The sequence below is a fragment of the Amblyomma maculatum genome, chromosome 1 (genome assembly GCF_055883805.1).
Source record: "Amblyomma maculatum isolate TAMU_Amacu chromosome 1, ASM5588380v1, whole genome shotgun sequence".
In the NCBI taxonomy this organism is placed as follows: domain Eukaryota; kingdom Metazoa; phylum Arthropoda; class Arachnida; order Ixodida; family Ixodidae; genus Amblyomma; species Amblyomma maculatum.
Genome location: NC_139344.1, coordinates 58,478,717 through 58,550,805, shown reverse-complemented (window position 1 = coordinate 58,550,805; position 72,089 = coordinate 58,478,717). Strand labels below are relative to the sequence as shown.

The 72,089-nt window shown below is 46.4% G+C and overlaps 1 protein-coding gene across 2 annotated transcripts; it reads right to left on the bottom strand.

Annotated features, from left to right (window-relative positions):
• Nucleotides 1–30,321: 30,321 nt before the first annotated feature.
• Nucleotides 30,322–70,936, bottom strand: LOC146202463 (nose resistant to fluoxetine protein 6-like). Of its 2 annotated transcripts, none has more exons than XM_084588197.1 (13): nt 62,911–63,360; nt 45,713–45,921; nt 44,576–44,699; nt 42,148–42,235; nt 41,202–41,314; nt 40,484–40,663; nt 39,608–39,704; nt 38,809–38,904; nt 37,592–37,760; nt 37,055–37,137; nt 36,426–36,548; nt 31,912–32,356; nt 30,322–31,582 (listed from the first exon to the last, which is right to left on the bottom strand). In XM_084588197.1, the coding sequence occupies exons 1-13, from the start codon at nt 63,272–63,274 to the stop codon at nt 31,202–31,204; spliced, it is 2,472 nt and encodes an 823-aa protein (XP_084444323.1). In that variant the 5' UTR covers nt 63,275–63,360; the 3' UTR covers nt 30,322–31,201. The 2 variants fall into 2 exon arrangements, with proteins under 2 accessions (XP_084444323.1, XP_084444322.1); XM_084588196.1 differs by lacking the exon at nt 62,911–63,360 and adding an exon at nt 70,673–70,936 and having other exon boundaries at nt 30,328–31,582.
• Nucleotides 70,937–72,089: the final 1,153 nt, after the last annotated feature.

Genomic DNA, 72,089 nt, shown 5'->3' with positions numbered 1-72,089 from the left:
TTTGATGGCATTACTTTAACCTGGCCTTGCACAAAGTTGATATGCACATGACGTAGTTTTCGCATATTGGAGTGGACAGAAAATTAAGGGCCCGGCCCACACCGCCGAGATGCGCGTTACTACAGGTGAAATGGCTCAGGATTCTATAAAATATTTTCTTCTAGGCAGTTCAGTTCAGTCGTGTCCGACTCTTCGTGACACTATGGACCATGTCACGCCACACTTTCCGGCCTCTCACTATCTTCCTAACATCGCATAACTTCATCTGCAGCGCCTCGAGGATGCTATCTAACCATCGCGTTCGCTGCCTACCCCTCCTCCGGCGACCCTCAACCTTTCCCAACATCAAATCTTTCTCCAGCGACTTCTCTCTTATCATCAGATGACCAAAGTAGCTGAGCTTTAACTTTAGAATTTGACCCTCCAATGAGCAGTCAGGGTATATGGTCGACCATTACGACTGATTTGATCTTCTGGCAGTATAAGAAACTCTCAAGAGTCTCCGCCAGCACCACAATTCAAACGCGTCAATTCTTCGGCGGTCAGCCTTCTTTACAGTCAAACTCTCGCATCCATACATCACAACTGGAAAGACCATAGCACGAGGTATACGGATCTTGGTTGGTAGACTATTGTTTCTGCGCTTTACTAGGCGGTCAAGGCTAACCATAGCTCTCTTTCCCAGAAGCAGGCGTCTCCTAATTTCATGGCTGCAGTCTCCTTCCGGGGTAATCTTGGAGCCCAAGAAGAGAAAATCTGTCACAGCTTCCACTTCTTGACCCTTGATGCTCCAGGACTTGACAGGGCAAGACGCCATGATCTTTGTCTTTTTAATGTTCAGTTTAAGCCCAAGCTTCTCACTCTCTTGTACACGCATCAGACGTCTCTTGAGTTCCACATCACTTTCTGTCATTAAAGTGGTATCATCCGCATATCTAAGGTTGTTGATACGTTTTCCAGCAATCATCACTCCAGCTGAAGACTCGTCTAGACCGGCCTTCCTCATGATGCACTCTGCATAAAGGGTAAATAGGCAGGGCGACAGTATGCAGCCTTGCCTCACTCCTTTCTCAATCGGAAACCAATCAATAAGACCATGCCTGGTTCTGACTGTGGCCTCTTGCCCTTCATACAGGTTCCTGAGGAGACAGATGAGGTGAATTGGAACTCCCATCTCTTGGAGAGCTTGCCACAATCTGCTGTGATCTACGCAGTCAAACGCTTTCGCATAATCAATAAAGCAGAAGTAGATGGGTTTCTGAAACTCTCTTGCTTTTTCCATGATACAGCGAAGGTTGGAAATTTGGTCTCTAGTTCCTCTGCCCTTGCGAAACCCAGCTTGCACGTCCGGAAGCTCCCGATCCACATACTGCTGCAGCCTGACTTGGAGGATTTTCAACATCACCTTGCTAGCATGCGAAATAAGTGCGATCGTGCGGTAGTTGGAGCAATCTTTGGCACTGCCTTTCTTTGGAATGGGGATGTAAACTGACCTCTTCCAATCTTGTGGCCACTGCAGGGTTGTCCAAATTTGCTGACATAATGTATACAGAACGTTAACAGTGTCATGGTTGAGGTTTTGAAGCAACTCAGCTGGAATGCCATCAATTCCGCTAGCTTTGTTCTTAGCAAAGCTGGCTAAGGCCCATTCAACTCCTCTCTTCAGGATGCCCGGTTCGAGATCAGTAATCACAACCGTCTTATGTTTGGTTTGCACATCCGGGTCATTCTTGTACAGTTCTTCTGGTTTTCGTTTCACCTCTTCTTTATCTCTGAGGCTTCAGTGAGGTCCTTGCCTCGTTTGTCCTTTATCACGCCCAGCTTAGCACAGAAGCTTCCTTTGATATCTTTGATTGTCTTATACAGAGCTCTTGTGTTCCTTAATTGGCTGTTGTCATCAACTGTTTGGCACTGTATGTTCAGGAAGGTATTCTTATCTCTCCTTGCTATTTTCTGAAAATCCGAATTGAGAACCTTGTATCTTTCTCTTTCCCCCCTAATTTTCGCCATCCTCCTTTCCACAGCTATTTGCAAAGCCTCTTTAGATAACCAGTTTGCTTTCTTGCATTTCTTTTGCTTTGGAACTACCTTAGCAGCAACTTCTTGTATTATATCACGAACATCAGTTCACATCTCTTCAGGCTCTCTGTCTTCTAGACCTAATTTTTGAAATCGATACCTCACTTCCACACCATATTCTGATGGAATTTGATCCAGATCATACCTGAAAGGCCGTCTAGTTTTCTGCGTTTTCCTCAATTGAAGCTTAATTTTGGCAACAAGAAGCTGATGATCGGTGCCACAATCGGCCCCAGGCCTTGTTTTTACTGCTTGTATAGCGCTTCTCCATCTCTGCCGGCAAATAATATAATCGATCTGATTCTTGTGCAGACCGTCTGGTGAAGTCCATGTGTACAGGCGCCTCTTGTGCGGTTGAAAATGAGTATTCGCTACGGTCAGGTTGTTTTCTTGACAAAACTGTACTAGCCTCTGTCCAGCTTCATTTGGCTCCCCAAGACCGAACTTGCCTGTAATTCCGGATATTACTTCACTCGCGACCTTAGCACCCTGCAGAGCTAGCATATCTGCCACTCCCGCGCTTATGCAAGTATTGCACACGCTGGATTCAACCACCTAAGCTCGTCCGTCGGCGCGTAAAACGTCGCGTGTTGAGTGATGCTTCGAACCGGAATTCAGTGGTTGCTCTCGCGTTACCGACAGAATCGAGACTTCAAGAACACGCACGTTTTTTCAAAACATCACACTATTGATCCGGTGTCACGGTGGTCACGGCCAGCAGAGGAGGTAATGACCGGCCATGTGGCGTCGGTATGTAGACCACCGGCAGATTCTTGCAATTCGACATCTTTCCAACTGCGCGTCGCAAGCTCGTCGGACACCCGCTTTGCAAGACTGAATTCTACTCATACCGGCGTCAATAAATGCAGTAGGCGCTCTCTCCCTCTCACCCTCCCTGATGTTACGTGTTGCGTGTCGTGGTTGCCAGTAAAAGCACAAAGCACATACGCTAACGCATTTCCAAAAACCACATCTTCAGCTTGGAAACAAGTGAAGCGGTGAATATTTAAGGCGTTTAAAAGTGTATATGCCTTAGTGTGATGTATTCTTTGGCTTCCTGGTATTATTGCTGCGAAACTCCCTACGGTAGGTTTTCAAGCCGTCGGCCTGGAACAATGGCAAAAGTTGCCAGCTTGGGTCTCTCGTTTCACATGTGACGGTTATATCAGAATCAGCCTGCATGCCAGGACCCTGGTATTCACGTTACCCCTATAAGCCAGTAAGGCCCGTTCATACGGCGTGGTTAAAGCAGGGCTTTATATGTGAGCTGGTAGCCAACGCTATCATGTCATACCCTTAGAGGCGGACCTTAAGTGTCCCCCTATTTAGATGCAATAAACGCTTTACCACCACTGCTTAAAACGCCGGAGAAATTTGATGCGTTCAACGGAATACTAGTTGTGCTCGATGCAACGCTCAGTCGCCCGCAGCCAAGGCTTTCGCTCCACACAGCGTTGAACCCGTGTAATTTTTTTCTTCTGAGCGAGTGACGATGTCGAGTACATATTTCTCTCAGTCGCGGTTCCATCCGAAAGCTTCCTAATATGAAGCCTGAGTTGATAAAAAAGTCATTGCTTCAGTACAGTTCTCAGTACGCTCGGCTTAAGCTTCCTTGTGATGTCTAAAAACATTGTGGCCACTAGTTGGCCTTGCCACTAGATTTCGAAAAACTTGCTGCACTCCGCCTTTTGCTTTCAGCGGACATTTTGTTAATTCGGGAGGTAGTGCTATCACAAATCTAGTGTAGAAATATTTCCTTGTCATGGACTTCATGTCACTAGGTATAAAAGCCAATCGTCATCTATTAAGGTTCATCATCTGTCGTTTTCTTTACCGATTGCCTCCGAAGGCAGAGTGTCTGTGGATTCTCGAGAAATCCTGTAGATCAACTTTCTTGAAGACGGCTCCTTCTCCGCGCTGTTCATATCCTTCAGGGCGTAAAATAAAAAAAATGCATAATTATTTCTTGCACTGAAGCTTGCCTGTCCCATAACAATTTCAGCTAGGCTGCTGGTGTATAGGTGTCACGAGAGTGAAGACAACGACGAGTAATGCGCCGAGCCGCTTGTAGGAGCAGAACAGCAACAATGACATCCCAGACGAAGCCGGCATGCTATATATTTCCGCAAGTCAAGGTCAAGGAACAGCGGCTTGCAGAATTTCGGCTCTGTAAGCTGGGGCTAAAGCCACTCAGGATCAAGATTGCATCAACCAAGACTAAGGCATCGCCGCTGCCACACTTGCCTGTGTTCAGAGTATCAGCCAGCAGCCGCAGGAACGCTCTAAGCTGATTCCAGGAATCGATGTTCCATGGTTTTTGAACCGATCTGTAGCCTTGCTTGCTGATCGCGCACAAAGCCAAGGAAGTCTGAGATGGGACACGCCTCGATATCACATTTGGCTTGTAAAGGCTGCGCTAAACCATTGTGAGTCAGTCGAAGACGCCAACAGCCAACTCATGTCAGCTGCCACGAATACTCTGGCGGCGCTGCTGAAGGAATGGCTGCAGCAACTTCCGGTCGCTTTAGTGTCCTTGCCCATTGTCAAGTACCTCATTAAGTGCCGGGCAGAGTGTGGCATGGACTCGGTACTTTTGGGGTTGATGCTTCTCCCCGAAGATAGACTCGCTTGCCTGAGGCACCTATTAGTCGGGCTCAAAAACGTGGAAGAGACTGGCTATAGCTCTGCGGACTCTCTCTCCGCCGAGATTGCGTCGTCGATCTGCGGTATTTCCACAGCGGAAGAGGCAACAGGACAGTTGTTAACAGACTGGACGTCCCTCGTGGAGGCTCTCATTTGCTGCTCGAAGCTAGTGGGATACATTCCTCCACGACTGTCTGGAAGCCACAGAAAAGGCACCGCCTTAAGGTGCCCACCGACAGGCCGGCTACTCAAGACTCTGAGCAATATAATATTGTTTCACAACACAAATGTTTGTTTAGACGAAACACCAGCGCCTAACACACTAGTGCGGCCGCTACGTGAAAAGGCTAGAAAGTTGCCTCAAGTACTACGGTCTTGGAAGAACGCGGCTTGGCACAAGAGGGCGGCCAGCATAAAGAAGAAGATAAACGCCCACCTGGAAGACAAATTACCGGAGGGATGCACTGCGGTGAGCTCTGGAGAAGCCACAGCGCAGGAAGCTAAAGAGACCGCTGAAGCTGCAGATCCCGGCGACCTGAACAGAAATGCTTCCATTCATTTCGCAAGCCCTTTACGCAAGTCGCTGCGATCAAGCCTGTCATTGTATTCAGAAGGTGGGATGCACAACTCGTCGTACACTTCTGACTTCGACTGCGGGACCATCACTACGGTCAGCAGCGGCCGAAATGATGTCCTCTACTCTATGCCGCCCACGCCGACAGCTGCGCAGCCAATGCGTGTAATACGGTCCATACTTAAGCCTTCCAGCGCTAGCAAGAACCAAAGAGAGGACGAGATGAAATGCCTGCGGGGATCCACCATACGCAGAGTGCTGTTTGCATCAGCAGGACTCACTGAAAGCTCACCTCCATTTAAATGCAAGGCCAACGTATCGCAATTAGACAGCGCCCTACATGGAGCCAACCAAATAACTCTGCATGGGAAGCCACATAAATGCCACTCGACACTTCTCATCATGCCACACTCCAGGCGATATGAGTAAGAATGAGCGGAAGATTGAATTTCATGCACGATTGCTGCCACAGTGTGTAAATGGTTCCAACGAACGGTCGCCTTCAGCGGTACTCCGAATTTGTCTGCAAGGTCAGTCAAAGTGCGAGCTAACTACATCGACTCTTGCGACGTCTGGTCAGGCTCTGAGCGCCGCTCCTGGATCGCAAGATTGGCGTAGCGAGTGTCGCACAGACACCATGACTACTTCTAAAGGCGCTGCCACAAATCCGCACTGCAGTACCATCAGGAATAGACTTCCTAACGTGTCACAGGTTTCTAGCGACACAGTAGCGCTGACCACGACAGCAATGAACGCAAGGTCACCAAAGAGCTATCTGCAAATACCTCCCACGAGGCCAACTATATAGTGTGAGTGGCGCTAGACTTGGCACTTAGAGGATGAGCACTGTTGCCGCATATAAGTTACTCCTCCGCCTCTCCGCATCACCAATGGGCCTGAAAAATTGACGATTGACCATGCTGTCGACACGAGCATGTCACCTTCAATTTCCTTTTGTTTTCGAAAGTATCATCAGTGCTGTACATACTTTACATAACGCCAAATGACTCGCATAGACAGACCCTTAACTCAGTGTTGTGAACTTCTTCAAGAATAGACATTGCCTTCCTGCTAGGTTATAAAGTGCTCGAGAACGATTTTAGAAAGACAAGCAAAGAACAAGTTAGGCAAGCCTTGGTAATGGCTTAGTGGCATCTGCGGAATTCTGTTATTGAAAATGATCGTCATGAAAATTTTGACACTGAAGTTCTGGATGAAGGCAAGGCGCTTTAATTATTTTAGTCCGAACGCGAAAAAATATCCTTCCGCAATACTGAAGGAATGCTCCAAGCAGCGCGAATCGCCCATTCTAGCACTTTCTCCACGAAGAAGCAGCTGAAAGGAAGTGGCTAGGACAATGCGCACTGAAGTGTTGGGAGTTCAAAAATGCACCCAGACCACGACGGATGAGGAATGCTTCAAGGGACTCTTTTTGCTCTTTTACCAAATTGCACACTGAGGAAAGAGGATGTCTTGCACACACAGCAACCAATGGTTCTTATTGGAAGATGAGGATCACAATCTTCACTTCTTTTTGCCTCGTCCGCGCTAGCAGCTCATAAATTGTGCGTTCAATTAGCTGATGTGTTCATATGATTTTGTCAACATGAGGTCAGACACGGTATAGGCTTCAGCATCTCTTTCTGCCATCGACGCCATTGTCAACTCTGCCGAGGTCTCGTACCTTCGATGTGCACCGCAACAAGCTTTTACTTGGACGTGCGTCGGTGCTTCTTGAATTGGGGCCGTTCTATGCGAGAAGATGCAATGATCGGCGGCCGCGTCGGCATACAGGCTAGTTCCGATGAGAAAGAAGGAGCACTGCTAACTCTGTACATGGCAGGCTGACCTATGCATGCATCGACGCGCTGCTTAGTCCTCACAGTCCCGATTTTCTGTCGATGCTGCTGTTGCTGCTGTGGGGGAACATAACGCACCCACTTTTGAACATCCCGGCCCATAACCTTGTAGGTTCTCCGTAACATGAAGTAAGACTAACCGGCCAAGAAGACGCACACAGGAAAAATCGACACAGAAAGAAAGAGCCTCTTTCTTTCTGTGTCGATTTTTCCTGTGTGCGTCTTCTTGGCCGGTTAGTCTTACTTCATGCAATGCACCAACTAGCCCAACAACGTGTTTTACTGTTCTCCGTAACCTTTCATAGAACTGGTGATAAACAAAAAGTACGATTAACGGTGCTGTTTCATGACAGAGAAAGGTTTCAAGGAAGAAAATGCCGGGAACTCACCACTCATTAGCACTTCGAGACCAAGCAGCAAAGAAAAGTCCAGACTTTATCACCTTCAGTTTATAACCATCTTCGCGACACGTAGCAAATTTGCTTTCATCCACTGCTTAGAATAAAGGGAAGGATAATATCAGTGTAACAATTTATTTTGCATGTTGTTTTTACAGCAGAATGAGCAAATTTTTTAAGCGTTTAGGGGAATACAGGCGCGGAGAGACGGGGCCGGAAAACGTTTCGAGCCTCTTTTCAAAAGCGTGTTCTGTATCGGAAGTTGGGAGGTATCATATGAGCATGCGGATGAATGTCGCGTATGTGGTTTTCGTGGGAAAGGCGTCTTGCACTTCCAATGGTCGGACACAAGACACCACTTTCACAGCAGCGTTGCATGATTTATTTTAAAATTTATTTACACCTGTTCTGGCTGCAGCACGAGCCAAGGCGGTTTAATTGTACTGCGTCCATTGTGACTGTTGTCCAGAAAGATGACCGCTAGATTTTCACGTTGTGGCAGATTCACAGTGATTTCATGCAAAATGTTTTGCTTGTTCAGCCAATCTTAGTTACAAACGGGAACATTGTTTTTTTGCTTGTAAAAGCCATTTTATAGTAGTACGTGAAAACAGAGTGCTAATAAGTAAGCAAAGAGACAGAATCCGTGATACGAGTGAGCGAATCAGAAGAGGCTCATCTGATTCGTCTTTTTTTTACACTAAACTAGCAAAGGAGACGACAGTTAATTACCAATCAGCGCAAGCGACGTATCAGCGCAAATACACCGAGCAGTAAGGTAGGTAGGTCCACAAAAAACGGTCCGGTCTCTCAAATTCTAAACCGGCTTCTTTTGATGGTTTATGATGATGACCTCAGGCAAAATGGCACATACCCACGGTGGGCGATTGGCCAGGGTGCATTTCTCCCCGTCTTTCATCTTCGTTCTTCTTCTCCTCTTCCGTAACTGTGTTTCTCGAATCTACCGTCTAACTGCTGGAAGCATTCTGCAACGAAAGAGAATCTGAGAAATTGCATTTTGATAAGTAGATGCTAAAAATGAATTTGCGTTTGCCTTCGCAACTGTTTGGTTGGTTTGTGGGGTTTAACGTCCCAAAGCGACTCAGGCTATGAGAGACGCTGTACTGGAGGACTCCAGAAATTTCGATAACCTGGGGTTATTTAACGTCCACTGACAACGCACAGCACACGGGCGCCTTGCTTTTCGCCTCCATGGAAAAGCGGCCGCCGGGGCCGAAATTCGATCCCGCGTCCTTTGGAACAGTAATCGAGCGCCGTAACTACTGCGCCACCGCGGCGGGGTTGCCTTGCGCAACGGAAGAACGTGATCGGCGACATTTCAGAGTAGACACAGCGTGAAGCATTAAGTTCAGATGGTTTCCTTGTTTGGAATTCTGCGTTTCTTCAACGTTAAGAGACACTAATGACTATTAGGTAAAAAATAACGAAGCTGCTTTGTTGTCAGATTACGGTAAGTTATTCATAACTGACCCAACCACGAGCACTCACAGCGCGTTTCTTAAGTCTTGTATAAAAAAAGCATATGGTGTGAAATGTAAGTACCTAATCAGCAAAATGCCGCACGCGTCGCGATCTCAAAACAGGATCGTCTTTCGCTCCCCAAGGATGAACATTGTTCACACTCAGCAACAGGAACTTGGGAGCGCCTGACCTCGCTATAGAGATGCACTGAACCAAGCACATTTAGTACTGCTATTTTATTCTCAATTTCTTGGCCTTAGAACCGGTCAGGGTTTCAGCCCCTATTGTTGACAGCCCAAAATGCGTTAATCTACTTCTGACGAGCTTCTCAATATTGTACAGCCTAAAGAGTGGCCTTCCAGAGCAGCTCTGCTCTGATATGCCTTCCAGAGCGAAATAATGTATTCAAAGTGGGGATAGAAAAAGCTGAAAAATATCTTTTCAATGCATTCAATGAATGCATTCGGTTCCTAGACTGCCAGTAATTTACGTCTATTTCGTCCATGTACAATCCTCAAGATCATGCCATGGTTGAATTGGACTTCTAAGAAGCTTTAAAGCGTTGCTAGTCACGTAAGCCGCGCCGCGGGCTAGCTGCCGTGGAAAGGAGTGGAAAAATAGTTTAGGGAGCCTTCATAGAAACCCCGCTCTTCAACTTCTTCTGCGCCTTCCGCCGCACTATACCCACTGCAGAGCGAAGGCCTCTAGCTCCCATATTCCTCCAATTAACCCGGTCCTGTGCTAGCTGCATCCACTTGACCCCTGCGAACTTCTTAACCTCAGACGCCCACCTAACTTTCTGTCACCCCCTGCGATGCTGTCCTACTCTTGAATCCAATTTGTTACCCTAAGCGACTATCGGTTGTCCTCTCTACGCTCTACATGCCTTGCCCATTCCCATTTCTTCTTGATTTCCAATAGAATGTTATTACCTCGAGTTATTTTCTTAATCCAGTCTGCGTGCTTCCTATCTCTTAACGTTGCACCTACCATTTTTTGTTCCATAGCCCTCTAAGGAACAAAAAATTAGCCCTCTGCAAAGCCTTCAAAGCACTTATGTGTTTTATGAGAGACACAAACTTGATTGAGAAACTGTGACTGTGCTCCTCGCCGCCTTAACTTTCCTATCATTCTCTTCTATCTTTCTCCTTTAAACTCCTCATTCCCCTTCCCCAGTGCAGGGTAGCAATCCGGAAGCTTTCCTGGTTAACCTCTCTGCCTTCTCTCTCTTTCTCTCTCTCTCTCTCTCCATAGCCCTCTGAGCTGTCCTCGACTTAAGTAGAAACATTTTCGTTAGCCTCCACGTTTCAGCACTATATGTGAGTACAGGTAAGATGCAATTGTTGTATACTTTCATCTTGAGCCCAATCTTATTGTAGTTATTTCCCTATCATGGTCTCGATCTGCGGTTACTACCTGTCCTAAGTAGACATATTTGCACACGACTTACAGTGCTTCGCTACATATTGTGAACTGCTGTTCCTTCCCGAGGCTGTTGAGCATTACCTTACTCTTCTGCGTATTGATTTTCAGCCTACTTTCATGCTATTCCTGTCTAGGTCATCAATCATTATTTGGTGTTCATTCCCTGAGTTACTTAGCAAGGCAATATCATCTGCGAATTGCAGATTACTCAGGCATTCTTCGTCGACCATTATCCCTAACTGCACCCATTCCAAGTGTCTGAATACTTCCTTTCAGCAAGCTGTGACAGTACTGGGGAGGTCATGTATCCTTGCTCAAAACCTTCCTTTATGGAATTTGGTTACTGTCTTTATGATGAATTACAGTTACAGTGCGGTCACGGTAGATATCTTCCCGTACTTTCACATACGGCTCATCAACACCCTAGTTTCGCATTACCTATATGACTGCAGAGGCTTTTTACTCAGTCAAATACCTTTTCGTATTCAGTGAAAGCTGCGCATAAGGGCTGGTTATATTCCGAGCATGTTTCTACACCTGGTTGACGGTATGGATATGATCAATAGTACAGTACCCTGTCCGGAAGCCTGCTTTACCTTTTGCCTAATTTAAGTCTAAGATTGTCCCCTCGGATGTACGCCGTTCTTATGGTGGTGCCAAGAAAAGTCGCAGTATGTCAACTTCTTTTCAAACACCTGTTACAGGAAAACGAGAAGGTGGCTATGGTGTCGCGTAAACCGCGTGTGGCGTCACACTGATAGCGCGTCTCATATTGCTATATAAATGCATAGTGTCGGACACTCCGAGTTGTTTTTGTTTCGCACTGGCGTGCGAAAAAACTGCGTTAGTTGGTCGTCCCTCTGGCTCAGGCTCTTCCTCGTTACTCGCAGCTACAACATACTGGCGACGAGGATGGGATAGGAAGCCTGCCGGGTTGCAAGAAACCATTTGCAGCGCTTCGAGGTGACTGGAAGGATGGCAACAAGTGAAGGGTTCGACCTGTCTATCGAAGACGGAAATGAAGGCTTCGAGTCCTACGTGGAAAGGTTCGAGCACTTCCTGAAAATCTCCCAGGTGAGCGACGACCTGAATGTGTCGGTATTTATAACGACGATAGGGAAGAAAGCATACAAAACTCTAAAAACTTTGCTGGAACCAAAAAAGCCGGAGAATAAGACATGTGCACAGCTGGTGCGAACCCTACGAGAGCAATACTCGCCAAAACACTCAGTAACTGCCGGGAGGTTAAAATTTAACAGTCGTTTCCAGCAAGAAGGTGAAACATTGGCAGCGTTGTCGATTGAGTTGAAGCGGTTGGCTGCGTCTTGCGACTTCGGGGCGTTTCTGGATGAGGATATTCGCGATCGGTTGGTGGCCGGGCTCTGCGACAGAGGAACCCAAGCTCAGTTGTTGAAGAAGAGCAAGTTAACGTTTAAAAATGCTTGCGATATCGCAAAGAGTATCGCGCTGACCCGCAAGAAAGCCAGGATTTTCAGCCCAGCTTAAGGCAAGTAACGGTCAGCATTCTCCACTGCAAGCCAAATAGGGGGAGGAAACGCGCACCGCGCTCGGGGGAAGACGCTGCTACGTTGCCCGCTGGGGAAAGGGCGACGAAGTCACAGAACTGTTTCCGATGCAGCTCAGCGCACGAAGGGGAGGCGAGTTTAGTGTTATTACGACTGTCTTTTGTTTTGTGCCTGCGGCCATGTCACTGCCACATGACAATATTTTACTGTGCTTGATCTGTCTACGGCATATCAGCAGCTGGAATTGCATCCGCAGGCGTAGTCATTAGTCGTGGTCAACACGCATTTAGGGTTATTCAGGCACACGCGCTTACCCTGTGGCATTACGAGTGCCTCTGCGATCTTTTTAGGCAGTCATCGATTTCGTGTTGAAGGGACTTGATTGTGTAACATGTAATCTCGATGACGTACTGATAGCAGGAGCTACAGTTGACGAGTGTTTTCATAAAGTGTGAAATGTGCCGTCACGGTTTCAGTACAGAGACATACGTTTGAAAAGAGGGAAGTGCAAGTGTTTTCAGACCTCTGTCTCGTATTTTGGGCACATTCTGGACGAAAAGAGAATACGCCCTTCAGATGAAAAAGTTAAAGCTATAACAAAGGCACCACCAGCAAAGGATGAGGCACAGCTGCGAGCTTACGTGGGACTCTAACTTTTATGGGAGGTTTGTTTTCAACATGGCCGCAAGGATAAGGCTGCAGTGTACGACATCGTAAAGCAAAGAAAAAGCTTTAAGTGATCACGCGATTTCAGAGCAATCATTTCATTAAAGTAAAAAGTGGCTAACTGAAGAAACGATTTTGATATACTACGACCAAACCAAAGCGCTAGGGCTCGTGTGTGATGCATCCACGTACGGCGTTGGCGGCATTCTGTTTCGTAAGATTGGTAGATAGGAAACGGCAACTGCATATGCGTCTAGGGCATTGACCAAAGCAGAACAAGGTTATGCTCATTTTGAAAAAGAGGCGCTCGCCGTTGTCTTTGGGCTGAAGAAGTTTTACAAGTACCTGTTCGGGCTTAGTTTTGCCATTTATTCGGATCACCAGACATTATAGCTAGCCTTCTGGCGCACAAGCCCGTTCCAGTAATATCAGCAGCACGCATGCAATGGTGGGCTTTATTGCTAGCGGTGCACGGTTACAAATGGGTGTGTCATGAAGGCAGCAATTTTGGGAACGCTGATGCGCTTTCGCGGTTACAGTTGGCGAATGATAACGATACTTCAGATTACGTACACTTCTTCTCAAGTGTCGTTGAACTTCTCTTGTCTAATGATGCAATCAGGAAAGCAACAAGCACTGATGTCGTGCTATCGAAAGTGCTGATGTACACAAGGAGTGGCTGGCCTCGCATGTAACTGACAGTGAATAGTCCCCGTACTTTGTTCTTTGGCAATGAGCTGTGTGTATAATAGCAGTGCGTTACGGGGGGAAATCGTGTGGTTGTTCCTCACTGTTTGCACAAACAAGTGTTGGCACTGCCAGGAAGGTCACCCTGTAGTAACGCGTATGAAAATGGTCGCGCGTTGCTATGTATGATGGCCGCAGTTAACCCAAGATAATGAATGTGCTGTTAAAATAAGCTGCTCTACCTGTCGGGACGCAAAACGCTGCACTGACGGCCCCACTACAAACTTGAGGTTGGCCGAGCGGCAGATGGCGATGCATCCACCGGGATTTTTCTTTCACAGACAACCAGTGGCTTTTGGTGCTGGTAGATGCACGCTCCAAATGGGTTGAAGTGTTCGTAATGAATTCAACAACGAGAGAAAGGACTATCGAAAAGCCGCGGAGTGTGTTCGCGTCGTATGGCCATCCGGGCGAGCTCATCCCTGACAATGGGCCGCAGTTCACTGCGAAGAGCTTCACGGAGTTTCTGCTCAAGAAAGAAGTGCGTCATACCAGGGCACCTCCGTACCATCGACGGCAGTTAAGAGAAGGAGACTGAGGCTGATAAAACTTAAGTCACAATAAGTGCGAGGATAGGGGTAGTGCAGGTAGCGTGCCTCAGGCCGTGGAGACTTTTGGCAACGCCGGCCCATTCGACGGCCTTGAACTGAATGCCAGGGTCATGGACCTTAGCTTGTCCCAAGCTTCTTTAGAGGGATCAGGCAAGAGTTCTGAGGGAGGCTTATGGGCTTTGCACGCCCAGATCATATGCTCGAAGTTGACTTTCTCCCCGCAAAAGCGGCAGAAGGGATTCATATCCTTATTTATGAATTTTGATATTTAGTTTGGATTGGGGAGGGTCCCAGTCTGTAGCTGTCTTCATATTACTTGTTGTCTGGTCAGTGTTTTATGGGGTGGTGGGAGTGTTCTTCTCATTGCGTTGTAATGTGCAGTGAGTTCGTAGTATGATACGGCTGCCTCACCGAAGGGTTCCGGTTTCTGATTTACCGCCACCGCTCGGCCGGCTAATTTTCGAGCGTATTGGTGGGCAGCCTCATTTCCCGGATTCCCCGCATGAACTGGGGTCATATTAATTCGATATCTCTCTAAAGAGGAGATTCTCTCATTTCACTGAGAATTTGTGAGACGGGTTTGGAGACTGTAATTCTAGCAAAGTTACTGATTGCCAGTTTGGAGTCGCTTACTATGGTTGTTGCATTAGTAAAAGCGATGGCCGTGGCAATGGCGGCCTCCTCCGCCACTAGGGGTCTGGATGTGAAAACAGTCTCCGCCAGTAGTGTTGGGCTGTGTGACTCCACATATCGAATATTTGTTAGGGTCTTCCGCGTCTTCTGCGGTGTCGACGTGGATGACATCCTGTAGGCGGCTCAGGGTTTTGTGCAGGCTCTTAGCTCGTGCTTTTCTTCGACCTTGATGGGCGTGGGGGTTCATGTTCCGAGGTAGAGGTTTGATGATTATCCTCTTTTGGATATCGCGTGGAATAGTTTGAGGGAGGTCTTGTAGGGGTTCGCCCTCAATATCTAATCTTTCAAGTATTGTCCTATCGGCGGGCGTGCTGAATAGGCGCCTTATTTGGGCAGTTCGCTGTGCTTCTTTGAGTTCCTCGTAGGTATTGTGGACCCGGGTTTGAGAAACTCTTCGTTGGGAGTCGAGCGAACCAGGCCCATTGCTGTTTTGTAAGCCATTCTAATGATGGCGTCGATTCTCTCAACTTCGTTTCTTTGGAGTTTTAAGTACAGGAGGGAGTATGTAATCTTGCTTATGATCAAGGCGTCTGTGAGTTTGAAGAGGTCGTGTTCTTTCATGCCTCGTTTTCTATTAGTGATTTTTTGTATTAGTCTGGCTGTTTTGTGAACCGCCCATTTCAGTTTGTTGATTTCTGGCGCGTTTCCAGAGTTTGTAGCCTGAGCCCCAGGATCTTGATCTCTTGAACCTCTTGTTACTTCCACACCCTGTATAATGACTGTCGTCAAGGGCGCATTTAATTTGCCTTTATGAAACACTATAAGCTCCGATTTTTCAGGGGAGCATTCTAGGCCCGCTCTCCTGGCCTCTTCATCGATGACGTCTGCAGCTGCTTGAAGAGAGGCCTCGAGTTCACCATGAGAGCCCTTAGTTGCCCACACCGTAATAGCGCTGTGCTGTACTCCTGGTATTTTGACGAGTCTATCCGGGATCTTGATTAATGCCAAATTAAAGAAGAACGGAGAGAGAACAGCCCCTTGAGGGGTGCCTCTGTTTCCCAGCTTTATCAAGTCGGATTTCAAATTGCCCACGTACAGTACCCCCGAACGCTCACTCAGAAAGGCCTTTATGTAGTTGTAAGCCTTTCGTCCAGGGTTAATTTCGTTTAGGTGCTCTAGTATAGTATAATGGGAGACATTGTCAAATGCTTTCTTTAGGTCGATAGCCAAGATAGCCTGCGTATTTACCATTTTATATCTGTTATTGATGTCATGTGACAGTTGAAGCATGACATCCTGTGTAGAAAGTCCCCTTCTGAAGCCCACTATGGTGTGTGGTAGAAGCGAGTATTCTTCGGCATATTCCTGCAGTCTATTAAGCACAACATGCTCCATTAGCTTACCTAAGCACGAGGTAAGCGAGATTGGCCTTAGGTTATCGAGGTTTATCATCTTGTTAGGTTTTGGAATAAAAATCATCTTGGCGTGCTTCCAGGATTGGGGTGTGCTACCACTCTCCCAGCACTCATTCAAGTTCTCCGTGAGCGCTGTGACCGACTTTAGATCTAGGTTCCGCAGCGTCTTATTATTGATTTTATCTGGTCCAGGCGCAGATTTTGTCTTGAGTTGAGACAGTGCAGCCCAGATCTCTGCGTCCGAGATAGGCTTGTCATGATTTGGGTTGTCGCGTCCCGTGTAGTCCGGGTAGCAATCATCTTTGCTGGAGTTTACATATTTATCTTGTAGTGACGATAACAATTGTTCACCGCTTCCGGAATATGCATGGATGATCTGGTCTATAGCGTTTTTGTTGACTGTCTTGGACTGGGCTGGATCAAGAAGGTGGCGGAGAAGGTTCCACGTGTTCTTGTTTCCAAGCTGCCCGTTAAGTTCGTCGCATACCTGATACCAGTTCTGGCGTGTAAGGTTAATGGCGTGTTCTTCAATTTCCTTCTCAAGCCGTGCAGTGCGTAACTTGAGCTTCCGAGTAATTCTCTGCTTTTTCCATTTCTTCATGAGCGCGTGTCTGGCTTCCCACATGTGCGCTAGCCTGGAGTCTATGATGGTTTGCTCCCCGTCCGTTTCCATGCTACTGGTGGGCTTAAGGGCGTCTACGCATATATCCTGGACCCACTTCTCCAAGTCCGAGATGCTGCACGACGCATTACTCTCCCTGTTTTTCCTGAATTTATCTCAGTCGGTGTGCTTACAGGAGTTCCATGCCCTCTTATTACGTGAGTTGGTTTGTATTGTAATGACGAGAATGTAGTGGTCGCTGTTAAGGTCTTCCCCAGTATTGAGCCATATGGGATTGATCGCGTTTCGAGCAAGTGACAGATGAGGATTAGTGTCCCTCGATATACTGTTGCCGGTTCTCGTGGGTTTGGTAGTATCATTCAGTAGCATGGGGCCCACCTCCTGAATCTTCCCTAGTATTGCTGTGTCTTTACCATTAGTCTTCGAGTAACCCCATTCAGGATGATGGGCGTTGAAGTCCCCAACTATGATAAGCTGATTCCTTCTGCTCTTTCTCACAAGTTTGTCTAGGAGTTTACTTGTTTCCGGGGGCCGAATTACGGGACTCGCACTAAAGTTATAGAGCGTGACGTCAAAATGACGACGCCGTGACCAACGTTGCCGTGACGCCTCGGCGAGACGTCAACGCGTGCGTACCCCCTACAGTTCCACTGCCAGACTGTAATTATTTTCCGTTTGGCTGAATCCATGTTTTACTTTGGCTTGTCCCCTCTGCGCCGGATGGAGATACGGTAATTTGCTGCTGCCCCATCATGCCATACAGTACCGATCCTAAGTGCTTAATCTGCTGATCTGTGCTCTCATGTGCAATCTTAAGTTCTCGCAGAATCTGGGTGGCCTCCTGCTGCCAACGTCCAAGGCTAGCAATGGAGTTAGTTCTGACACTTTGCCATTTAAGCGCTCTTCTATCGCATTAATTTTTTTAGAGAGCGGGACTTTTGGGGCACTCGCCTGGGAGTATTCTTCAATCTTTTTCTTAGCGGTCGGGGTCTTCACCTCCTCATTGCGGGCCGGTCTCTTAGCTGGGGAAACGTGATCTGTTTCCATGGGTGGGTTATCTGAAGTTTGCGTAACTAGCTCGTTTTGAGATTTTTCACTTTTGAGAGATTGAATGAGTTTTGTTTGTGTTTCTACCAATTTTTCTAGCTTATCTATGAGTGAAAGAAGCCTCTCAATAGCTCTTGCTTGATCCCTCACCTTATCATCGTTGTCTTCTTTCTTCCATGAGATGGTCTTGTCATCCGCGACGTTCCAGACATTCTTGGAGTCTCTCTTTTGGCTGGGGTCCCTTGACCTACGTCTGGAATCGCTCCTGCTTTGGTTGGACTTGCTCCTATGCCTTTGCAGAGGCGGGGAAGAAGATGAGGAGTCTCTTTGGCAGCCAGCTGCGTTCCGGGTCTCTGGTCTTCCTCTTGGCTGTTGGGAATTGTCAGTGTCGGTCTTCTTGGCGCTTGTCTCTGGTCTTCTGTCTTTGACAAAGCGGAACTTGCAGTTGCGGCTGCCTGTACTGTGGGGCCCTTTGCATACAATGCATTGGGCCTTGCAGGTCGGTTTTTGGTCTTCCGGGGGTGGCGGGTGGTTATCTCCGCATCGGTGGCATGTCACTTTTTTAGTTTGGGGACATACGTCCTGTCTATGTTCTGTTCTTCTACAGTAGAAGCATGCTTCCGCCCTGTTCAGAAACAGAGCCACTTTATGTAGGGCTCCCGGATACCGGAGCACTCTGGGAAGAGATGCAGCGGTGTACTCCCGGTGGAGCAAGAGGAGGAAGTTGAGCAAGGAAAGCGATATAGAAATGTCCGTAAAAATGTTTGCTGTACTCTGTCAGCCATGTCAGTTCGATGTGCAAGTGCAATTGCAAACAACCGACGCATACTCTGAACGCGGCAAGCATATGGACAACAGGTACAGCTTTACGAACGGACGTGGAGTACGGAACTGTCAAGAAAGTCTGCAGATGAATACGAGTGTGGGCATAGCCCGCAGAGCAATGCATTTAGCATGAGAGGAGAAGCTGAGGGTGCAATCAGAAAGCACACCAAGGTCATTAATTTCATCAATCCTGTCCAACAGCACAGGATTCACAAAATAATGGTAGAGAAAGTTGTGCGCTTTACGAGTAAATGAGGCAACCCTAGTTTTGGAAGAATTGAGGGTAAGTCGATTCTTTGCACACCAATCAGAAAAAGCAGATATGTCCGATTGCAACAACAAGCAATCTTGAAAAGAATGTACGACCTTGAATATTTTCATATCATCAGCATAAAGAAGAAACGAGGAGTTCTTGACGACGGAGGAAACGTCATTAATAAAAAACGGAGAAGAGAAGCGGGCCTAATACAGAACCTTGAGGAACTCCACTGGTTGCAGGATAAACGAAGGAAGTCTGTCCATTAACACTGACAAAGCAAGAGCGATCATGGAGATAGTTACGTAGGAGGGCTATGATTGAGGCTTCGACACCAGAGAGTAGAAGCTTTTCAAGAAGTAATAGCGAGTTACAACGTCGAAAGCTTTGCTCAATCTGACTGCTCTGAAGGACTACTGCAGAGGCATACGTCATAAACGTGACTAGGTTGGTTCAAGTAGAGCGACCCGATATGAAGCCATGTTGATTCGGTATGATGACATGTTTGAGATGGAAGGAAAGTACATTGTGCAAAGCTAATTCGAAAAGCTTAGAGGTTGCACATAGAAGAGAAATTGGACGATAATAAGGAACATGTGATTGGTTTCCTGATTTGCAGACAGGAAACACGCGTGCTATTCTACACACGCGAGGAAATGCAGCATTTTTTAAACAGTTATTAAATATAGCAGTCAGTACTGCTACAAAGATACAACTGGAGACTTTTATTATGGCGGCTGGAATGCCATCAGGTCCAGGAAACAAAGATGGTCTCAGACGCTTAAGAATCGCAGTTATTAACTTCTCGTCGAAGAGAAAGGAATTAGATTATGCATCAGATTAGAGGCATACGGAATCGCAGTGTGGAGGTTTGTATATGGAGGAAAAATGTTGGGCAAAACTGTCGGCAACATCCTGAATTTCAGACCCATGAGAGTCAACTAAGTTGATACTAGAAATCGATTTAATGGAACGCTTGCAAATGTACCGCCCGAAATTACTACAATTTGAGGCACTCCTCTGTAAAGAATCAAGAGTCGTTGTTCCGCTTGTACAAGCGTTCACAAAGAGAACGCAAGTGGCGAAACTCATCTGCCCAACTGTGAAACCTAGATCATTTCGGTTTACGATGGGCCCGTTCCTTAAGCTTTAACGCCGTTCTTAGCTCCCGGAAAACTAGAAAGAAAACTTGCTACGAGTAGGAGTATGCATGTACTGAAGCATACCATCAAGAACTATTTCAGCGAAGCGACTGACTTGTCCATCGGCATCACTAATGTCTTTGAAAGGGACCAGTCCACGGAAGAGAAGAAGAGATCGACATAGTTCCCACGTACATACCGAACCGGGGCGAATTCCCCGCCCGATCTGAATTAGTAGAAGGGGAGGCAGACACAGAAGTAGTAAGTAGAAGTGGAGGGTGAAATTTGTTACTGTGAGTCAGCGGTATGTCGGAACTCGTGACTCGAACACTTTCAAAATTCGACAGACAGATATCAAGAATATTACCACAGCAGTTTACACAGCAATAGCATGTTACACTTACTTAAAATATATAATGATTGTTGTAAGAAGTAAATTGTCCCAGTTCGTACCTCGAGTATTAAAATCACCTAAATTGAGTAGTTTGTGTTTGCCATGAGAAGTTATAAGATGTTCGATTGAGAGCAAAACATCATTGCAAGCAGGACGAGGAAGATTAGGAGGAATGTAGAAAGCTGCAGTAAAAAATTTTTATCTCGATTTAAACTGAGCTCAAGCCAAACACATTCTTCAACAGTTTCCAGATCGGAATGTCGAACACACAGCAGTAATAGCATTGAGCACTCCTCCTCCTCTTTGTCTGGCTCCTGTTTTAGGGCGGTCGCTTCTATAAACAGAGTAATTATTCAGAAAGAAATCACTGGAAGGGATATCGCTTGACATCCAGATTTCGGTAACTACAACAGCGGTGTAACAACAGGCCAAAACGCTAGAAAAAAATTTAGATTCCTTAGTACGAAGGCCTGGGGTGTTTCGATAACAGATGTTCAAATTAGCAGCCACTAATAATAGTAGTAATTGATTCACAGGAAAGAAAAGGCGCAGTATCTGTCACACTTGCGCTGTGAACACCTGAACCGTGCCATAAGAGAAGGGAGGAAGGTGGGAGTGAAAGCGGAAAGAGAGAAAGAGGTGCCATAGTAGAGTGCTACGGAGTAATTTGGACCACTTGGGAATCTGTAACCTGCACTGTCATCGCACAGCACACGGGCGCCCCTCCGTTCCGCCTCCATCAAAACGCAGCCGCCGGCGGTTGTGTTGTAACCCGGGAACTCCGGCATAGTAGTCGGGCATCTTAACCATTGCACCACCGCGGGCAGCGTTTAACGCCCTCTAGTTTTTCCGTAACATTTGTTTGTACCAAAAACACGAAAACAGCCAGATAAAGGTGCAGAGTCTTCAAACTACAGCGAAGGTGCTTCTTGGGCTGCGAATACCAGACAGCATGGCCATCCTCAAATACCAGAGCGGAGCGGCAAGCACGTCGCAAGCACTGTGCGTATATGTCGGTTTCTTGCGGACCAGTGTTACGTTTAATACTAGGTCTTCCCCCCGCTGGATTAGTGGCGCATAGGGACTCTGGACCTTAATATGAGGCTCGAAAGAAGTTTCAACATCATAAGAACAGCTTGGTGGGCCATCGACTGATGCACAAATGGCTCAGTACACCCCATCGCAAAGGGCGCATTGTACTGCGGAAGAGCGCCGCACGGCAGTAGAAGGTGCCATGGGTCTGTCATCGGACGGCACTTTAATGCTCACTAGCTGTCACCTACCAGCATGCCTCGACCAGTCTACCAGTTTAGCGCTACTGTCTACCGCATTCGAGCGAGCGTCAGTACACAGCGCACATATCACCCCGACGGCGACAGAAGACGCCACGTTCCGGTCAAATTCTGGCGAACTCCGCACGTAGGGAGCAGATAATTTTATCGATACCCATACCAATGGAGCATATACGTAGAATCTAACAAAGAATGTTCAATTTTAATTGAGGACAGCATGCATGGAAAGATCAGCGAAAGCGGACATGATAAGAGTAACGTTGAGATTCAGGAAGACTGCAGAAAGGGTGAGCGAATAAAAGCAAGTAAATAATATTCTATCCGAAATCAAGAAGGATAAATTGTATGAGGAGGACATGTAATGCGAAGGCAAAGTAACCGATAGTCATTAAGAGTGCAGGCGTTGTGCGGGCTGCAGAAAATTTAGTGGCAGGTGAGAATAGGGAGCCTGCGAGATCATAGCGGCCGCATTTGGCACATGCTAGCTTGACTAATTCCTTTACGCATTTAGACCATTAACTAAACAATACAAAATAATCTCTTGAGACATACACGCGGCTTTACGCAGTGCGTTACAGAGAAAATAAAATGGCAGACGCTGTGGTACACACTCGCAATTCGCTTAGAAAAAATTGTTACTCGGGATGCTGCTTTAACCACGAATTCGGGCGGGCAGAGAAAAGGTGATGGAGCAGTCATTTTCTCTCAGATTTCCTTTCTTTCTTTCTTATTTTTGCAATAGTGCAACTTCGGCCACTTTCAATAATTCTCTAAGCATAAGCGTTTTTTTTTTTTTTTTTTTTTTTTTGACGGAACTCAGCGCTGTCTCTTTTTCTCAGTGAGGAGCAAAAATGAAATGTATGTGGTTGGGTCAATTACAGTGAATAAAAAGTGCAGTTTAATTTCATATTATTGTGGATGAAGAACAATTCGATATCGCATGCACCATCTCGAGAAATGAATAGCAAAATTTCGAGAAAAAGTGCAGTTCCAGAAACACCAGTTCAGAAACCCGAGATGAGCTAGCCGAACCAGTATAGGACTAAACAAAGTGGTCCTGACCCGACAACTGCGCACTTACACGAATTTCGTGAAAGCTATATATAACCCCATAAACGACCGAATGATTTCACTTCGGATCCAAGGTCACCCTTTCAACATAACAGTTATCCAAGTCTATGCACCGACCACTGCTGCTGAAGAAGCTGACGTTGAGAGATTTTATGCGGACCTACATTGCCTTTAGACCGCACCCCATCATCAGACGTCGTTTTTCCCATTGGAGACTGGAATGCTAAGGTCGGGAGTGAAGAAATATCCGGAATTACAGGCAAGTTCGGTCTTGGTGAGCCAAATGAAGCTGGGCAGAGGCTAGTAGAGTTTTGTCAAGAAAACAACCTGAAAATAGCGAATACTCATTTTCAACAGCACAAGAGGCGCCTGTACACATGGACTTCACACGACGGTCTGCACAGGAATCAGATCGATTATATTCTTTGCCGGCAGAGATGGAGAAGCGCTATACAAGCAGTAAAAAGAAGGCCTGGGGCCGATTGCGGCACCGATCATCAGCTTCTTGTTGCCAAAATTAAGCTTCGATTGAGGAAAACACAGAAAACTAGAAGGCCTTTCAGGTATGATCTGGATCAAATTCCATTAGAATATGCTGTGGAAGTAAGGAATCGATTTCAAGAATTAGATCTAGAAGACAAAGAGCCCGAAGACATGTGGACTGATGTTCGTGATATAATACAAGAAGTTGCTACTAAGGTAGTTCCAAAGCAAAAGAAATGCAAGAAAGCAAACTGGTTATCTGAAGAGGCTTTGCAAATAGCTGAGGAAAGGAGGATGGCAAAAGTTTTGGGGGAAAGAGAAAGATACAAGGTTCTCAATGCGGATTTTCAGAAAATATTAAGGAGAGATAAGAATGCCTTCCTGAACATACAGTGCCAAGCAGTTGAGGACAACAGCCAATTAAGAAACACAAGAGCTCTGTATAAGACAGTCAAAGATATCAAAGGAAGCTTCTGTGCTAAGCTGGGCGTGATAAAGGACAAACAAGGCAAGGACCTCACTGAAGACTCAGAGATAAAGAAGAGGTGGCAGGAATACACAGAAGAACTGTACAAGAAGAACCCGAATGTGCAAACCCAACATAAGACGGTTGTGATTACTGATCTCGAGCCGGGCATCCTGAAGAGTGAAGTTGAATGGGCCTTAGCCAGCCTTGCTAAGAACAAAGCTAGCGGAATTGATGGCATTCCAGCTGAGTTGCTTCAAAACATCAACCATGACGCTATTAACATTCTGCATACATTATGTCAGAAGATTTGGACAACCCTGCAGTGGCCACAGGATTGGAGGAGGTCAGTTTACATCCCCATTCCAAAGAAAGGCAGTGCCAAAGATTGTTCCAACTACCGCACGATCGCGCTTATTTCGCATGCTAGCAAGGTGATGTTGAAAATCCTCCAAGGTAGGCTGCAGCAGTATGTGGATCGGGAGCTTCCGGACGTGCAAGCTGGGTTTCGCAAGGGCAGAGGAACTAGAGACCAAATTGCCAACCTTCGCTGGATCATGGAAAAAGCAAGAGAGTTCCAGAAACCCATCTACTTCTGCTTTATTGATTATGCGAAAGCGTTTGACTGCGTAGATCACAGCAGATTGTGGCAAGCTCTCCAAGAGATGGGAGTTCCAATTCACCTCATCTGTCTCCTCAGGAACCTGTATGAAGGGCAAGAGGCCACAGTCAGAACTGGACATGGTCTTACTGATTGGTTTCCGATTGAGTTTGGGCTTAAACTGAACATTAAAAAGACAAAGATCATGGCGTCTTGCCTTATAAAGTCCTGGAGCATCAAGGGACAAGAAGTGGAAGCGGTGGCAGATTTTCTCTTCTTGGGCTCCAAGATTACCTCGGAAGGAGACTGCAGCCATGAAATTATGAGACGCCTGCTTCTGGGAAAGAGAGCAATGGTTAGCCTTGATCACCTAGTAAAGAGCAGAGACATTAGTCTGCCAACCAAGATCCGTATAACTCGTGCTATGGTCTTTCCAGTTGTGATGTATGGATGCGAGAGTTGGACTGCGAAAAAGGCTGACCGCCGAAGAATTGACGCGTTTGAATTGTGGTGCTGGCGAAAACTCTTGAGAGTTCCTTGGACTGCCAGAAGATAAAATCAGTCGATATTGTCGACCATAAACCCTGACTGCTCATTGGAGGGTCAAATTCTAAAGTTAAAGCTCAGGTACTTTGGTCATCTGATGAGAAGAGAGGAGTCGCTGGAGAAAGATTTGATGTTGGGAAAGGTTGAGGGTCGCCGGAGAAGGGGTAGGCAGCGAACGCGATGGTTAGATGGCATCCTCGAGGCACTGCAGATGAAGTTATGTGATGTTAGAAAGATAGTGAGAGACCGGTAAGCGTGGCGTGACATGGTCCTTAGGGTCACGAAGAGTCGGACACGACTGAACGACTGAACTGAACTGATATATAACCAAGCCAGTCGACGCCCACCCACGGAGCTGTCACAGCGCGAATCATTGATTTCTTTTCCTTTTCCCGCTTCGAGGCCGATGGCCTGGTTTCTGGGCAGAAAAGGGACAAAGTACAGTTTGGAATGGCTCTATATCACGCTAGCCTTCACGTTTTAAATAAGTTTATTCAACTCGTCTTGCCTTACCTGATTGACTAACCTCTAAACGAACGCGATAACAGGTTCTGCAATGAGCATGCAAACGAGCTGAACCTAACCCAGTCAAGGTCATGTCAGCACCACTTTAGTAACACCCCTATCTAGGCAAGACTATCTACAGCTGCACTTTTCCTATCGTCTGCGCAGGGGTCTCGGTCGCGCGCTGCCATATCTTTTATTTACTCGCATGAAGTAAAAAAGAAAAAAAGGCTGCGGGGTGGGGGGGGGGGGGGGGTTGGGGGGTATTCGCCGCGAGATCGACCTAGAGGTGGCGCCACCGTCACTCTGGTAGTGTGAATCGGCAGCCGGCGGCGCTCGCAGAAAAGCATGCTGCGTATGTCTAATTCCGAAATTCCGAGTTCACGGCTGGTTTGTTGGCGATGAAAACGTGTCTTCTGCAGTATTTCTGCAATATTGCAGAAAAAATCCAAGCATTTCGTCAATGCAGAAGAAGAAAAGCGGATTTTAGGAAAACAAAGCACGCAACCACCAGTCTTCTAGATTTACTTTGCACATTTCTTGCGCTGTACCGCGCTCACGCGCCTAATGCTTGGGCCTGCCTAATGACAGCTTTGTTTTTCTTATCGACTTTTAAACAGTTTGCGCTTGTCTCATGCGAGTGAGACCGGCGAATTTAGTGTCAAGTCCACGCAGATACAAGGTTCGTGCTCTGAACTGCAGTGCTTTAGATTGAATCGAGAATGCCTGGTTCATTATATCGTACTTGACTCGAGGATTAAGCAGGTTAAATGTAGCATTGGCAGCGCACTGCATGGCGAGTTGCTTTAGACTGAGTGCACATCAACTCTGGCCCAGACAACCGCGCACAAGTATTCCCCAAAAATGAGATCACGCCGACACTATACAGGAAACCTCGCCGCACAGGAAAGCTGATAGTTCACATGTACAGCGCTGAGTGGATTGAATTTGCCGAGATGCTTTTTGCGGCCACTGTCATAGAACGTGATAGTGTATTACTGCATGCGCCACTAACTGTAAATTATTTCCTTAAAAGAGGAAAATATAAGGGATTTCTGATGTGTGTGATGTTAATATATAACAGTAAATTAGTAGTGTAATTATTTTGTTTTGCAATGCGAATAAATTACACCGTGTGAGAGAACTTTTACACACTTGACAGAATTTACAATAATCAGCGATTAATTTTCAGTAACATTAAAGTGCAAGCTACGAATTACTCGCTGCGAAGACATCATTATAAACTGCGCATGGGCACTGTCATGTTCTGGGAAGCAATTTTACAGGCTGAAATTTTCTTTATCACTAATTATTTAGCAGTGACTAAATCTTATGAGAAGTAAAATATTAAGGTTACTTCCAAAACAGATGCTGGATATAAAACTATTCCAAAAGAAATGGAGGTCATCTTATCATGCGACTATAAAAATGTATTTATTCCAGAACTAAACACTGATATTTAAACCCGCATGAAGCTGTTTTACTCCCCTTGTCAGAAATGACAAGTTTGCTCGGAAGACAGCACTTTTACGGAAAGGGATTATAATGATTATAATAGGCTGCCAGTACATTGCTCTAGGTGTATTATGTAATATTTAGGGTAACAATTAGGTGCAGGGAATATGTTTCCCAAACATTCGAGCACTTCTCTAAAGCAAAATGTGCTCACTAAAACTTTTACGGATGCACAGAAGCCTTCAACAACAAAAAAAAAATAAAAGAAAAGAAATGCATATTGGCCCGGGTTCAACGCATGAAAGCGGCATCGGCTATGACGGATGATTGCAGAGGCTGGTTTTGGTGTCGTTTTTTTTTTTATTATTATTAGCACCCCATTTATCAAGTGGCATTGTTTATTGTGCAGTTAAATCCCACAGCAGAGGAACACCTTTCGAAACAATTGTGATTGAATCCCCCGTTCTCGAAATCAGCGGTCGAGCGTCCTTACTATTGAGATACCGCGACAGAGGTTTAAAAGCAAAAAAAAAAAAAAAAAAAAAAAGTACTCACACAACTCTATGGTGCATACAGACGGCATAGCAGGCGTAGAGTGGTCTGTTCAAACTGCATTCTGCTATATGAAGCAGTCTGCGGTGGCATATGTTTTAGTAGCTGCGGTATTCCAAACTGAAACGGGAATATGCGATTTCTGAGCGTTTGCATTAACTTTTATTGACGGCAACGACCTGTTTTGTTTTGACACGGCGGTAGCGACAGTACCACTTCGTTTGAGAGATTGCATGTCAAAGGATCTCAAGCGCCGAAGACCGCGATGGATGATGTCCTTATCCAAGCATAACATGCTCGATACGGACAAGTATATTTTTTTACCGAAGTCTGGGCTCATAGACTGTTCATATTTCTTTTGCAAGAGGCATATAGGTAAGCGAAAGCTCACAGGAACCGCGAAACAAACAAAAACACTCCTGTACACGCCGCATGCGCGCGCGTAAATCACTGCAGGCTGGCACGCGACGCAAAAACGCATCTACACTGAGGAGGTTTCGCCGCTGAGCCGCAAGGTGGCGACTCTGCTCGATCTCGAGGCCAATACGAACCTCCCCTTCAAGTACCGGCATGACGCACCAGCTTTACTGGCTCTTGGCTGCGACGCCTCTTACGAATCCTCGTTCCCGTACATGCATTTCGCTGCTCGCTTAACCAATAATGCCTTGACTTGCGCCTCTGTTATCTCCCAAATATTTTTAGCATGTTGTCGTGAGCTGCCGTATTAAAGTTTCCTGCTTCTCGCTAAGTGCTTCTCGATTCAATGGCCAAGAGAGCAAAAAAGAAATAAATGAAATATATTTATATTAGAACTGTTAGCATTCCGGCAAAGGAAGGTGTGAATTCGTCACCCTGTAGGGCCGGCTGCAGTTATTTGCTTGTTTAAATATTTCAACAAATCTGAATAAGATTGGTCTATGTCAAGAAACAAAATGCAACTTTATTATACACTGTACATTGCTTCGCTCCTTTCACCGAGAACCACGTCTGGCACAACCAAGAAAGAAAAGCGCGTTGGTGGGTTCGAAGAGCTCGGAAACATCGACGCACCAGTATATCACAAACGGTGCTTGAGCTTGCCCTTCCGCACTCACGTCTGCTGCGAGAAGGACCTCAGCTCGGCTGGTCCCAGCGGCAAAAGCTTCTTCCCACGCAGTAGTAAACAACGAGAGCAGCTTCGCGACCACTGAACTCCACAACACACGCGCACACAAACGCTCACAGAGACGAACACACGGACAGGAACACCAGCGCACGCAGCGGGAAGGCACACAGCGCGGTCCCTGCTTATAACAGCGTTCTTCCGCGCTGCGAAACGCATTTCTTCGATAAATAACGTGGAAAGCCGCATTCAATAAACATGTTGCTGCAGCCTTATGGCATCTCGGAATACAGACGTTATCACGGAAACATATGGCCTTGGGCTGTACACGCGCTAACAGACATCCGTTGCGTCACAGCAGGAGAGGACGACGAAATGTGCGCTACCGACTTGACTTTTGTAAAGCTAGAAAAGGATTGAACATTAAATCTTGTCTCTCATTATTTGGGTCTGAAACATAATCACTGGCCGGTGCAGAAGCAAGCGAGGTACTAGAAAATTAAGAACCGCAGTAAACGCAGGACAGCGGAAGGCGCCGACACCGCTCTCTGACGTCGCCTTCCGCTGTCCTGTGTTTGTTATGGTTTTTAGCTTTCCGACTTCTCACCAACTGGCCTACCTATCTGCCCTCCTAAGCGATGTACATATATCTCCGCCCTAACATCTTCATGCCCCCTCCCCCTCTCTCCCCTCCCTCCTTTCCACACACTCAACTCCTCTCTTTGCGGTCATTTATCTCCACTTGCTTCAAACGCATCTGCATATCAAGTACTTCATACGCAGCTGCGCCATCATATAATTAGACAGTCACGTTTTCCTTTATAAAGGTCTAAACAAAATATTATAGATCGTGACCTGAATTAACTGCGGCGAAAAAAAACATGCTAATACTAGCAGGCCTAAAACGTCGGTAGGATGTCATTCCAGGGGTACATTGCACTAAGATCTTCCGTACTCCACGCACCAACTCCCTCGGCTTGCATATCGCTGCTCATTGCAAAGAAAAACGGAAACATCTTTAGAAAGAATTCTGTTGGTGAATGAAAATATCATTTGATATCGTCTGTATATAAAACCTATTAATAAATCTAGATTTTATATTTAGTTTCCTATTATTGTTTTGCTTGCTTTTCAACTAATAACCAAAAGAAAAAGAAATGATGCGACTGCGTTTGCGCGTTGTCTTGAAGTGTATACTTTATACAATGCAGTTCTCATTTCTGCTAAGTTTGCACATTTAACAAGAAACACTCGGCGACCGCACGGTCACAAAGGAAGAATTGGGCCCCTGTTGCGTACAATTTTGTTGAGAAGTGTGAGCCAGCACACCGAGTGTCGCCCCCGGAGTAGGAAAACACCGACGCGTGACCGAGAACTGTGACAGAGTACGTGAGGGAAAGGTGCTTTCGTACCGCGTGGCGAGAAACGGAAGCCTCTTTGTCCCCCCTGGGGGCCCACAGTGTGCTTGCTTTGAGAGACCACAAAACAACAACAACAACGACGACGACGATGATGACGACAGCAACAACAGAAGCAAAAATGACAACAAAGTCTTCGCGCAGGTAACCAAACCTTTGAACGCTTTGCTTGCTGACAAATCGCACTTGACGCGGTTTTGCCGTAGCCCTGAGGGGACCGTAGACATGATTGTAGCCGGAACGAGTAGCATAAATATATAATAAAAAAGAAGTGGCCCAGCCCCGCCAATACAGCTACCTGGCTCTAAATCCATGACCGCTAGCTCACGGCGATTCAGAAACGACTGACCTCTTTTCCCCGCAGGGGTGGTGCAGTGGTGTGCTGCTCGACTATCGTGCCCCAAGGATGCGGGATCGAATCTCGGCCTCGGCGGGTGCTTTTCGATGGAGGCGAAATGTTAAGCGCCCGTCTGCTGTGCGATGTAAAAGCACGTTAAAAAACCCCAGGTGGTCGAAATTTCCGGAGCCCTCCTCTACGGCGTCTCTCATAGCCTAAATCGCTTTGAGGCGTTAAACCCCACAAACCAAACCAAACCAAACTAATCTTTTTTTTACTGAGAGGGTCGTACGAGACGAGTTTCAAAGTGATCTTTCATCAGCGTCATGTTAAAAAAAAAAAGCAAGCAAATAAAATTTTAAAATTTAGCGCATGAACACGCATACTTGGTGAGACGTTTGTACAGAATGGTCTCTCTGAGAACATAGTTATTACTGCATGTCCTTTTTTAACTTTGCAAAGTTTATTGACAGCAGGAGAAATTAAAATCCTGAATTCTATGCAGGGAAATAAGCCATACCCACTCAGCTACCTTCTTAATGCTACAGAATAGCGCAGCAGTGTTATTTACCTTCATCAACACCATCAAAACACTACTTATTATTTCGGGACGGACACACCAGTATCCTTACACTGCCTAAAAGATGGCTGCGACAGGCAGTCCAATAGACCTTGATTCCCGTCAACATAACTCATCCAATAAAAAAAAAAAAAGACAAATGAAAGCGAAACTTCGAAGAAAAATGAAGGTTGCTGCTCTTGCCTCTGAAAGAATGAACGCCAAAGGAATTACTTGTCATTTTGCGGTGGGTCAAAATACGACGCTATCTGATAAACATCGCACAGAAAAAGCAACGTCTTGGACAACTGAAAACAAGAAAAGGAATGCAGCGGAAAAAATAGACATTTACATTTTATACTGTTCGATGCGTCATGGACACATGGCTGCATCGACATCGATGCATTTTGCGACATAAAACCTTGCATGCTTTACATTCTCTCGCTTTAGTATTATGCACTCATCAACAACCTAAACAGAATAAAAACAAACATATTTACACACTTGAGTACCTACAAAATCAACACACCCTCAGAACTTCACTGAGACGATGGAGCCATTGGCTGCAGTGTCCTTTTCAATAAATTCACTCTCGCATGCGCTGTTGACGTAGCCGTTGATGGGACTTCCGCTTACAGCGTCTTTTGTGACGTCAGGAAAGCCATTCACGCGCTCATGCTTGGACAGCGCCACGTCCCATGTTTTGGTCTCCACATCTCCGTTGGGGACTTGTATACCCTTCAGTTCCTCATTATCGTCCTTAACTTTGGTGTCATTGCTCATGAATGCATCCTTAGACATGACTTTGCCGAAGAATGCGTTGTCCAGGCCTGCCACGGGACATTCGATCAAGATGTAGACGACGGTACCTAGTGCGTACGACATGATGGTCAGGGACAGGTACGACTGAGCCTGCAAACATGGAAAATGCGCTCGGTTAGCAGCGTGTTTGGACACTGAGCTACAATTAGTCTGCGTTCCACCTGTAGTGTCAACTACAGAGAGCTGCCCCTATTACAATGCCGTATCAAGGGCCTGTCCGTGAAACAGATGACAGGACTCATTAAATATCGCTGAGTACAATTACGGCAGCAATTGATCCTTTCGTTACAGTTTTCTCACTGCCAGCAAGCCAATCTTCGTGTCAGTGGATAGCGGCGCTATACTTTGTGAAGAACTGCCAGGGCTTGTCTCGCCGTACAAGCGACGGCATGCGTGTCGCACACGTTTGATTCACGTACCTGCAGGAATGGCTGCTGACTGATGTTCTCTCGGCTGAGGATGGCATTGCAGGCCATCAGGATGATGTGCACGAGGTAGACGGAGAACGAGAGCCTTCCCAGTGGGTACATGATCGGCCACGCGAGTATCTTGTTTACGAAGCCACCGCGGCCTGTGGCACAGGCGTACATGACCCAGGAGGCGCCAAAGCTCCAGGCGGCTCGGTGCAGGCCCCCGTAGAAGGCCGACTCCAGCCGCTCCGGTTGGCGACCCGCGAACCAAGTGCGCACCCCCAGCAGCGCGGCCAGAGACACAGTGGCGGCCAGCACCCACGCGGCGCCCTGGACTAAGCGAGAGAGTCGTTGGCGCCGCACTGCCAGGCAGCCGAAGATCATGCCGATGAACATGGGCGGTGCGTGAGTGTATGCCTTGATGTAGATGTTCATCGCAGAATCAATCAGCCGCCTGCGCAGTTAACAAAGGCAGAAGTTTGGTCAGCGCGAAGAGAACGTTCGTTTGCATTTTTCGATTTGGAGACCCTCGTACTCAAGGGAATTCTATCAAGTGCTAAAGGCCGCAAATTCTGGGCATGGAAGTACACTGATCAATATACGCCAGAGGAATGCGGCACTGTTAATGTCCACACAGTCTAGATTGTGAAACGTGTCGAAATATAGCTTGGTATTCCTGTATATCGTGTTTTCGTCATTTAATGGTCAAAACTCAGGAATACCAGTAGACAGTTTAAGATCTGGTAACCAACGCAAACAAGTGCAAAACACACTCTTGGGGAACTGCTGAGTCTATTTTCAATAATAGAGTTGAACGTCGAGCTAGTTGGGCACACATCTCTTGGAAGAAGGCAGCAGAGCCAGTAATAAAAGAAAACATAAGAAGTACACACAAACACAAGGACAATGCTGCACTGACAGCTATACTGACCAGAACCCGCACATCTTATCCCTTTCACTTCACGTCTGCAGCCAACTTCTTCCTTGTCTTTAACGTCACGCCGGCTTGCGCAGAAATTCTAATTCCTCTTCAACAATACCACTGAAGGCATACCGACACATTGGTCTCCAGAGTCACTGATTGCATATGCTTCATAAATTTTCCTTGTTAACTTACCCTCGTCCTTTTCATAACCTTAACATTGTGAAGGTCAGCTGGACCAGTTTTGGTCTCTACAAACAACGCAGTCTTTCCAGTGCATCGCGAGATTTGTGCCAGACTTGTCCGATATTGTCATAGCGCGCTCTCTAATCCTATCATTGATACACCTTCCTGTCTGTCCAATATATTTCTTTCCACAATGCAAGGGAATCTGATAAACAATCCCCTGAATACACTTGGAGTACCTAGTCCGGTGCGACGTTTTGACCCAGACTTGAAGTCCTGGTTGTTAACCCGCGCACACAACCCTTTAGCTCTGTTTGGTGCCGTTGTAATAACCTGGATGCCATGTCTTTGACCAAGCTTCATCAAATTATGGGTGAAGCCATGCATGTATGGTACCATTGACCACTTTTTCTTTGAGTATTTCTTTGAGTAAAGTCTTCTTTTCGAATCCTCCGCTTGATCGGCAGGACAATGCTTCTATTATACCACACAGCAAATACTCAGGATACCCTGCCTCCAGGAGTCTCTCAGTCTGGCTTAGAAAACCTTCTCTGACACGGTGGTGGCATGATTTGTTAAGAGCCGACGTCAATGCAGCTTTCGGCACACCTCTTTTTACTGTCTTTGAATACTGAGATGTATACGGAAGAAACTGCTTGTTCGCTCTTGGCTCGTAAGTCCAACATAAGTGTTCTAGTAAGAATTCGAGACTCGAATCCAGGAAGCGCAAAACACCTTCCTTTGGAAGTTCCCAGGTGAAGCTTAGATCAGGGCAACTTTCTTCAAACACACCCAGTGCTATGTCTTTTAGTTGATCAGTCGCCTTTCCTTTCTCTAAATCACACAATACCAAAAAGTCTTCAACGTAACGAACAATCTTTACAATGCCTTTATCATTCATAGCCGTCAGAATCCTTCTGTCACATTTGGATAAGTACACATCGCTCAGTGGAGGTGCAACTCTCGAACCTATGCATACCTATGCAAACACGACATAAGTTTCCGCGCAATATTGTCAGAGGCACACAAGTTGCAAATGTTAGTCTCGGAATACTTGGTAAAGCATCTCGGCCAAGTAAATGTGGATGATCCCCTTAGAATAAAGAACTCTGAGGATATATTATCTGAGATCAAGGGATATGATAAGAAGAGACTTTCTGGATTTTTCCTCGACATTGAAGACATGTACTATTCTATTGCAGAAAAAGGCTTGTTGAAAGAACTACGAGTAACGATTGAGAAGCAGGCTATTTCATTAAAACTTCCTGCTGGGCGAGTTGGTATTTCATCTTGATGTAGGTTTTTTTTTAGCGCAAAGACAAAGACAAGAAAGGCGAGAAGTACACACAGAAGCGCTAACTATCAACTGAGTTTATTCGTGGAAGGCCGCATCATATATAGGCCGAAGGGTGGAAGTAATGAATGGAAAGCTTATAACAATGAAAAAGAAATAAATAAAAAATCACAAGGTAAAAGCCAGGAAATCAAGACGCATGCGCGGGTGGGCGTGTGTTACACTTGAAAAGACACTTTTCCAAAGTCAACAGGTAGTGGCGTTTAAAAAGTGAAAAAAAAAAAACCCTACATCAAGCATGCTAATGTTTTCCAGAATTCAGCCGGGGTGTTTGTGGATACATTCTCGAAGTTGACTGCAGCCTATTTCAAGTCAACTGTTGCATCCCATGATGGAATCTTGAATGTACTGTTACGGCGCGCGCCGAGGAGCGCTGCGCCAGAAAAAGAAGAGCGCCGGGGCAAGTGGTGTTTGCCTGGTGTCCTCCGTTCTTCTGTGTCTATCTCTAGGCGGGCACAGCGTCCCACAACATTTTGGTGGCAGCGGTGGGATTCGAACCCACGCCCCCGAATAGGTGTATGGAGTGGTGTATGCATAGGTTCGAGAGTTGCACCTGCACTGAGCGATGTGTAATTAGCCGCATGTGACAGAAGGATTCTGACGGCTATGAAAGATAAAGGCATTGTAAAGATTGTTCGTTACGTTGACGACTTTTTGTATTGTGTCATCTACAGAAAGGAAAGGCGACTGATCAACTAAAAGACACAGCACTGGAGGTGTTTGAAGAAAGTTCCCTGATCTAAGATTCACCTGGGAACTTCCAAAGAAAGGTGTTTTGCGCTTCCTGGATTTGAGTCTCGAATTCTTCCCAGAACACTTATGTTGGACTTACCAACCCAGAGCGAATAAGCAGTTTCTTCTGTGTACATCCCAGCATTCAAAGACAGTAAAAAGAGGTGTGGCGAAGGCTCCATTGACGTCGGCTCTTAAGAAATCATGCCACCCCCGTGTCAGAGAAAGGTTTCTAACCCAGACTGAGAGACTTCTGGACGCAGGGTATCCTGAGTATTTGCTGTGTGGCATAATATAAGGCACTGTCCTGCCGATCAAGCGGAGGATTCGAAAAGAAGACTTTACTCAAAGAAATAAGTGGTCAGTGGTACCATACATGCATGGCTTCACCCATAATTTGAAGAAGATTGGTCAAAGACATGGCATCCAGGTTAATCCAATGGCACCAAACAGAGCTAAAGGGATGTGTGTGCGGTTTAACAACCACGACTTCAAGTCTGGATGCAAAACTTCCCACCGGACTAGGTAATTCAAGTGTATTCAGGGGATTGCTTATTAGATTCCCTTGCATGGTGGAAAGAAATAATTGGACAGACAGGAAGGTGTATCAATGACAGGAATAGAGAGCACGCTATGACAATATCGGACAAGTCTGGCACAAATCTCTAGGTGCACTGGAAAGACTGCGTTGTTTGTAGAGACCAAAAAAATCCAGCTGACCTTCATAATGTTCAGGTTATGAAAAGAATGAAGGATAAGTTAGCAAGGAAAATTTATGAAGCATATGCAATCAGTGACTCGGGAGACTTATCTGTCTGTATGCCTTCAGTGGGTTTGTTGAAGAAGGAAGTAGAATATTTTGCGCAAACTGGAAGGATGTTAAAGACAAGGAAGAAGTTGGCTGCAGACGTGAAGTGAAGGGAGAAGATGTGCGGGTTCTGGTCAATATAGTTGTCAGTGCAGCGTTGTCCTTGTGTTTGTGTGTGCTTCTTATGTTTTGTGTTGTTACTGGCTCTGCTGCCTTCTTCCAAGAGATCTATTTTCAAGTTACAAACGTTTGCTTAATAAGAAGGAAACGTTTTCAACTTGGTGGAGACGTTACCACAGACACAGCTACGCAGTTTTGAATGGTGAACTGTTACCGCATCAAATGGCAACAACTAAGTATTCAACCCTTTTCTAAACATTTTTATTATTTTTTTTTTCTGTTTAACCATGCTTATAAAGACCATGTAGGTTGGAACAAAATCTACCAAAAAATTGGCTTTATCAAAGCGGGAGGTCGTGTTTTGAAAACAGGCATTCACATGCACTGTCAGAAAGACTTACTGGATATCCGTTGTAAAGACGATGTTGAATGGCGTGTAGTTATTGATGTAGATCTGGATGCCCGTCGTCAGGCAAGTGGCTGCAGCGGTAGCACCCATGAGCCACAGAGATACCTTAGGCCACCTGAAAATAAGCATGAAGGATACATTAAATTACTCATTCAAGCGTAACGCAAACACAAAGGCAAACACAGATGAACATGCCAAAACATCAAAAAAGAGACGGGTATGCCGCTGAAGCAGCGACTTTGTGTTGACAAAAGGATCATTGCGAATTTCTGAAACAGCTTTTCGAGAAATGACTGTAAAAAAAAAAAAATTGCTTTCAAACTGATATTGCATAAGAATAATATTTTTGCGTATGAATCAGCAGCTTCATCTATATAATGATTTTGTAGAAGCTGATTCAATGCCTGTTACGAATGTGATGAAAAACTCCAGAATAAGGTTCTAAGTTAAAAGATTTTTTTTTTTAAAGCAAAGCTAAGTGATAACGGGTCAGTTCTATTGGTGTATCTCTGTCTCTTTGGCAAAGAAAGAAAATAGAACTGCGGAGCACGATGTCAACAGCAGTTTATCTCATGCAGAAAAGCCTGTCACAGCCAGATAGATGCGAGGAATAATTCTCACCTAGGCATGATGAGAACCAAGATTATGGAGCTGTAAATTGCAAGCTGGTAGTCTACCGAGATGTACCAGTAGTGAGGCATACACTGCAATTGCAAACAATAAACGATGAGTGCACAAAATCAATCGGTTCCTGTTGTACGTTAGGTTGGGTCTAAAATTTATTAGTGGGCTAAAAAAAAGCAGTCAAACGAGTAGGGTCAATTTACGCGCCTATTATTGCTCTACACGTGATGGCTTTAGGAGCATCAGTAAACAGAAAGGCGTGAGTTTACTTAGACGAGGAATTGAACGCGCCTGCACGTGCGCGATTTTTTATAAATGCCTTGGAACCTAATTTTGAGAGAAATCACAATCATTGCACAGGTCACACTTCTAAGGAAAGGGATTTGCGTCCCGAAAACAACAAAAGTGCAGCTCCGCGTCTTACATTGTGCCTGCTAAACGGCCACATACGTCACGTGCTTGCAACGATTGTTTCAAGTCTGAAAATTGGGCTTCCGCACAAGCAACTACATGTGCATCGGAGAGACCCCTCACCAGGTCTTTGAAGTCGTCCATGTAGTTCTGGGTCATGGTGAATACCTTCCACCAGTTCTTGTTGCAGGGATCCATCATGAGCGGCCAGTAGTCGTGGAGAGGGGGACCGTCCACGATGGCCGGTATCAGGAAGACGAATCCCATTAACGCAGCCATAGGCACGATCAGCCTGTGCAGTTGCAGCGTATGCACGCGTTATAGCCTTTCCCCACTGCATGCATGTTACGCGAAGCTATCGAAATGGTTGGCGCGTCAGCGAGTCTTTAAAACACGATCCCGAACCTCGTGCGCGCCCTGAAGGGAAACTGAGAAGCAGGTGCGTTGTGATTAACTGTCGCTGTACACTGAATTAAGTAAACTGAAGTTGCGGACTAGTTGTTTCTGCATGGTAATTTTCAAGCAGGCAGTACATGAACGACACAAAAAAAAAAAAAAAACGAACACAGAGCACTATTTTGTGTGTTGTTCATGCAGCACCTTGTTCAATTGCCAACAGACGCAGGGAGCGGCGAGCGCCGAGATTTTCTGAGACGATGCAGATAAAAGTGGCGCAGATGAGAAGAACACGCGATGCGGTGCATGGAGCGGCACATGGATTGCTTATGAAGCACTCTGCCCTGATTTCGTTCATTAAAAATTCGGAATCAACCGCGCATTGCGCAGAAAATGGGTACGGCGTTCTCTAGCAATAGAGCTTTCAGGGTCAATAGTCCCATTTTGAAGCACGAACTATAGCTGCTGGTAATAACTGCACTCAGAAGCACCCGTAATCTGGGAATCTCAACGTTCGCCAACTAGATTTTTTTAAAATAATATATTCAGTGTTTTATGAAAAAGAAATTGAGTCTTGATGCATACTGGCGCTAGTATGTAGCGTAATTGGGTTTTCCTTTTTCCCTGAACCATCCTCACGCAAGCTATGTACATAACCTCATCGTGCTTTTTCTTTTCGGCAAGCTAGTCTCTTGGACAATGAATGTCGTGATCCTGTTCCTTCCCATGAGAGAAAAGAAGAAAGGAGAGGAGGAGAGGTTAGGCGCGCATTTCTTTTTCTGCGCATTCGTAGTCACCCTAATCCTCCACTTGGTTTGCTTTATGTCCAGTAAAGGTATGTCACAAATCAAAGCTGGCAGTGAAAACCATGAAGTGGAAATATATCAGATCCAAATTTTCTCTAGCTCTAATACAGGACACCATTCGTTCTCATTCCTACTCACCTGACATAGCGTCTCACGAGCGCCACGACGTAGAGTATTAACGGAGAAATTTTCAGCCTGGGAGCCGTAGTCATGAGGTAGCCAGAAAGGAATCCGCTGCAAAAATCAGATTTAACGCAGGTGAAGCGCCCCTCGTTTGTTCAAGTAGTGCTATCGGTCGCGCGCGTAATGAACACAGGCGAAAGAAGAGGGAAGAAGTACTCATGGATGGTCCTTGTGGTGAAATATGGTTAGAATTCAGGATGTCAATTTATACAATATGGAGTATATTATACGTCAGTTATAGCGATGCTATTTTGTGTTTTTTTTTTTCATCGCACCAATGTCCCAAATCATATAATTGGATATATTTTGGGGCTGAGAAACGGTGGACGATACGAACATTAAGGGGGAAAAATTGGTTGTTGAATACGACCACATGCAGCTTTCGCTTCTTGCGCTCTCTAATGGCTTTCTGTTACAGCGAGAGTTTCCAAGTGAGAGAAACCGAATGACAAAAGTAGAACACAGTGCTTAACGCATGGTCATTTATACTATCTAGGCTACTGAAAGCCCAAAACTATATCGTTTTTTTTTTTTTTTTTTTTTTTTTTTTTGCGCGTGATTCCTCGCACATTAGACAACCACAGAGTTTTTTTTTACCATTGGCGGCTGCGGTCTACTCCGACCATACAAGCCGGAATACAATGCCACTGGGGTAACACATCGTCAAAAAGTTCACTGCGGTTCCTGGTTAAAATGGCTGAATTCTAATGCGATAAACTCCTGTTTGTTAAGTTCACGACAGTACGATACTTACGTTATGGCAAGGAATGTCTCGACAGCCATGAAGGAGTTCAACTGGACAGTAAACAAGAAGTCGTCCTGTATCCGATGGAGGAAGCGAATCATGTCGGCTGAAAGGAAATGAAAACAAAACAAAACAAACATATTTCACGCTGATGTGAGTGAGTCACAGCTGTGCTGAGCTGAGCGTACCACCTGAGTTCAATTTGAATTTATTCTGAATTATTTATGTGAAAACTAAATCCTTGCTCTTGATTTCAGCTCAGACTGGTGCATGGTGGGACGCGGTCTCTCGGTTTCGACGTCTCGAAGCTGCACATGGGCTATCAGAACCGTAGTAAGGTGGAAAGTTGGGTGTTTTGAATCTGATTCATGGTAATATTAACGCTAAAAACGAGGACTAACATAAGAGAAAGAGCTCGTGTTGTGTCTTTCTCCTACGTTGGTCCTCGTTTTTTGCGCTAACATCACCGTCTATCAGAAACGCCCTAGGGGGAGACTTCACGTAAATTTCGACCGCTTGGTGTTCTTTCGTGTGCGTTTATACCACGCACCACGCGTGCTTCTTTTGTATTTCGTCTTCAAATAATCCTGCACTAACGGATCTAGATCCCGCGAGCCTATAGGCCCGGTAGCCAAACGCTGTAACCATGGAGCCACAGGTACGGGACATGCTGGGGTGCACGAACGTGAAAAAGCACGCATTCTAATCATCATCAGCCGCATTCAGTACGCGCCTTATGGATTCCTGTTTCGTCTCACGGTGCTCTGTTCACGGTGTCGTGCGTGCGCCCTCGACAACACCGCTATCTTCGAGAATTCTGGCACACCATCCTGCTTTTGGGCCGCGTAGTTCCGAGTCAACCATTGGAACGTCCTTGATACTCACAGCTGGCGTGTAGGTCGCGTAGCATGTGGCTGTGTCCCAGCACGACCCATGTTGCCGACAAGACCCGCATGCCGTGGATGAATCCCAGCTTCTTTGAGTAGTCGCCCCAGTTGGGCATGTCCATCAGCTTCTTGAAGGCCCTCCGGAGGGAGACAGACTGCACTGCTTCGTGCAGAACGCCTGCGAAAAGGCGTTAGCAAAATTCACGACTGTGATAAAAAGAAAGCGATCGCGCATCACCAAGTCAATGAACGATGGAATGCTTCGCGCATGCGACTTGCTGCAAGCTGTTAGCTTGCTTTTATATCTCAATGTGACAGGAGTTCCCTTGAATTTGAACGCCCTGGGAATGCGCTGTGACTGTTCCTCGGGAATCCATGCGGTACAAGTTCTTACTATCAACGCCTAAGGTTAAGTTCATACGCTCGCATTCATTTCATGTCAACCCAATCTTAATAGCTTCCCTCTTTCTTTACGAAGGCATTAGGTCTGTACAAGCGTGATTTATACTTACAAGGATTCGTACGAGTTGACGATACGCCTCTGAGTTCCCAGCCAAAGCTGCAGCTAATGCAGCTCTGCTTACCCAGCGGGATTACACAATGACGCTCGGACGATGCAAGCCCCACGCAAGTGTGCATGCATGCGTTGAGTTGCGCTTTCGCGAGACTGTGCGCTCGCGACAGTAGAGTGGGGAAACGTAACAATTTTGTCTTACCAATGAAGGCGTTATATTTAGGCACCTTGTCCTCTTCTACCATCAGCACCGTCCTGTAGATGTCGTATGCAGTGCCGAAGAGGATGAAAGCAGTCCACAGTACAAATATGCACCTGAAGAAAGAAAGAAAGAAAGAAAGAAAGAAAGAAAGAAAGAAAGAAAGAAAGAAAGAAAGAAAGAAAGAAAGAAAGAAAGAAAGAAAGAAAGAAAGAAAGAAAGAAAGAAAGAAAGAAAGAAAGAAAGAAAGAAAGAAAGAAAGAAAGAAAGTGAATTGAAAGTGTCTAATTTTGCGTACAGGCAGAGCGTCCTTCAGAAGAACCACACTCATTCAACGGCGGGCCGTGGATATAGTACACAGCGTGAATTGTCACAAAAGCGGCGTACAAATGGACACGACATAGGCGATTTAATATTCTGAATCGACGACAGGTTACGATAACTAAAAGAGTGCGTTTTGACGGCAGCGTCAGAAGGGTTTGCCTGAATGCGGACACTAGGCATTCACTTGCACAGATGCTCCCAACTGCTGCTGCCTGCGGTGCTCGGTTCATGTGCTGAACTGGCTGAGACTCTTTTGATTAGGATTATCGAGGACAGATTGAGGAACGGGAGTAATACAAACAATTATAATGCGCCCGATGACAACGCACTGAAGGGACTATACAGTGCGCTTAAGCGAATCGTTAGTCGAGGCAGAGCAAGGAAATAGATTCGCTGTAATACCGACACCAGTGTTGAAAACCTGTTTCGACCGAGGCCACAGCAAACGCGAAGGACAGAATATATTTACTTCCTTTACGAAACTGCAATACCATGCTTCTTCCTGATCGACGATTACAGAGATATATATAGTCAGCAACGCGTGCGCACACACATATAAAAAAGCATGATTGTGTTCGATGAAATAGATGCATTTCCAAAATAAAGAATTGAAGACTAAACCTACACAATAAGGGCTTGGCGTTGGTCCAGCTTGACTGGCTCGTCAATCTTGCACCACTGAGCCTTGAGATTAAGGCCGCGATCACCAACCACTGCAATGAAAGATGGCAATTGTAAGAAATGGCCGTATAGAAAGCTGTACTTATTAATTTTATTTGATTTTTTAACGCTGTCAGACGCAACTGAGGATTTCTGCAGGAGTGGAAAATAAACATGTAAATAATTTTTCGCAAAGTTTAAACTGCAAGACAGATAAGCATTGAAAGCTACAAGTATGCAGCAACCTCTAAATACACACAAGGACCAAACTAAATTCTCACATCGAAAACCAAGAATACAGGTGTAAAGAACACAATAATACAATAACTAAATGCAACACATCGAGAACAAGACTGCAATAACTGCGAAATTTCCCACCGCTCTTAATTACTGTCCTACAAATATTTTTCTAAATTCTGCAGGAATTCATTTAGTGATGCAGACGAAACAGCAGTTTCTGGAAGAGAGTTTCAACCTCTGCAGCTTGAGGGAAATAACTGAACTTAAAGCATTCATTTCATAAGGTCGGTATTGGTATTTATTATAGATAAATCTTTCAGTACCTCTCTGTTTCCTCTGAAGTTTGAGGCTATTGGTTGCATTGTGAGGATCCCACACTATTTTGGCATATTCAGTTACCGCGGTCTATCCACTGTTTTGTATGCGAGGCAGTTTACATCTGGAGTAGCATTGTGCATAGTGTGTCTCAGGAAGCATAGTGCGACAACGTTTTCGTATGGTGTAAATGTTGCACCTAATTATTTATATTGATGAACTCGTTTCGCACCCATTAATTTGATAATTGAATTTAGAAAAATTTTTCTTTCTAGTTGGCGACATGTACACCGACTTTTTGAAGTTAAACTGCATCTTCCAGTCGGCACATTATTTGGCTATTAGCTGGAGATTTAAATTTATTCGATCTGGTCAACTGGTGTATTTATTTTACTATACAATACGCAGTCATTACCAAAACTTCTTCATGGAACATGAATGCTTTTTCTATATATCATTGACAAAAAATCACAAATAGATGTGGACCTAAGACGCTACCTTTCGGCACTCCGGAAGAGACTGGTAGGAATTTAGACTGACAGCCTTTAACCGTCACATATTGTTCACAAGATGTTATATATGAGAATATTATGAAAAAAAACCGTATTGTAACCTTTTAATACTTAAAGACTGCATTGAACTTCTATAGCAATTCTTGCTGTGACACTTTATCAATTGCTTGCGTAAAGTCAAGGTATATTATGCCCGTTTCACCGCGGGAATTTATTGTCTCTGCCAGGTCATGAACGATTTCTGTGAGTTGTGTTACTGTTGAGAATCCCTTTCTGAAGCCAGCCATGCTGACGATAATACAGGATATTATGCTGGTTGAGAAAAGGTTAGTAGGTGCTTGGAAATGATGTGTTCTATTGGTAGAAGGGGGACGATAATTATTAACGGTGTATTTTCGCTTTTGTGAACCGGTATAACATCTATCGCTTCGAATCCGAGGGAAAGCCTCAGCTACTTACGGATGCCTCAAAAGATTTTCGTCAAGTTTTTGCAGGTCCATTCCGCGTACCTGTAAAAAAACTCTTTAGGGATGCCATCTGGGTCATGGTTTTTCTTCGGGTCAATATGTCATCAAAGATTTAGAACCCCCTGATCATTAATTTGTAAATCAGAAATAGGAGGCCTATGAGTATCATCTTCAATAGGAGACAGAACACCTTTATCACGAAGGCGAAAATGTGAAAAATACAAATTAAAATCATCAGCACACTTCTGAAGTGCTCTGTTTCAAGAGGGTGCGTAGCAATCGGAGGGTTAATATAGCGCTGGAATTTACCACGTGACTCACGAAGAAATTTCTCGAGTGTCACGTTGTAAAACCTGTTTCAATTCCTTGAAGGGAGTCATTAAAGCTCTACTTATCTGGCTAATGCAAAGTCTATTTTCGTTATTGGGGTTGAGAGAAAATGTCTTTCTTTTGCGTTGTAGCCTTCTTTTGACATGTAGTACCTCCCTTGTTACCAAGGGCTTCTTTTGTTAGGGCACGTTTGTTAGGACCTGAGCACGTGAGGCACCTTGATGCCAGTTCAGAAAGGAACTCCCATAGTTGATCCGTAGTAGCACCACAGTCATACAGCTCCACAAACTCTTCGTAAGAATAATTAAGGCAATTGAAAAACATTTTCCCAAGAAAGTATTTATATCATCTGGTGAAGCTACTGACGACATCACAACCATGCTGTGATCTCGTATGAACATGGAGCGTTACGACAGCAGCGCCAAGCTGGTGTTTTGCGTGTTGGGACAAAACCAGGAAGCTACGAAGACTATGACACAAGCCACTGGTGCAAATCTAAATGATTGCTCACATGAGGCAGTGTACTCACAGTGGTCGATGATGACTTGTACGTCTTCTTGCTGGCACACAGAAGGTATGCAAGCGCCGTACTTCAGTAGTGGGGCTACAGTTATGATGTCGTTCTCTGCTACTTGAGAGAGATTGCCGACATACTGTTACGAGAAATGAAGGAAGCAAACAAAAGAAAGGTCTTGTAAGTCAAATAGCAATATTGCATTATTTACTCACAGTATTGACGCTTGTTTAATAAAACGTATCTCTTATTTCACATCAACACACATACCCACACTCACTCGCATCCCCCTTCCCCAAATACATCTACAGAAACAAACAAACGAGAAATTACAGGACTGCACTTAGCAAGCCTAATGACAAAACCTGTCCTCCTCCTTCTCTTCTTCCTCCGCTGTCTACCACTTCTCTTCTTCCTCTATCTTGCGTGTTTCTGTACTTGTTAAAATTTAATTTCTTTCCTTTTTTGGGGGGCGGGGGGGGGGGGGGGCAGGGAGGAGGGGGCTTCGTCGTCAGAACCTATTGCGACGTCTCGCTGACACATCTCTCGGAATCTCGCAGAATCGCGTGGACACGTCTCGCGGACGCGAGATATTCACAAGGGGCCTAGGAAGGCTTTCGCCTATATAAATATCGTATAAACAATTGCGCATGAGACGTCGACATAGAATTGTTGAAAGCATCTACGCCCTCAAAAATCTCTGAAGTTCTCCATTACAAATTAATTTTACTGCGTCCTATACACGCCCAGGTATGTAGTCGTATGAATTTGAGCAGTTATGACTCTCTAATTGTTGCCCTTTCCGCCGACTGAGCATTAAATGAGAACACAGAGGTTAACAATAAGGGCTTACAATATTCGCATTTTAATATCCAACTTGCCTCGTTGGAAAGCATTTGATATTTAATTGCATTATCGCTCATCTTTTATATGCATGAATCTTGAGCGACTTTATAGGCGTGTCAATAAGGCTTGACGGTGTTAGCCTAGCTCATTTCAGTTTGTGAGTTTTTTGCGCTCTAGAGTAATTTTAGTTTGTGCGTAGTATTAGAAATTGAGCACTTCAAATCCCGCAAGCGCGGTCAACATCGTACTAATCCTCTCCGAAGTGTACATCAACGCGAAGGAATTGCGCCAACGGCAGGCACTCACGTCGAGTTTGTAGTGCTTGAGGAACTTCTCGGCGACCCTCACCACCGAGGGAGGCATAGGGGAGCCGTCGTGGTAGAGGTGGACCATGCAGTACCTGCCCTGGAAGAGGCCCTCGGGGTGCCGGATGTTGAGACACTCGTCGTACTGGCCGTACATCGCGATGCGGCCCAGGCTCATGCCAGCCTGAGGCTTACCCATGGCATCAAGCACTGCACCAAAAGCCAGCGTGAATTAAGGCGAGGTTACAGAGCTGCAACGCCCTTAAGTCGCCTGATCCCACAATGTTTCAGAAATCGGTTTCAAGCACTTTTGGCCAGAAACCAAGTTATCAAGAGCGGATATTTTTTTTTTTAAACTGTAAGAAAAAACAGGCTCCTATCGTACGCGCATATTGCTAGCTAAATTTATTGATCGGGCTCACAGGGTTTTATCTTTTTGTTTTCTATTTCTCTTGCTCACAGATATCTTATGGTACACCACTTGCAAGCAGCTGATTGCAGTAGACTGCAGTGCAATTAAATTAGATAAGTGAACGGTGCCTAGATGCTCTTGCTGCCGTATAGTCTATCAAGTTCAATGTAGACAATAAATTCAGCAGAAAATAGGCGAGGCTACTCGAATTGATTTGATTCATCGGGTCATTTCTTCAAGTCGACTCTTGGGCATAGTGCAGTTTGGCAAAAGAAAAAGAAGAGCAGGCGTATTTTCGTCCGTTCCAAGCTCAGGGTTTCACTATGACCAGAAATCTCAGCTAACCGTAGATTCATACAACACACGCACAGCGTGGTACAAATAAATGCGCTCTGATTGCGACCGATAGAGCTTGAAAGTTCCGACACCGCTAGTTTTCCTTTTTTTTTTTTTTTGTGAACTACTACATTGTACATTTTACCAGTGTAGTTAAAACGCGACATGTAAAATCTATCTAATGACCAATCACTAGGTACTGGGACGAAAAAAAAAAAAAGAAGTTGGTTAGTAACGCAATTTAGGTTACAGCGCCTTACTTCATCTATCTAGGTCCCGCTGTTGCCAAGCGAGAATTCCTCTAACTTGCTTTTATCCCAATAATACTTCTTGAAGTTTAGTTGTTAGTTAGTCAGGAAGTGATAGGGCACTTTTGCATGGGTAATGATTCATTACTACTGTTAACTCATTGCCGAGTCATATCTGGGAAACACCGCCGGCCGTGCACCATAATGCTGTTGTTGTTTTCCTTCCGTAAAAACCTGCTCCTCCGCTCCGCGTCACAGCGCACTCCCAATGAATGCTTGTGCCACGCCAACTGGCTTCGAGCCGAGGTGTGATCAGCTTTCATCTTTCACGCGCTGAGGCGAACCAGGTTCCTTCTACGACCATAGTGGTCAAAGAACCACGTCTGTGCGTTTCAATTTGCAGGCTACTTCAGTGCTCTCTATTCGTCAGCTAACCGATCATTGGGTTTTTTGAAACGCCATTTACGGCACGCCCCTCAAAGTATTAAACTTCTCGCCTACCAATCGCTCACTCGACCCAAACTATAATACGCGTCTGCTATCTGGAGCTCGCAACAAGCATATCCCATCAGTTCACTAGAATCTGTCCAAAATCGCGCCACGAGGTTCATTCATTCTTCCTATTCGTATGACATCAGTGTATCGTCACTTAAACGGCAATCAGGTTTATCAACTATTGCCCATCGTCGTCGCATTGCTTCTCCTAATCTGTTCCATAAGTTTTTTTACAGCTCCCTCGGCCAACCACCCTACATAACACCGCCAGCTCGCATATCTTATCGCACCGGCCATCCACTAGTAGTTTCACGCCAGCGCGCCCACACCGTCACTTTTTCTTCATCATTCTTTCTTCGCACTGCAAATGACGGGAATGGCCTTCCCCACGCCATCACCTGCCCATCAAGTTTTGTAAACAGTTTAAATATGCCCTTCATAAATATCATGTAGGCAATCATATTCAATCAATGTTTGTACTCCCACCCCTTATGTAATACCCCCAATGTGGGGTCTTTAAGGTAATAAAGTGAAGTGAAGTGAAGTCGTCTTCGGAACTATAGGCGAATAAGTATTTGTTGCTAATGGGATAGTGGGTACGATACAAAAAGTCAGTCTCCTACATTTTTGTGGCATTACCCGGTTTCACTTCAAAAAAGCGATTTCGGAAGGCTTTAGCGACGACAAAGCAACTGACTGTCTCTCTCACTCACTCGCAACTGACAGTCTGACTCACTCACTCACTCACTCACTCACTCACTCACTCACTCACTCACTCACTCACTCACTCACTCACTCACTCACTCACTCACTCACTCACTCACTCACTCACTCACTCACTCACTCACTCACTCACTCACTCACTCACTCAACTAATTGTTCCCCGAAGTAGCTATAAAATAAAAAAGGGAAGGAACAGGCGGATGTGTATCGTAGACCGATTTTTCGCGTCCTTGACAAGAGCAGCACGGAGTTGCTGTCCTGTGCTGGCTACGCGCTAATGTGTTTTCCGATGGAGGGGGAGTTTACTTCTCTCAATGGTTTGGTTTGTGGGGCAAACTTCCCAAAGCAATTGACTCAGGCTGTAAGAGACGCCGCAGTGGAGGACTCCGGAAATGTCGACCACCTGGGGTTCTGTAGATTGGACCGCCTCTGCGTCAACGAATTGCGCTTTTGATAAGACTGACATAGGTAAAAGGTGCCTCTCGAGATACCACCGAAAATGCGCATTCCGTGAAAGAAATGGCGCTTCGAGTCCGGCGCAGTCAGCCGTATCGAGGGGCCGATATTGTGGCTCCTGTTTCCTTGTATACGTATAGGGAATATTACAGTGGCACGTTTTGTTGCGTAGGCACCATAATTTGGAACTTAAACTAACACTGAGCATGAAGCTTCGAGAAACTTAATTTAGAATCGTTATGTAAGCTGCTCATGGCACATCCAACGACGACTACACAATGCGCGTAGTCTCACGACAGTAGCCGCGGGATAGCACTCTAGAAATAAATATACCAGGATGAAGCTGACAACTGCTGGATTGATTGCGGGCCAGAAGACGAGGGCATACCTCAGTGACGCGCAGGGTTAACTCTAGCGTTAACTGTCCGAATGTGGGTGCTTTACAAACAGTAACCTTGCAAGGAAGGCTAAAAAAATACGCGTATGTACTTTTCAATCTGTGCAAATAACCTACTTCACAAAGAGCATCAAGGGAAGGAGCACTGAATGCGAATTCAAATTCTACACCTTCTCCGCTTCCCCCATCTCAGCCTGAGGCAGGGAAATTCTCTTGGTGGCGACTTTCCGCGTCTTTATACCAGCGCTGATGTTTTCTTCCTTGTTTCCTCTATCAGTTCACAAAATTGCTCTACCAGTCACGAGTTAGCAGCAAACGCCGTCAATGGTTCGCACGTGGCAAGTGTGGCGCCAGCTGTGGACGGCATGATGCCAAGCCTGGAATAAACGAACGTACAGAAAGCCGCCGCGACTCGATTTCTTGTTGTGTTTGCGTGCGCACGTGAGTGCATGTGTGTGTACGTACTCAGATATACTGCCTATTACTCTTGCGTTGTCAATATTGGCACGAAAAAGGGCCAACGATGGAGGAGCATCAGTAATTAAAATGTGTCCTACGCTGACAACGACGCGAAGACGTGCAACCAGACGCAGGGTGAAATTTTTGGTAATCCAAGCAGGTGGGGGGATATGTGACACGCCATTTAGTGTCTATATGCCATCGCGTAAGATAACCCTTTCGGGTACAACGATACTCTATTCGCACTCCGACTAGCTGTTCCGGGGCAGCTGCGCTTCCTGCTTATTATATCCGTCTATTACGTATTCCCACGTTCTCCGGTCTCTCACTTCCTTTATTTATTCCATCTTTATAATGCGACAACGTTAAAAAACCTCGTTTTCCAGTAACACCATCTTCGGCGTGTTCGACGCCGGCTTTATGAGCGTAAAACCACAAGCATGCCTCTGATAGGTGATAGGTGACGTGGCCAGACGGTAGTGAATGGTTGGCGGGTTGGGAGACCACATGACGTGGCCGATTAAGCAAGAGCTAACATCTCAGGCTACATGGAAAGGCGAGATGCGAATCAGAACCTCTGGCACTATTGAATCCCGAGCCAGAAATGCTAATCCTAATCCAAACAGGCGCGTTCGCACGGCTTGGGTAAAGCGGGGCTTTATATCGGAGCCGCAGGAAGCCAACGGTATCACTTCCTACCCTTAAAGGTGGCACTTAAGGGCCCCCTAAATTTTTCTTCCCCTCGCTGATATGAGGAAGTGGTGAGGCCGATGGTCTTGAGGGAACGGTAAGTCGGGAGAAGAGGAGTGGAGGCGTTGGGGAGGAGAAACTGTGCTCTTCTTTCGATTACCACTGAGAAAAGTGCACTCTCCGCAAGCTTACAACATCCCGCCGATGAAAATGAAGCTTTCAACCGACCTCCAGTTGCACCCATTTGCAGCGCGTCTACGAAGTCCGCCCGTTTCACAAAAATACTACTCACGTGCTTATATAGGATGGCGGAGCCTGTCCTTTCACTGAGAAATGATGGGCTCCATCCGAAACGGCGACTGCGAACGAAACTGGCGAATCTATATATGTAGCCTACAATCCGCATGATCTCCCTCTCTCTCGCTGTATGTATGTATGTATGTATGTATGTATGTATGTATGTATGTATGTATGTATGTATGTATGTATGTATGTATGTATGTATGTATGTATGTATGTATGTATGTATGTATGTATGTATGTATGTACGTATGCATGCATGTATGTATGTATGTACGTATGCATGCATGTATGTGTGTATGTATGTATGTATGTATGTATGTATGTATGTATGTATGTATGTATGTATGTATGTATGTATGTATGTATGTATGTATGTATGTATGTATGTATGTATGTATGTATGTATGTATGTATGTATGTATGCATGCATGCATGCATGTATGTATGTATGTATGTATGTATGTATGTATGTATGTATGTATGTATGTATGTATGTATGTATGTATGTATGTATGTATGTATGTATGTATGCATGCATGTATGTATGTATGTATGTTTGTATGTAGGCATGCATGTATGTATGTATGTTTGTATGTACGTATGTATGTATGTATGTATGTATGTATGTATGTATGTATGCATGTATGTATGTATGTATGCATGTATGTATGTATGTATGTATGTATGTATGTATGTATGTATGTATGTATGTATGTATAAAGAGTGAGAGAGAGAGAGAGAAAGAGAGATTTTTTGTGTGTGTGACCTACGCACGACTGAGCTTCGCCACGTTGTCCTCAGTGGAGGTCTTCGGATTTGCCGATTGTTACTTACGTTCAACTTGTTTCAAAACACACAAGACAAAGCAACACCCGAGTAGAGGAGAAACCAAACCGATTAAAATGACACACACCCTTCAAAATCTCCTTGAGCGGCGTTCGCAAGTTTCCGTCCTTATACATGAGTTCCCAAAGAAACTGATTAAAATAGTGCATTCAGAGAGTTACACTGAAAAATGTAAGACATATTCATTCCGTTGCTTCGGTCATAGCTCTAATGTAATATATATATATATATATATATATATATATATATATATATATATATATATATATATATATATATATATATATATATATATATATATAGAATGTTTTCAAAAGTATAAAAAACCATTAGTGCTCGGAATGAATATGTTTTACATTTTTCAGTGTAACTCTCTGAATGCAATATTTTAATGTTTCCTTGGGAAGATTTCATATCCCTGATGTATAAAGCTTCTTTACAAATTCACCATATATAAGGACGGAAACTTACACACACCGCTCAAGGAGATTTTGAAGGGTGTGTGTCATTTTAATCGGGTTGGTTTCTCATCGCCTCGGGTTTTGATTGGTCTTATGAGTTTTGAAACAAGTTGAACGTAACAAACTATCGACAAATCCTGAGACCTCCACTGATTACAAAGCGGCGAAACTCAGTCGAGCGTAGGTCACACATTCACAAAAAGTCTTTAATATAGTATATAACTAAGTAACAGTATAGAGTAAACATTCAAGGTATATCTGTAGCGCAGCAGTTGAATCACCAAGGGTGTCCCACTTCGATATTTGCATTCTTTTGGCCCGATGGCGCGGTTCCAAGACGGCATTATTTTTCCCGACATGCGTGCTCATTCTGGCGCTAATAACTTCGCAAAAGCAGCGAGGAAGGAGCTATCATTTGCATTTTCCTTCAGGCCACTCGTATCAATATGCGAGAAAACACAGGACAACGCATCGTGTTCCGAGAAAGTGAATGCACAAAGAGCCACTTTATACGTCCATCACGCCTCACGCTCCCTAGAAAATCAGCGCCGAGAAATCCAGTCTGTATTCGACGAATGTTCTCGAGGCGTTAAACAGACAATGGTTTCTGGCAAAGCGACATATTATGGCCGTCCAACTTAAATGTGCGAAAAATAGAATAACAAAATTACCTCGTGCGGAGTGGAAACAAGCAGAACTCGTGTACTACGCGCCAGGGTATAACGTCACGCGTCAATGGCCCTGAGTCAGCTATTTAGCTTGAGACCTCGCCGTGGAACCCTCGAAAAAAGGATCGGCTCACTCTACATCTAATGGTAGGGCCGGGGAATTTACCTGCGTTTTGCGGCTACAGCACTTCTCTGGGAAAAGTCACGGGGTACGGACCACACTACTGCGACAGCAGCGGCTTCTTCTCCGCCCCGAGTCCAGCGAGCGTCGTCCTTCTCGGACTTTCGGCGCGGAATCATTCGAGCGTGCGAGTGTAAATAGCGCTGATAGGGATCACAGAATGCGTAACTGGCCGCCTGCGCGGGTATCGCGCTCCGAGTCCTGTCCTTCACGCCCTGGCGGTCCGCTTGAATCGGTTCTTCCCCCATAAGTCGCTTCCGATGAGGGCACATGCCATCGGTGCGCGTCTCGCGCGGACTCGCGATCCTTCCCGCCGTCGTCGGCGGCCGGGCCGATGCATTTTTCGTCCACTCGTCGATACGTCGCCCTTTTCGCGTTCGTACGCACATCGCGCGCTTGAATGCGCTCCTTCAATGCGAAGCAGCGAAGAAGAAAGGACCTTGGCCGCGACTTTGGGAGAAAGAAAACTCCTCGATTCGGCTCGAAGATGAGAAATCGTTGGGCTAAATAAAATGTGAAGGGAACTTGGATGACGTAAGTTGACAGAAATAGCGAGACGGAAGACTAAGAATGCTTTTTTGAGGGCCTAGAGGAAAATATATATATTTTTTTGTATTCCTGCTGGCGTTTGGTTTTCGATTGTAACATGTATGTGTGCGCAGCAGAAGAAAACGAGAAACGGCGAGAAGAGGCGGAGAGAACAGTAGCCCCGCGATGGAAGCTTTTTCGTTCTACGAACAAATGGCTGCGAAAAACATGGGCCGCAAGGACTGTGCATTTTTTGTTCTGTTCAACTGCGCCATTGAGGAGACCTTGGTAGCTCGTATTGGTTAGAGTTGAACCCCTATCGTGAATTATGCTTCCGAGACAAAGCGCCTCACAAACAAACCTTGCCCCAGTCGGAGTCCCGTGAGATGCGAGGCAAGAGTTGCTGTTTTCCACTTAGCACAGGTGACGGATCCCGAGCACGTTCGGTGAAACAGTAAACAATCTTTCCTCCCGCTCCGTCTCCCCACAACGATTTTTTTTTTCTGCCGAAGCCGGCTTCTCCATTGTTTGCTTCCATTGTGATAATTAACGCCGGTTGCATAAGGGATCTATTGTTTCTGTTTCGACAAGGTCGTTTCCTATCCCGCATTTAGCTCCCGGATGAAGGTAGCTATTGCGGCTGCACAGCACGTGGGAGGGCGAGCATCAGCTCTATATGGCCTAAAGGATGCAATCGACGTGCTCCTTCAGTACGAGCAGCAAAACCGCACGGGGAAATTAAGCGCCTAATTCCATTGATGAAATTGGAAACTCCAAGTAGTAGGTGCATTACCCCAAGAAGTTAAAGGCGACAGTATGGGTGACTGTGGGCTTTTTATGTTTCAATCTATAGCGCGATACCGGAGATAGAAAGAATAAACTGAACACGGAAGACCACCTGACAGTTGGAAGCGTAATAGTGCGCACCTCTTGTAAGCATCCCTAGCGCAGTAGCGATTTTTCAGCAGTGTGACTTTTCAGTGCTTCTCTCAGAGTAAGAACGCATGCCAATATCGGGAGTGTACGAAGACCATGTATGCGTCATTTTCAGCTCAAACAACAAAGTAATCAGCAGGCGATGAACCGTGTACAGAGCACTCAGATGCATAGCGTCGCCTTCCAGTGTGTGGGCTTCTATCTGCCAAGTAAAGTGTGCGAACGGAAATGTGCGCCACGAATTGAGACGACAGTGAATCTATTACATGAATAGCAAAGCTGTGCGACGAAAAAAGAAAAGACCACTTCAGAAAACGAGTCCAGTCGCCGCGTATCTTTCCTTTCTCGCTTGTTATTCCTCCTTCCACCCATCGTCCGCTCGACCCGGAGCGACGGGAGGGCTGTTAGATTCTCCGCTTGTTACCGTTGGAACGTGGTGCATCAGAGCCTAGCGGGCATCCGACCCGTAAATCGGGGACTACGCACACCGTGGCAGGTCACGCACCTGTTGGAATTCCCGAGCAGCGGACAGCTAGCCGAGCGCGTAATACCGACCACGCACCGTAGATCGGCGTGTATATTGCAGGGAGGCCTGCCAACCAATTGTACGCGCACGCACGCATTCTCGTCTTAGCGGTCATGTGTATACCCCGCACCATCTAGCTACGCGTAAGTCAACGACGGCCGTCGACGCGGCTGGCAATACACGGCGCGATTTACGCGCAAAATATACTTTGGAGTGCTGAACGCTTCTCTGAATGTCATCTATACGCAGAGGAGCCGCGCGGCAAGAGCGCACGCGACTGCGACGGAATCTGGCTGCCGACCAACTTTCCCCGCTTCCTATAGCGGTCCCAGAGCGCAGTCTTTCTCGACTCGTCCCGAGGAGCTCGCAGTTCGTGAATCAAGATGTCATTCATTTGTCTGACTCTGTGGTGTGTCTCCTCGTCCGTGTGTGATTACACTCTTTATTCTGCTAACCAGCCGCGGACTACTTCATGGAATAACCATCATGCCAATTACACTGCACGTGCTCTGTCAAAGGTGTAAAGAAACTATCATCACCTGTAGCCGGGGCGTGTATTGCCAAACCATATCCCGTAGGCGTACTGGAGCAAACTACGCTCTCAGCGAGCTAAACGGCGATTGTTGCTGAATGGTCTCTCTGAACGCAACATAAAGATAACATACACTCACTATAAACGGCGATTGTTGCTGAAAGATGCCTCTGAACGCAACCTAAAGGTAACATGCACTCACTGAAGGCAGGAAATAATTACGATGAAGGTAAATTGTTTAGTGCAACTGTTCTCATGCAGATTGTTACTGAAATGTGTCAGTGAATGCAACCCAAAGGTAACATACACTCACTGAAGGCAGGAAATAATAACGATAAGAGAAATTAAAAAAAAAAAGAAACTATTACAACACAGTAGTCGAACAGATGTTTCAGTGGCATCAGTGCAGAGACGCGTGGTGTAAAACCAGCGCGCCGCAAAAGTGACGAAATCATCGGCCTTTATATGCGTTATTATTTGTTCAGACAATATATACACAATTTGTCGCCAGGTGGTGTTGCTCTGGGGAATCACTTAAAAAGCGTTGACTCACAATGGAGGAAAACAACTAGGAAACTAACTAGTAAGTATGCTAGTCACAAGGACGGATAAATAAAGAGCATTAAGCAACAGGTGAAAAACACGGAAGGTAAAAATTGGATAAATTCGATGGAAAAGAAACAGAGTGTGGAATTATACCGAAAGTGGAAAATGCAGATCAGGAAGGAAGCTTTCTTTGATAACTCAAAAGGCAGTGCCCTACATTTTGAAGCTAGATCAGGGTGCCTTAGAACACGAAGCTACAAATAGAAATTTAACAATGAAGATGACGCATGTGCTGTTTGTGGTAACTCCAGTGAAACAATTGACCATATTATACTCGAATGTGATGGTATCCATCCGGAAGTCGATGCAGGCGCAGTCACTGTTCCTGAAGCTCTGGGGTTTAGAGATACCAGTGGCCGGGTGAATAAACCGGCGATGGAAACTAGCAAAAAACGACTGGAAGATTGGGGGCTTAAAAGCACAGAATTAACATAATGTTAGTAAGGTAGAAATAAAAATTTAATAAATAGAATGATGGTTTAGTTAACCAATTTAAATCAATCATTAAGATATAGGTAGAAAAATGAGCATGATAGCAACTGCTACCACCCCGTTTCAAAGGGGACGCTCCTATATTCCATCCATCCACCCACGTGCCAGAGCACCGTCTGCTCGAGTGCTCCTACGGGATATGGTTTGGTAATAAGCAGCCGGGGTCGATTCCCAGCTTTTGCTCAGGGTCCACTTATGATGTACTCTCTGGGCTGCGAAGCTATGTATAGGAGTATGAAATATCCTTTGCTAAAAGTCTGCTGGAAATTTTGTCCGAGAGCCACAATGCCAAGCGGCGTAAGCCTCTGTCTCGTGCGCGGCAGGTCGCTTTATTTTTAACCTGAGTTGTACTTGATGCACAACTCAGTTCTGCAGTTAGCAGGGTAACGCCCGCATGAATAATATAGTCGGGTCTATAAGGGAACGCTGACTATACGTGAGGTTGATAGGAAGATAAAAACGAAAAAAAAAATGCGCTTAATGAAAACTTGGTGAGGAGCATATAGCGTCAAGGGCGCATGCTAGAACGACACTATGGCACTTGCCCCAAATCAGCTCACTAAAAAATAAAAAACTATTTTTACTGTTACGGAAATAGTAACCACTTTTTTACATTTTCTCATCAAACGGTTTTCTGACTGCTTAGAAAGGCGGCACTCTCGTATTGTCCAGTTGTCTGGACTGAGATACAATTTTTCGCTACCTTTAATTTTATCTAATAGAAACCTCAAGGCGTTACAGACGTTTTGCTACATTCTTCGGTATTATTGGCGAAGAATGAAATTAACGGAACAGGGAGTGGGAGGATGGCTATGTAGCTATGTATCCCGATAATGATGCTTGCGCTCCGACTTGAATAAGAAACAAACTCTGGACAAAGTTTAAATTGCCTTTATATATATATATATATATATATATATATATATATATATATATATATATATATTGTAATAGGGCGTTTATTGAAGCTCAGATGGAGAGCTGTGAGGACAGGACCTTGCAACGGCGAGCCCAGCGTACTTCGTCTTCGTCGCACAACGCACAGGTGCATGTCGATGGCGATGACTATCACAGTACATTTTCCCCCCGGGTAAAAAAAGGAGCCATCCTGGCGACTTATGGCGCGGAAAGCACAGCGGGGTCATAGAATGGCTTCAATCGGTTCACGTGAACTGTTTCACGACCACGGCGACGCAAGTCCGCAGAGGGCGTGACGGGCTCAACTACGTAGTTGACTGCAGATGTTTGCTGGAGGACCCTATATGGCCCGTGGTAGCGAGCAAGAAACTTCTTTGAAAGGCCAGGGGTTGTGGAGGGCACCCAGAGCCACACCAGAGAGTTCGGGAGATATGACGAAGATTCGCCGGTATCACGGAGGTATTTTTGTTGCCACTGATTTTCTGTTGTGAGAGAGCGGGCGAGCTGACGGCATTCTTCTGCGTACGTGACGGCATCGGATAGCGGGGAAGATTCGGAAACGTCAGGGCGGTAGGGAAAAAGTGTGTCCATAGTACAGGGTGGCTCGCGCCCGTAAAGGAGAAAGAATGGAGAGAATCCAGTAGTGGCCTGTGTCGCGGTGTTATATGCGTAAGTAACAAACGGTAGAACTTGGTCCCAATTTGAATGGTCGGTGTTCACGTACATAGCCAGCATGTCACCGAGTGTGCGGTTAAAACGTTCTGTCAGTCCATTCGTCTGAGGGTGGTACGAGGTAGCGGTGCGGTGTATGATGCGGCATTCTTTCAGGAGAGCCTCAAGAGCGTCTGATAAGAAAACGCGTCCGCGGTCACTGAGCAGTTCGCGAGGGGCACCATGGCGAAGAACCAGGTTTTTCAGAATAAAGGCAGCCACGTCGCGTGCGGAAGCAGAGGGCAATGATGATGTCTCAGTGTAGCGGGTTAGATGATCCACTGCCACGATAATCCAGCGGTTGCCAGCTGAAGTTGTAGGAAGGGGACCGTATAGATCTATGCCGACACGATCAAACGGACGGGCAGGACAGGGCAACGGCTGCAACGAAGCAGAGGACTTGAGAGGAGTTTTTCGGCGTTGGCAAGACTGGCAGGAGCGGACAAAATGGCGGACAAAGCGGTACATTCCACGCCAGAAGAAGCGTAGACGCAAGCGCGTGTAGGTTTTCAACACTCCGCCGTGGGCGCACTGGGGATCAGTATGGAAAGCAGCACAAATTTCGGCGCGGAGATGACGGGGGATGACTAAAAGCCACTTCCTTCCGTCGTGAAGATAATTGCGGCGATAGAGCAGCCCGTCACGAATTGAAAAATGGTGAGCTTGGCGGGCAAGCGCCCGAGACAGACGACCTGGAGAGTGACTTGAAAGAAAGTCCAGAAGTGTAGATATCCACGGGTCGCGCCGCTGTTCCGTGGCCATGTCAATAGTGGCAAGCGAAGACAAATCGTAGGCGCAGATCTCATCAGGCAACGAAGAGGGAGGCAGCGGTGAGCGCGAAAGAGCGTCCGCGTCAGTATGCTTGAGGCCTGAGCGATATATGACACGAATGTCATACTCTTGGAGGCGAAGAGCCCAGCGAGCAAGGCGGCCGGACGGGTCCTTGAGGGACGCCAGCCAGCACAGAGCGTGATGATCAGTGACCACATAAAATGGTCGGCCATAGACATACGGACGGAATTTGCCGATGGCCCAAATAATGGCCAAGCATTCTCTTTCCGTAACAGAATAATTGGACTCTGCCTTGGTCAAGGTGCGGCTTGCGTACGCCACCACATAGTCTCGGATACCAGGTTTGCGTTGGGTGAGAACGGCGCCTATCCCAATACCGCTAGCGTCAGTGTGAATCTCAGTTGGCGCATTCGGGTCGAAGTGGCGGAGGATGGGAGGCGAAACCAAAAGACGGCGTAAAGTGTTGAAGGCGTCATCACAAGCAGGTGTCCATGCGGAGAGGTCGGAGCTACCGGAGAGGAGCTGGATGAGAGGAGCAATAATAGAGGCGAAATTTAAGATGAAGCGGCGAAAGTAGGAGCATAGGCCAATGAAACTTCGTAGCTGCTTCAGTGATTTTGGGCGTGGGAATTCGGCAACTGCACGAAGTTTGCTGGGATCGGGAAGAATGCCATCCTTAGAAACGACATGACCTAGAATTGTTAGTCGGCGAGCAGCAAAGCGGCACTTCTTCAGATTCAGTTGGAGGCCGGCGGTAGCGAGACAAGTGAGAACGTCCTTCAGTCGGAGCAGGTGGGATTGAAAATCGGTAGAAAAGACTACGATATTATCGAGATAGCAAAGACAGGTTCGCCACTTGAATCCACGAAGCACAGTGTCCATGAGGCGTTCAAATGTGGCCGGGGCGTTGCAAAGCCCAAAGGGCATGACGTTGAATTCATATAATCCATCTGGTGTGATGAAGGCAGTTTTAGAGCGGTCAGCGTCAGCCATTGGCACCTGCCAGTAGCCAGATCGTAAATCCAACGAGGAGAAAAACTCGGCGCCCTGCAAGCAGTCTAGTGCGTCATCGATGCGTGGCAGAGGATAGACGTCCTTGCGCGTGATCTTGTTGAGCCGGCGGTAGTCGACACAAAACCGGAAGGAGCCATCTTTCTTAGGTACCAACACAACTGGAGACGCCCAGGGACTGTGGGATGGCCGAATGACACCCCGACGGAGCATGTCGTCCACATGATCAGCAATTACTTGGCGCTCCGAAGCCGACACGCGATAGGGGCGCTGGCGCAAAGGTGCAGTTTTACCGGTGTCGATGGTGTGCTCTACGACAGACGTGCGGCCCAAGTCAGTTTGAGGAAAGTCGAATGAAGAAGCGAAGTTCTGCAAGAGGGCGACAAGTTGATCACGTTGCGCAAGTGGAAGATCAGCATCAATAGCATGTTGGAAAACGTCGGAGGGCGTCGAAGCGGTCGCAACATCGCAAGAGCACAGACTAGCGTCGAAGGAGGGGGTTGAGTCAGCAAGAGTGGTGATATGACTGGGATCAAGCTCTTCAAGACGTCCAATGCATTCGCCACGGAGCAGGACTGCTGGGCAAGAAAATGGGTTCGAGGCGTAAAGTGCACTCTTGCCGTCTTGAATTTCGAGAACAGCGAACGGAAAAAGGAGGCAGGGATGACGGGAGGTGGCTTCGGAAGGTGTAAAAATCGCAGTCAAAGGAGTTACCCACTCACAAGACAGTGGTACGAGGGCAGCAGAGAACGGAGGAATGTCGGTGTCATGGGCGACGAGAAGTTTTGCAGTGCGGGGAGGGGTATCACAAAAGGGGGCATCACAGAGGGGGGCGAAGGCAATTTGTGCACGAGCACAGTCAATAACGGCTTGATGAGTCGATAGAAAATCGTATCCGAGGATGATATCATGCGAGCAGTTCGGCAGAACAATAAACTCGATGGGGTACAAGACGTCTTGAATGAGCACACGGGCTGTGCAAGATGCGGAGGGGTGAATGTGCTGTGATGAGGCGGTGCGGAGCGAAAAGTCGGAAATCGGAGTGGTCACTTTGCGAATTCGACGGCAGAGCGCTTCACTGATGACGGAGACGGCTGCACCGGTATCGACGAGAGCGAGAACTGTGGCGCCTTCTACAGAAACTTTGATAACATTAGCGGGACGGCATGGAGGACTTGAGGAATTCGAAACAAGCGCAGTTCTTGCCCCCGGAACTGCGACTGTTAGTTTCCCTCAACGGTGCTGGTAGAACGTCGCAGCATTGGAGAAAGCGATCGGCGCCGAGGAGAATGTGATCGACGAGTGGTATAGGTTTGGCGATCTTGTGGGACAAATTGAGAACCGGGCGGAATCATTTGCGAGCGTGAGTCGGTATCGTACGGGTAAAATCGAATGTCAGGCTGTGAAGGTTGGAGGCGCTGGCGACAAAGGCGCGCAACATGGCCCGGCCGACCGCAGGCATAGCAAATCGGAAGGTTGTCCGTAGTACGCCAAGGTTTCATAGGATGTGGGCGGAATCTTGAGGGTGGGGCTTGAAACGAAGGCTCAGCATGCGGCGGTGAACGGTAGGCAGGGACCTGCACATAGGAGCCAGACGTGGGCGAAGGTGGTGGCCTAGCCGTTACTTGGGCATACGTGAGAGGTGCCGTCACAGGCGGCACCACGGGGTTGGACGGCAAGGCATCAGCGACGTGTTCTTGCACGACACGGCGTATAGCAGGGGCCAAAGATGGAGCCAGTTCAGGAACGAGGCGGCCCGAGTCTTGAAAATGGGGAAGGAGTGAGATTTGACGTGCGACCTCTTCACGAATAAAATCTTTGATCTTTTGATTCAGCGGGCTCCCTTCAGAAATTTGCGAACCACCCAGGGCTAATGCGGATACGCCTTCGTCGCACACACTGGAGCGGCGCCTAGAAGCGCGCCGCTTGCGGAGCTCGTCGTAGCTCTGGCAAAGCTTCACGAGTTCACTAACGCTGGTGGGATCTTTCGCTACCAGCATCTGGAAGGCGTCCTCAGAAATGCCCTCGAGGATGTAGCGGATTTTGTTTGCTTCCGGCATGGCCGGGTCGACTCGTTTGCAGAGATCAACGACGTCTTCTATGTAGCTGGTAAAGGTCTCATCAGCGCGCTGAACACGATCGTGTAAACGTTGTTCGGCACGAAGCTTACGCACTGCCGGGCGGCCGAACACTTCCGCGAAATTCTTTTTAAATGTCGACCAAGATGACAGGTCAGCCTCATGGTTGCGAAACCAGAGGTTCGCCACGTCCGTCAGATAGAATATGACGTTACTGAGCTTGTATGAGTCATCCCACTTGTTGTAGGTGCTTACTCTTTCATAGGATGACAGCCAGTCGTCGACATCTTGATCGGCCGTGCCGCTGAACAGGCAAGGGTCACGCTGGCGCACGACGCCAGCACACATGATCGTGGGTGGAACGGCCGGCAGCGTCGAAGTGTCTTGCATGGCGGTCGTAGAGGGTAGTGTACGGCTTCGCAGTTCCAGTTTGGGTGGGATCGTTTCCGGCACCTCCGCCAATTGTAATAGGGCGTTTATTGAAGCTCAGATGGAGAGCTGTGAGGACAGGACCTTGCAACGGCGAGCCCAGCGTACTTCGTCTTCGTCGCACAACGCACAGGTGCATGTCGATGGCGATGACTATCACAGTACAATATATATATATATATATATATATATATATATATATATATATATATATAGTATACAGTAATTTGCTAAAAAAAAAAAAGAAAAATTTAGAGGACGACTGCGGTGCTCCCTAACGCGGAATTTAAGTGCAGCTGTTTAAACGTTTTTGCGCTATAATGAGGCAAATACTTTCGAAGATGCTTGTACCTATGCATGTATGCAGAGTGATAAAACACTCTTTATTTTTCTCACTAGCCAAAGAATATTTTTCAATAGAAGAGCCACGAGCGAGCGGCGCAAAGCTCGTGACTCTTCTTTCTTTTCCCAGAAATCCTCCTTGGCTCACGACTCTCTTTCACTCAGTTTACACTGACACCAACGGCGACGCGGCTCAACCGGTGTGTAAGCGCTGCGGTCTAAAGTTTTCTCCTAACAAAATTGATTCGCTCTTTTCTTTTACTCAGAAAATTAAATGAGCTCAAAGCGCTCTCAACTTTGTTCTCGGGAAGCTCTCATCTCAGCAAATGAAAGAGCAAGAATACAAGGTATACGAAGGAAGCCAAGTACAGCAGAGAAATCAGTGTTTAACTTCAGGTGAAAGCAATGAGTGGTCTAGACTGGGTAGAAGGAACGAGTTTGTCCTGCACCTTCGCGGCGCGCAAAATGTACTGACAAGCGGGGCCACTCTCGAGTGCGAGAACTAGAGATGCGTCGCACGTTCGCCCATAAGTGCGGGCTCTCGTGCTTTCAGCTCGTTTAAATTCTCGCAAGCTGAGCGACCCCAGAGAGTCGAAAATTACAATGGAAGTGCGAATACTTACTCTGTACTGCCCAGATGTCGAAGTTCTTTAGCGCTGGTCCGATCTTCATCAGGGAGCCGATGCATCCCGAGGAGAGGCGCGGATCGTAGATGAGCTCGCTGATCATCGGGTACAACTCTTTCATTGCGAGGCGCGTGACGCGTTCCGATATTGAGTCTAAAGCTTCCTTCACGGGATCCACCGGCTGCGGAGTGGTCGTGGTCGTCCGCGTGGTCATAGTCGTTCTCCTGCTGGCGCCGAGTAGATCAGTAGGGGCCACATCCCCCGTGGAGCCGTCGGAGGCCGGCTGCGCTGAGGCGAGCGCCGAAGCTGCCACGAAGAGCATCAGGAGCCCGCGAGAGCACTTCTCGGATCCCAGGGTCATGTTAAGCGTGCAGGCTGTGCGCGACGGTTGCGGGCGAAGGGCCGAGGAAGGACGGTGCCTGAGCGCTAGCCCGTCCCGTGAACGAGGGGTCCACCGCTGTCGTCTAGCGTCCGCGGCAGATGATCGAATGAACACAGGGGGGACTTACAACCTCGGATTAATCGACTCGGAACTGGCAATGAATTTACGTCACCGCGCCGCCGAGAAGGGGAGAGCAGAGCGGGGGAGGCCCGCGACATGTCTCTCCCCCGTGTCGCCGTCTCCGCTTCCCTTGGCGGCGCGTGCCGGCCGTGCGCGCGCGATGGAGAGGAACCTTGGTGGCGGTCAGCGCGTGCTGCGCCCGTTGCTGTTGAACTTGACCAATCGCCAGCTTTGGGAGAAAGGCGGCTGTTTCACCTGCGGGGCACGCGCACGCGTCTTCGACGACCGCCGCCACTGGTACGCCGGCATTGAGCGCACATGTCGAGTGCGCCCCCCGCTGACGGAGTGACGTCAGCACAAGTGAGACTTTTCCTGCGCTGATACCCCTGAGCAAGAGGAAAAAACTGCCCTGGCCGAGCAGCACTCTACCATAGGGTGTGTGGCATATGTGTGTTCCTTCTGACTACTCACCTTTCTCCTGTCTTCACCCTTCCCTCCACACCGCTTCCCTTTTATTTAATTGCCTCATTTGCCATGGCGAGTACCAGGTTTTTTCTCGTGGTACGTAGCCGCCAGTAGGACGTTCGAGGTGGCGCCCTTCTGCTCAGAGGATGTACCACCTTTGGCGGTTTTTAAGAAGTTTATCATGCGCCCTCGTCTCTGACGCTAATAGTCAGTTCTATCCGCAAATCACTAGGCCCGCGCTAACGCGTTCGTCGCATTAGCGCATCTGTTTCGCTTTGCGGTGGCTCATTACCATGTCTGCCGAGATATTCTCACTGCTACACCTCTCTTTTTTCTGCTCTCAATCGCATTTGCATGTATAACCTCTTCTCTAAAGTAACTTCTGGTCCGGGATATGAAAGTCTTTTCTGCCTCCAGTATCGCTTTAGGTTTTCGGCGCATGGTGACCGATCCAGGATATCGCTGTTTGCGTGGTTTTATTCCCTGCAGGCGCCGTGTCACGCTCGAATAGTCTCTGTGCCAGTACTGTCCATTGTATGGCATCAACAAGAGCACTTGTGAGGAGAGCGATAACAAGCGACAAATACTGACTGCTGTAATCTCGGCATAGCATTTTGAAGTAGTATCGAAGACATGGCAACTACTCGAGAATTTTCAATGACGAGGAACGCTTTGGTCGCATCACACTGAAGCAAAATTTTCTTCCAGCTTCCTTTCCGTTGTGAGGAAATATGTATTTTAATGCGGCAGCGTTCGAGGCTCGGCACCTTAAAAAATGCGGCTTGACGTCGGCGTTGTAGACGTTGGCAATATGTGCACGAAAAATCACGGTAATGACCATGACAGGTGGCAGTTGGCATGTGACATGGCCAGGCACAGACAGTTCGGCGGATGGTACGACGTCACACAGTAAGACATGGCCGGAATCATCAACTCCGGCCACTCTTTCGAGGTGAAGCAGTGTGTTGAGAATGGATTCTAACGCAACGGGTCCTTTAGATTCCCTGTGAGATATACGCTACTCTATAGGCCATCACGCAATAATTTTCGTAGGGCTTGGATGAAGCGGAGCTTTGTATCTATGCCGGGTGGTGTTCCGCATAATGTGATATCTTACAAGTGTGGAATAATATAGGCATCAATTAAATAATTAGTGATTAAGAGAGCAAAAACGAGCGCGTGCGTGAACGCATATCTGCAAGGGGAGCCTGTAGACGGGAGACATTAACACTTTCGCGTCGTACACTAACCTAAATATCTAGAAATTGGTTCCCCTTCCGTAAGTTTTGTTGGGTCTGCGGTGCTGGCATTTACTTGAGCAGCTTTTTTTTTTTTTTTTTTTTTTTCACTACGTCGCACGCAGCTTCAGATATAAAGACCGTGTTGTGGATGCTTCGTTGATTAGCTTGGCTACTTTCTCAGAAAGGACTTCGTTCTGAAGTGGGTTCACTCTGTGCCGCGGGCATTCCGCATGAGAGTCCTGTGCAAGATGATCGCCATGGTTTTTTCTAACGTTTGCCTTCTGAGAAAGCCGGCTGGGGTTCCGTTTCTATCTGCAGAGTCTGATCCTCTCCGAGTATGTACTCCGCGTCTCGTCAATGTTGCTCAAGGCCCCAGAATAGCAACATCCCCGTTTTTGTAGAGCCTATTTTGTGGAACGTTTTCTAGCACAAATGCTTGGCTCCCATGGCTTTACATCCAAGGCAGATGAAGCAATGAAGATTTATGCCACATTATTGCTATATTATTTCTTTGTTGCGCATGGAGATTAAGCATTACGTTTTTTTTTTTTTTTTTTTACGTAATAATTACGGTCACCGTATACTAAGGCGCACTCATTGAAATTCCGCATGTTTTCCTGCTGGTTGATGGGACAATTATCACGGTGGGCCGGGGTGTGGTTAGCGGAGGAAGAAAATGAAATATGAACTGAGTGCTTGATTGTGCTAGCTAGATATAGGCCTGTCTAATGTAGCGTTTCGAGGCAGCGCTATTGTGGTATTGGCGGGGAAGATAGATTTTTAGTCAATTTCGTTACTAGAGAGAACAATCACTCCAAACGTAAACATTCAATGCATCTGTACTGCAGCATCTCTTTTTAGCAGCGGCGTTAGATACAGTGCTTCTGGTGGCGTGAAAAATTATTTTTGGCCACCGGAAAGAAAAATATTATACGCATTCTGTTTACATTATGGTGTTTATATTAACTACGCGTTGCACCGGGGTTGCCTGGTGCACCAACAATCTATAACGCTGGACATTGGCGATGATCTTGCTTTCTCGTTCATTCGTTACGCAACAAGCCATAGGGACTGCGGCCAGTAACAAGTGGCACTTAACGTAAGAGATGCTATGCTGCTTCGCCTCCCTGACAAAAAACTTGATTATGTTCTTCGTTGCAGCTACGTCCTGTGGCTCTTCCTCGAAACGATGGCGTCCTTGACACTGAATTAAAGGAAAAGCACGGGCAGTCACCGCCGAATAAATTCTGTCTCTCGCACTACATGCAGGCGCGCGCAGGAACCTGAACGTGCCTGCATCTGGACTACACCGCCCACTCGCTAAAAAAAAAAAAAAAAGAGCCGAAGAAGAAAGTGTCACTGACGACATGGGGGTAACGAGTCTCATTGAGGCCAAGCAGGTAAAGCGCACTTCGCTTATCGGTGATGGGAAGGACGTCACGAGGGGCGTCTATCAAAACGCGGAAAGAGCGGCTAGTCGCCAGCTAGCTATTAAGGCGCCGGTCGCTTACGCTCGCTCGCTGCTGCAAGACTCCTGTCGTCGACCCGTGCTTCTTCAGCGTTCCAAATGATTGAACGAAGATGCCGGCAATGCCGGGTATAAAAGCGCTCTTATTTTTTGATGCTTTGGGGAGGTACAACGCCAGAATGGTGTAACATATGTAGTAGCTTGGTTTAGTGCTCTTTATTTTTTTTTTCTTCGCAGCGAATTATATGGTTTTCTACCTCTTTGTCGGGCTTTCGAGGACCAGGCAATAAGATTATATTCAAAATAACGTCTCTTTAGTTCTTCGTCACTGCCCGAGAACAATAAATATTATCTAGGAGTTTTACCGCGATTGGCTGGCCAAGCTATAAATACACCATGGTTACGTTGTACCCACTGCAGTGTTAGCGAAATCACTGTTCTGAGGATCGAAGTAAGCAGTTTCAGCATTCTGTCTCGAAATTAGTCGTTTGTGAAGTGAAATTAGAAGACGCGACAGTACATGATAGTAACAAGTTAGCATTAAGCGGTGCGTGGTTCGTAAGTACTTTCGCTATTCTGCAGCAGGATGGCTCCGAGAACATATATACGCCGGTTCTTGTTGGCGTGCGCTCCGATCGTTGGCCCCGCATTCTCTAGCGCGAAGTGTGACGCGTTTCATTTCCAACAGATTGTGAATCCAACTGTCACTTTACTTCATGATGTCATTATCTTCATAACTTAAGTCCTGGGGGTGCGTTGGCGATGGAAAATATTTCACTTTTCCGTCGCGTGTGTACTAATACCCGTCCATCCAACATAATATTTATCCCTGAATACCTTTCAGATTACTAAATTTTTATTTCAGGGTTACCGTGTTACTTGCTTTTATCCTTATCATCGGCAGTTAGTTACTTGAGTTATCAGAATTCGTCCTTGTGTAAGTGCTACAGCACAGTGGCATAAATTCCAAATGCCCCCCAAAATCCCCCTTTTCTTCTCTGTAATTCTACATGAAGCGTCTTCTCGTACCCTTTACAGCACCATATCGCTGTAATCTTTAGTCGCTATACATTGTCCCCATATGATCAACGGGACTGCCCTATGTCCGGTTCCTTTTGTTTCTTTCAAAGCATACAGAAGCAGACCACTGAGAGACAGCCTTAATTGAAATCCTCAGAGGTCCACAGGAGAAATTTGCATGACGGTAATTTTCAAGCGGTTGAAGCAACGATCGCCTCAAGGGTTTTGTATAAAGGTGCCTTCTTGACTCCCCATATCTCAAGTTTTTTTTCTTTCCTCCGTGACCTGGTTCACTCATATCAGGCATAGCTGCCGAGAACATGATTTCGTGGAGCGTTTGCTTCCATTGCTGAGAAGCGAAAGCCTGGTCACAAGCAGCGCCTAGTTATCAGCTACAGAGATACATAAATGAAGTAGGAAGTGTTTGGAATTTCTATAACCTCAGTCTCACATACATCTCAGTGCCTATCACGTTGAGAGTACAGACTGATATACAGTTTTGCGAGCAGGTTTTGACATAAAATCTTTCTCTACCTTGTCCATCGTCATATGTATAACCGCCAAATAAAACAAAATAGAGAAAACTTGCGTTTCTTGTTCTTGGGAGTGTTGCACACAAAACAAGTCGTGCGCCATGGACGTCAAGATTACCGACTTCAGATTGGGATGGAGGGGGCAGGGCGTATTTTGTTTCTCATGTGGATGTCTTACATGCCTTTTATTCATCAGCCACAGCTGGAAATGCCATATCTTTCAAGGTCGCATGCTTATAGCTCGTCTAGGACTCCACGCACATCGGTGTAGGCAAATTCCGTACGAAAAGAAAAAACTTGTTCCCATTAAACCATCTCCACAATAAACCTGCACGTATGCAGCCCCTCGATTTGAAATGCGTGCGCGAGAATAAGTAAGCGATTTTGTTCTTATTGAATGCGATGCCACTGTAGTCCAGTTCTTTTCGTCCTTCATCAGTAGTGCTCTCCAGCGCTGGTATATATCATCGTCATCTTCGGGACAAGCGTTTCGAACGATATGAACGGAATATCATGAACCGAAAAGAATAGACCCGTTAAGCTGTGCGTACACTTTCTCTATCTTGATATTCCCCGCGTCTTTCCCCATAGCATTTTCCCTTTAACGGCCCTGATGTGTGCGCATCCAAAACTCTCCCGACCGCCCGTAAAACTGCTTCATGGTTGCTGTTGTTGTTGTTTTCTTTTTTTTTTTTTCACTCCTGGTCTCTTCTTATTTGATTCTGCCTCAGTTTCCTTATTAATATCTGTGCCGGTTCTCGTCTTCCTCCACTTTTGTCGACCTCGAACGGAGGTCGCACCATGAGGCTCGTGGCGCGAGTGCGCGCGCTGCCCTTGCGGCCTCTCACTTTTTTCCTCCCGTCGCCTTACGTAAGCGCGCTGTTCTCTCCGCGCTTAGCGCTTGGCACGCCTCGGGCTCCCGATATTGACACCGCGCATACGGCGGTGTGTTTTGAATCTAATTGGTTATTTCGGATGAAAAACTATTGGTAACGGTCAGCGATGCGAGTTTCCTGAGCATCGAGCTGGTTGGGCACCACCCGGTGCTTATTATAAGATTCCTGAGCGCTTACAAACCGAAGCCTGTCGTAGTGAGCGAGCTTTAGCCCAGAGTGGATATTATGCGGAATCCTACATTTACGGTCAACACCTTCGTTTTGTTTTATTCTGATCCTGATACATCTTATTTCCTGAGGGATACTTTGGTACAATACGTAGCAACATAAATTATCGAATGATCGGATGCAATAAGCCTCGCTGAAATGTATTCGTGGCTGTTCAAAGCCGTGATAACCCGCCATGTATTAAAAGCAAAGCACTATTGATTAAAGATGTCTTTTATTGCGATAGCCATCAATGTAAGGCACCGGTCTCGATAAGAGGTGACGAGTTGGTTGGAGCCCACACCACCGCGTCTCACGAAACTGAACGCAGCTTGGTGCTCCGTTTGTCCTTCTTGCGACGTGAAGGCCGCTTTTCCCAGTAAATTCCGTGACAAGAGTGAGGCTCACTTAATGGCACACGCAACGAAATGGGAGATGATAGTCGATAAAGTGCATGCTGTGCACTTCCCGAGTCCCGGGTCCGATTCCCATCTCACCCTCCGTAAACTTTGTTTTCATCGCGATTCATTTGCTTTTCAATTCCGCCGCTCCATGTGTGGCGTGAAACTTCTTCGACAAATTCAAATGTTTTCTACATATCGCCGTTGGATTCTCGTTGAAGGGGAGCCTTAACACTGCCGCGTTGTTATATGTTTCTCAACCTCCCGCGTACGGAAGTTTTTAGGAAGTGCACGGAGCTAGTGGGCTGGGAACATTCCCTTTTTTGTTTTATTTCACTGTCGTAAGTAGGTTTCGAGTCAACGTGAATCATTTTTCGCTGCCGTCAAATGTATCGTGCAGCGCCGAATACGCTGCCGTTGGACGAGCGCACGCATGTGGTGTCAGGAGCAACAAGCTGTGAAGCCAGAGTACACAAATGCGTGCACTCGAACATTGTATAAAACGCCCACTGCGTAAGTGCGAGTGTTTAAGTGACACATTTGTGAAAAGCAGCAGTACATCCTCGAACTTGAAATGCCTGGAGGGCAGCGGAAACTTGCTGGGGGAGATGCGTTCCCACTACTTTAGACGCTGCTTGTGCAGCTTCGTTAGTCTGTGATCCTTGCCTCGACGTCTAAATGCTAAAAGTCGCGTGAGGTGACGGATGTGTAAAGTCTGAATTACGGCACAAAAACAGAGGACACAGGACAGAGGCAAGAATACAACACGAAACGAATACCAATCAGCTAGGCAAGCCGCCCTTGCCCCCACTTATATACAGTCAGAAGTACTGAAGTTTGTGAAAGCGACGGTGTGAGAGACAGCGAAACGGGAAAACCAGCATCTCGAGCGCAGCAGTTTGTGGATTTTGGGCAGTGAGTTCGAGGCCTCCATTTTGCTCTTGCTCACTCACTTTATGCTGTGCAACAGACCTGAATCCCGAAACACAGCAAACGCGCCGCGCGCCGCGTTTCGCGTAGCCTCACCTCGTTGCTCAGGCCTGCCAGTTTGTCGGTCCGACGATCGAGACCGCCGAAAGGAAGCAGGCTGTCGTGCAGGCTGTTCGCATTACCTTCACGGTCTGGACGTCCATTTCGAAGCTCTGCCGTACCTACAGGGCGGGTTTTTCTTCCCAAAGCAGGGCGCTTCTTTGCTTCCCCTTTCCACTCGAAGGTCATACATGAGTGATCGTCAGCACTTTGTCGTCCCGGGTCGTACCCGTAGCGATTCTTTTGGCGATTCGGCCTTTCGCCTCCTTGCCACTGGCCACGCCGGCTTCGATCCTCGAGCTGGCGATATGCATTGCATGCTATCAGCCCTGATGTCAAAGCTGGTAGCGACCAGCAGTTGAGAAGAGATAAAAGAATGAGTTAGGCATAGAATCATATACGCTGTGGTTCCACAGAGGCCACGTTATTCGGAGGCAAAGCACGATGTCTCAAATTTGAATACCGCCCCAGCGGTTACATATCGACAAAGCCACGGTGCAAAATTACTAGCGCACTCAGATCTGATAACGAGTGACAGGTGGTCAGCAATATTCCAGAGGCTTCCTTCGCGCCCTACTCACAGCATTTGGGAGTTTTTGAAGGAAACCTTAAAATTTTTCGCTCCCTTCGTCAGTGCTTTCCAGCTGTGGCGTAGCCAGCTTACTTCATCGTTTTTTTTTTTTAATGCGTAACACGTATTTTCAGAATGTGCAGGCTGTATATAGACGTAATTGATTGCGGAAACCACGGGTTTAACCGAGAGTCACTCCAGTTTAACCTAGAGTAACTATATAATTTAGCCTACTTGTGGCGCCATCTGGAGCCGCCGCGTCAAATGGCGGATCCAATAGCCAAACGGTCCTTTCATTTTACATTAAAACGCAGTTTGCGTGGATCCTTGCCTTCTGCGAAGACTTCATGAAGACCGGGTCAAAGTCGATTTATACCTTAAAAAGTAGCCTTCCGGTGAACTAAACTGAAGGCGCCGCACAGAAACTAACGGATGTCTTACTTTCCTCAGAACTGCGTTTTAACCAAACTGTTGATAAATTCCTTGCCTTTCAACTCTTGTTATTTATAGAATGGGTCAATCTGACCGCTTATTTCAGCTCATTAGCGGGAGCAGGAGGCAAGCTCTGTTTTAGAGGCGCTGCTTCAAATCTAGCTCGAGGCTATAGGATAGTTGTTTTTTTCCACTCAGTGCCTTTCGTGTGGAAAGTATGGAAATGATTCAGAGGGAAGTCTAATCTCAGGACTGGGAGATGTTCCCCTAAGTTTGTAGCTAATAGCAGCATCTCAGGGTAGTTGTATGATAGGTTACTTAAAACGTAATTTCAACTAAGCTGTCCTATTGAAAAAAAGTACATCGTAAACTTAATGATACCTTAAAATTAGCTATGATTTGGTTTACATA

Bases quoted from the DNA above. Each gene is read 5' to 3' on its own strand.
- LOC146202463 (XM_084588197.1), bottom strand. From the start codon at position 63,274: ATGACCCTGGGATCCGAGAAGTGCTCTCGCGGGCTCCTGATGCTCTTC. The intron at 41,315-42,147 runs GTAGGTTTAGTC...TTCTTTCTTCAG, and splicing joins CAACGCCAAGCCCTTATTGT to GTGCATATTTGTACTGTGGA. The intron at 32,357-36,425 runs GTAAGTCTTTCT...TTAACTGCGCAG, and splicing joins GTCTTTACAACGGATATCCA to GCGGCTGATTGATTCTGCGA.